This window comes from Ovis canadensis, chromosome 3, assembly GCF_042477335.2.
Source record: "Ovis canadensis isolate MfBH-ARS-UI-01 breed Bighorn chromosome 3, ARS-UI_OviCan_v2, whole genome shotgun sequence".
Taxonomy (NCBI): domain Eukaryota; kingdom Metazoa; phylum Chordata; class Mammalia; order Artiodactyla; family Bovidae; genus Ovis; species Ovis canadensis.
Genome location: NC_091247.1, coordinates 97,612,667 through 97,663,827, shown reverse-complemented (window position 1 = coordinate 97,663,827; position 51,161 = coordinate 97,612,667). Strand labels below are relative to the sequence as shown.

General features: G+C 49.0%; 2 long non-coding RNA genes across 3 annotated transcripts; one reads left to right on the top strand and one right to left on the bottom strand.

The window, feature by feature from the left end:
- Positions 1–2,675: 2,675 nt before the first annotated feature.
- Positions 2,676–13,823, bottom strand: LOC138435658 (uncharacterized). Of its 2 annotated transcripts, XR_011255169.1 has the most exons (5): positions 13,772–13,823; positions 10,616–10,799; positions 9,100–9,608; positions 8,052–8,283; positions 2,676–2,834 (listed from the first exon to the last, which is right to left on the bottom strand). It is a non-coding gene; the product is annotated as an uncharacterized lncRNA (long non-coding RNA). The 2 variants fall into 2 exon arrangements; XR_011255168.1 differs by lacking the exons at positions 10,616–10,799; positions 13,772–13,823 and having other exon boundaries at positions 9,100–10,071.
- Positions 13,824–19,707: 5,884 nt separating this feature from the next.
- Positions 19,708–27,766, top strand: LOC138435656 (uncharacterized). Its single transcript, XR_011255167.1, has 6 exons — positions 19,708–19,911; positions 23,745–23,841; positions 23,917–24,050; positions 25,001–25,096; positions 25,323–25,725; positions 27,550–27,766. It is a non-coding gene; the product is annotated as an uncharacterized lncRNA (long non-coding RNA).
- Positions 27,767–51,161: the final 23,395 nt, after the last annotated feature.

The following is a 51,161-nucleotide window of genomic DNA, read 5'->3' as shown; positions in this document are numbered from 1 at the left end:
GCGCAGGAGGGTGATGCCCGGCACAAGGCCGCGGGCTTCAGACGCCCAGCGTCCCCTGGGAACGCAGCGCGGGGGCCCGGCGCCCGGGCAGGGCGGGGGCGCTCGTGGGGCGGGGGGTGGCCCGACCCTGCCCGGCCCGGCTCTGCCCGGCGGTCCGGCCGTAACAGCTGCGGACAGTCCCACAAGCTGTTTTCCTCGTGGCGACCATTCAGCAAAACGCACGATCCTTTCTCAAAGATTTAAATTTCGCGGATGAATTACCATACACCGGTTGCTTAGCAACTAAATTCAAGCAGGGCTAAGAATATGCAAGCTTTTTGTATTCTCATTAATAAAAATGCCACTCTGACATAGCAGCCCGACTTTGGATCACTGCAACTTCTGTAAAAGCCGTAGGAGAATACAAACCGATCCTGCCATTTAATTACAGATCAAAATGGCTTGAAACGCGATGTTTTGTTCATCTATCTTCCTAAAAGCGATGTAAAAAATAACGGCTTTTCAAGAGCAGTAGTAAATTCTTTTTTTTTTTTTTTTAATGGAGTTGTCTGTCGGAGTTACTGATCATTGTCATCTGAAACTTTTGGAAACAGGTCGAATATCCCACTTCACCAACATTTCTGCTCTCTCCCTAGCCCCATCCTCTGATGCTGCTCTCCGTCCCCAGCCAGATAATAACAATTAATATCATAATTCTGGACCAACTCGGGCCTCGGCAGCCCTTGAGACGAAGGACAGTTGGCCGAGCAATCGACAAAACCAGTAGCTGGAGAAAACCTGAGAACTTGAGGACCAAGAGAAATATGAACTTGTGGAAGTTTCCTGGGAGGGCTGGGGGGTGGGGGGGTTCTGAGCTTACCGTGGCTCAGGCTCCGGGGGCCTGGACACCACGTCTGGGAAAGCACAGGATGGAAAGGAAGGTCTGAATCCCTGTCCTACAAGTTTGCGGATTTTGCCTTCTGGGCCCGGCCTCTTCTGCCCAGAATTCGGTGACGGTGGAGCTGAGAGGGCTGAGCGCAGGGCCTGCTGACCGACCCTCTCCAGCCCCCGCGCCCAAGGGCCCTGGAGGAAAAGTAAAGACGCAGCTGGACCCTGGGTCTCCAAGGCCTGGGCCTGCGCCGGAGATCAGGGCCTGGGGTTTCCGTCGTAGGCACGGCGTGTCCCTTCCCGAAAGGTGTCTCGTAAGGAGGGGATGTACAGGGTCCAGCCCCGGGCTACAGTCCGAGGAAGGAGGGGGAGCAGAGGTCAGCGGGGCGGTCCCGGGGCGCAGGATGCTCGGCGGGAGGCCGGCGCTTGGTAGAGTTTGGGCCGCCAGGCCTGGCCGGGATTGGAGAAGGCGGGCGCTCCACGAAGGCTGGGGTCAGTCGCGTCGCGGTCCCCTCCAGAGGCGGAGGGTCCCGGGCCAGCGCGGCGACCCAGAACGGGCGGTGGGCGAGCGCAGTGCCGGCAAGCAGGGGATGCTGGGCGGCGGATGGGTGTCCAGGCCGCCAGCCAGGAGGACCGCGCCGCCTTCGCCTCTGAAGCTGCCGCAGGAGGCAGTGGTCGGCTCTAAAAAGATGGGGGGCGGCCGGGGAGCGGGGGTGGGCAAAAGTGAAACTCCCCTTATTAATTCCAGCAGCATTCCCAGGGACCTATCCCCCTCCCCATCGCACTTTAGCGAAAGTGAGAACTGAGAGATCACTTTTCCTTGGCCAGCCTGGACCCTGCAGGATCATAGCTGCCTCAATTTAACCCGATTTCTTTCTAATGAATATTTTTTAAAAAGTGGAAATTAAACCAAAAGTTGAATATTTGCTATATTAAGTGCCCAGAGGCATCAGAGTCCTCAGGAAAACGTACATAATAAACAGGAAGCCATTTATTTACAAATATAATTGCCCTCGACAAGCCACATTCCTTGTACGTAATTCATTAATGGAATTTGTTCCTTCTCCCGCCTTTGGAAAGAGAAATTTTAGCTTTTAAAAATATCTGGGTCTGGGGGAGGGGAGGAAAAATGGTTCGTTTACCTGTTCCTAGGAAAAGAAGCAATAGTGTCTGGGCCAATTCCTGTCTGTGGAGATGTTAAATAGTATAAAATATCATTTAAAAGACATGGGAAGGCTTTGTGTGTATGTGTTTTTTTACTCTTCAGAAAATTAAGTTTGTTGGCAGTGGTTGCTGTCACCAACGTTGCCCAGTGAAACTGCACTGGTAACTTAACCCTAGTTGGGGTGTGTGTGCACGTGTGTGCTTGTGAACAAAACTAAACTTTAAATAACTTGAGCAAAATCTGACTGTAAACCTCACTTAGTTGCCAGAGTTTTAGAAATGTCTGTGGCAATGTGCCTGCTGCCCTCGACCCTTCCTGACCAGAGTCATACCTGGGGCTGGTGCTGGTTCTGTTTTCTTATCCCTGGTCTTCATTAACTGGGGATGCTTTCTCTAAGAGAGCTCCTTCCCCAGCGAACTGGGAGAGGAGCATCCTTTAGGAGAGAAGTGATACCCAAGTGGAGGAAGAACTGAGTATGAGTCTCCGGGTGACCCAGGGAGTAGTGAGTAAACATCAGAAGCACAGGACACACCAAGGCGGGTTTGGAGCTTCCTGAGGCCCCCCAAAATAAGACATTAACAGAGGATATAAAGAACTGAACTGATTTCATTGTGGCTACAAAATAAGGGCGTGAATACGGAGAGGAAGGCAAACGCATCTTTTTAATTCAGAAACAACAAAAAAAGGACAAGGGCTGTTTTGATGAAGAGCTTCCTGGGAGACCCAATATTAGTTCTGTCCTGCAGAACTGGCTCCCTCCTGGCTGAAGGCAAGTCCATTTAGTTGACTGGAACACTGCACACTGAAATAGAAGAGATACTCGTTTCAGAGAGCTTCCCTTGTGCCAGCACTGAAATATAAGGTGCGCAAACCTGCCACCCTCAGTCCACTCGGGTTCAAGCAGGGCAACCTGGAGGTGTGAAGGGGTCCTTCCACTCTGCCCCTGTGACACTCTCAAAGGGAGAGAGTCTATTCTTCATTCATGTTTCCAATGTTGAACAGTCTCCGGCAGCGTTTAAAATGAAAAATAAATTAGGTCTAGTTAGAAAGTACAGTATCACCCAGAAACTAGCAATATGAAGACAAACATCTTACTAGCTGGGGCTTGAGACTGTATAGGTTACAACAATCTGAGAACAAAACAACACCTAGAAACAATTTTTCATTAACATGTGGGGAAAGAAATCTTTCAAACTTGCTCAGGCTATCCTACTGATTGTGTTTTATACCCCTACAAGACTTTTTCCCAGCAGGGCTTTAAAATGCTTCGAACCTGACATCTTTAGCTCTTCCAGGAACTATTTTAACAAGAGAGGAAGGCTAAGCAAATAGCCTTAGGTCCAGGGAGGGTAGAGGAGGTGGTGGAGACTCAAGGCTCAAGCCTGCAGCCCACACGTAAAATGGGAGTTTTGATTTCCATTGATGGGGAGTGCCTCACAGCTCAGCACTCCCTACCTGTGTACCTGAATTCATAGGCTGTCCTCTGTTTGTCAAAAAGGAAGGCCTGCTGGTTTGTAGGCGAGGCGGGTGGACACGAAGAGACAGACCAAAGATGGATCAGTTACCTACCCTTTTGTTTCTGGGCCTGAAGTGGGGCTTCAAGGAGGCAGGGGAAGCCCCCCAGGGAACGAAGCCTCCACCTCTATTCGCATCACCCCCATCCCAGCCAGAAAGCCAGTTGCTGGCTGATTGGAGCAAATTGGTAACCAAAGGGATCCCTGCATGCGTGTGTTACATAACGCACAGAACTTTCTGTGGGGATAGGCCCTCACCCAGGTGACTATGTGTAGGCAAAAAGGCCCAGAAAAAAGGAATTTAGACAGATTAAATGGAAAAACTCTGAGAGATGGGAGTGTGGCCACTTACGACGATGCATGCAAGCCCATGTGCATGGGAAGTCATAGCTTGCACCTCCTCTCTGCCTGTGCTGGAGCATCCTTTAAACATCCTGCCCCTAGCTGTATTCAGGCTAAGGAGAACTTGTGCATAATCTGGGGGCTGGAGGAGAAACTTCCTACCTAGGAACACCAGGCCCTGGTGGCCCTGGAGCCCTTAGGAGCCAAGTTAGGTCCCAGCCATGTTATCCTTACCCCGCCCTTTTGGTCAGAATCCTCAAATCCTGACTGTGGGAGAGCAGGTTACCACCTGCTCATGGCCCTGCAGCGTGCACCCAGTCACCTTGGCCTGGGGCAGGAGAGCAGCTCTTTCACCAGCAGCGGGAAGTTGCCTGCTGCCGCCCAAGGTCACATTCAGAAAGCCTGTTTTTCTGGGAGAACCTCGCCCCAAAGGCGAAGGTGGTGCAAAACATGCTCATTTGCCCCAAGCACCAAGTGGAGACGTAACCGAGGGACAAGCACTTGGCAGGAGGGGATGTGGAGCAGGACAGTTGGTCCACGCAGCTCCCCTGCACCCGGCCCTCTCTGCAGGAGGGAGCAGGGGCTGGTGGAGGTGGCAGGCCCAGGAGCGGGAGCCGCTGACAGGCAAGCAGGCTCCCGAAGCTGTAACAAAGGATTCGTGCCAAAGTAGCACCAGGGATCTCCAAAGGATTGCACACCTTACAGGCGTGTCCCCAGCTCCTGAGGGGGGGTCGCTTGATGGTCCCTGGGGCTCTGTGGATGTGCTGGCGCTGTACATGGCGCGGGGCCCGCTGCATGGATTCTCCACCTCGGCCCGTGCTCCTGCAGGCCGCCGCGGGCTGGTCCCCGGGCAGGCGGGCAAGCGCTGGTCTTGTTGAGCAAGCACCTGGTTGTCTGGGAAGGCAATGGGCTGTGGTGGGGCCCAGGGGTGCCTGGATGCCAGGTGGCAAGGCCCGGCATGCCTCCCTGCCTGGCCAGACGGAGCACTGCAGCAGGGAGCTCTGGGGGTTGAGTCACCAGGGCCTTGCAAGGGAAGCCAGCGGGACACTGTGGAAAGGACGCCTCCAGGACACGCTCTTGGGGCTGCTTGCCTTTCCTGAGGCCTGAGCCTAGCTGTGTGGAGCCCTGGTAGTGACCCTGCACCCCAATGCAGCCTGGGCCTCCAGCTGCTGGGGGTGGGGGGTGGCAGAACACATGGGTTGCCAACGTTGTGCCCTAGTCCCAGGTCTGGAACAGTTCGAGGCAGCACTGGAAAGTGTGTGGGTTGCTGGCTGGGGAGTGGGAATACCTCAAAGTTCTGTGACTTCACCCTAACTGTCCCCACTGGCTTCCCTGGGAACTCGGCGCGTGGGCTGAGAAGGAGACAGGCAGGAAGAGAGCAAAAAGCTCAGGGTCCCAGTTCAGGACACAGAAGCAGGTGGAAGAACCCAGCATGGGCAGAGCTGTCCCTCCACCCGTGGGTGGATGAGGACAAAGTGGGTGATGAAGGCAGAACCTTGGGAGAGAGGTGGGAGGGAATGTAATATGTGGATATGTGGCCAGTGGCTATCTCTTTACTGGGAATGGTTGCTAACCTGATCACCCAGTGGCCAGCACCTACCTTTCCAGGTCTCCCAGCCCCCAAGCTGCCCAGAGCAGAGGATCTGCCAAAGTTGGCTGCAGCCCTCAAGCTAGGCCTCCAGATGCCTCAAACCACCCTCACCTCCTCCCGCTGGCCTAGGCTGGGCTGGGGCTGCGACCCCACGAATGGCCCCTGCAGTGGGGCCTGCTCGGAAATTCCAGCCAGTCAGCCCAGCATAGCGAGAGGGCTGGAGGCAGTGAGTGACTCTGGCCCCTACCCCTAGCTACATACAAGTGCAAATGAGATGCATTCTGGCTGATCAGTCCACTGTATTTTCTGCAACTTAATGTGTCTACGTCTTGTCAACTCCTCTAGTTGGGAAGAATAGCAGAAATTTTTAGAGAGAATCTTTTCTGTGTGTGGTTTCCAGCTTAGATTCCATCCAGGGGGATGGGTGAGAGAGGAGAGGAAGGGGAGGCTTGCTGACATGAACAACATTGTATAAACCCTCCTCAAATGCAACTTTTAGATACAAACAAGAAAGGAAAAGGAGATGGGGGTGGGATAGAGTGGCTGACAAGAAACCTTGATGAAACTTAGGTGGGTCTGGCTGGGGAAAGTTTCCAGCACTGTTTTCTTTTCAAGAACAAAATTCAATTGTACTGTCTCGGGTGGAGGAGACAGAGTAAACCCCTTCCTTCCGCTAACCTCCATTTAGTGGAGGCTTATGCAGGGGGGCAGTTTTCTGACATCAAAGGAGCCCTATGTGAGTAACGAAAACGTGTTTGCTATCCTCTTTCTGTGTCACTTTCCAAACAATGTTTAAGTAAAGTGAAGAAACTTGCCTCCAACTCTCACCAGAATCCCCCACCACCAGGTTTCCTAGGAAAGCAAGTTCTCTCAGACCTAGATGATGCTGGCCTCTGTGACGTAAGGTGGGAGTGATAGGGGTGGGGGGAGGGCCAAATGGCCTCTGGAATCTGCCCAGGCCACCGTTGGGGAGCTTTCTTCCAGCATGGAGCCCTGGGACCCTGGCAGGACACAGGGCCAGCGCCAGCCGCCACTCACACCCCTCTTCACAGATATTTGCTGTTCTGGACTCGTGTGCAGCCGACCCCAGCAAAGGGAACAGCAGATTTCCTGAGCCATGTCCCCCAGCCCTGGCCTGCTCGCTACCCCACTGCCAGGCCCTGTGGTAGGCAGGGCGCACACTGCCTGGATGCTGAGCTGTATACCAGCCTCTAGTCCCCTCTTCCCTGGGAGTCTCAGGGTCAGCAGGGAATAAGTTGTTGACTGTGGAGCTGTCCTGTTAAGATCTGCCTCTGGGATCAGCTGCCCACTCCCAGGGGTGGTTGCAGCTCTACTTGGAACCACAGGGTCTCATGGGGGCAGCTGACAGCATGAGCCAGGCAAAAAGAGCCGCCAGCGAGGCATGCCACAGGCCCATTTCATTCAGGTGTGGTTTGGGGACCCGTCAGTTGTCCAAGCTGACCCTGCACCGTCCAGTTACCTGTGGGGGATCCTTTCTCTGCTGTTTTCCTAGGCTGAGGTGTGAGATATTCTCACTGCAGGGCAATTAACTCTAACAGAACAGAATGGGGTGGAGTCACGTGCTTCACAGGGAGAGAAGGGGCAGCCAGGCACTCTGAAACCATCCCCCCATTTATGCTCCTTAGCCAAGGAGTTTGCTGGTCAAAAGCAGCTCAGGTTTCTGCATGCAACCTGGGCATTATACCAGCCTGGTAAAGACATCAGAACCAGGTGTATGCTGCTGCTTTGGCTTTCACGGGGAGCCAGCAAGGAGCTGGGGAGACGTCCTTAACACATTCACTGCCCCAGTTCTCACAGGGTCCCCAACAGGCAGGCTGAAAGGGCTGAACTCTTGGCAAGGAGCAGAAGGGAGGGACACTTCCAACTGCCCCCTGGCTGAGCCTGCCTGCCTCATGGTGGCTGGTCAGGGCCCCTGCCAGCTGCCCTGTCCTCTCACTATGGATTCCCAACAGCAATACGTTCCCTCCCTCCCTCCCTCCATCCATGCCGCATCCTCCCATACCAGAACTGAGCACATTCGGGATAAGAAGAGGGTGTCATTAAAGAGGGAAGGAGGTCCGTGAACCATCCTCAGCCCCAGGAGCTTTTTCACCAAGCAGATGAGTCTCACTCAACTTTTCTTTTGAACAGTCACTCAGGCTAAAACCATGCGAACCCATGAGCAAAAAGAAAAATTGAAACCTGGACCAAGTTCCTTATTTCTCCTTTGCCCCCTGAATTCACCATCCCTCATTTCTTCAACTCCCAGCCATCTTGATATCCATGACCCCAGGTAAAGATTTAAAACACTTGTTTCTTAAAATCATCCAGGGCTTTCAGCATTTACCAGAGTAACTGGAGAGAGAACGCACCCTCCCCTCCTAGCCTGCCCCTCAATTCTGCATCCTCACCAAAGAAACACCACCATCGATTACACTTTGCATCACTTCATTCGGCCAGAAATGAAGACTCCGTTATCCACCAGCAGTAAACATCGACTTTACAGAAAGAAAGAAATCCGACCATGTCTCCCTCCTGGAGAACTCTTTGAGAACATCATCTGTCTTCTTACCTCCTTTACTGGGGTGGTGTGCTGTAAAGGTCTCAGGTAGCAGAATTTTGAAACGGCTTGATTACCTGGAGCTGGGTTTGGAGTCCTCAACTCCAGTCATTAGTATCCAGTCATTAGTAGTCATAATTGGTATTTAATTGCTTGATCGGATGGGTGCTTTATTGGTGACCAGATTTAGTTTCCCCCAGAAGTAGAAGTCGTCCAGGATCAGCGAAGAAGACATTTGCAGCAACTTTTTCAAGCAGAAGGAAAGTACTTGTGATATATTTGCAGACATGTGTCTCACACATTTTTTTCCTGCCTTTTGTAAACTAAGAATAAACATTACAGATCTGGGTTTTAATTTATCCAGATGAGATCATCAAGTACCTAGGAGATTTCATATATATACATGTGTGTGTTTTATACACACACACTATAAAATATACATATACACACTGCAGAATATATATACACACAATAAAATGCATATATATACACACAATAGAATATATACACACACTATAGAATATATACACAAAAGAATACATATATGCACACACTATACAATATATGTGTGTATTATGTGTATATCATAAAGTACCTAGGAGGTTTCATACACACACACTACAGAATATATAAATATACACACACACTTGAGAATTGAGGACACTTGGCTGTTAATACTGAAAGGCAGAAACAAACTCAATACCAAAGCAGAAACAACTGAACCGCCAGCAAAATCGAGGATCTGAGCAAGTTCACTTTTTTCCTTCGCACGAAGAGGGTCAGCGGCGGCGAGGCGAAGTTGCCTGGGTCTTTGAAGAGGGACCCGGCGGCGATGCGTGCCAGACCTTCCCACCAGCAGCAGCCTGGGCGCGGGGCTTCGCGACCCCTCGTCCCTCATCACCCCCCTCCACCACCACCCCCAAAACGCTCTTTTGTGCGGGGATCTCGGTCTCCACCTGGTCCCCTTCGCAGAACCCTGCGGGCCGGAAAACTTCCTCCGCCAGGCGCCGCCCCCACCTCCGTCCGCGGGCCTGCCGCCCGCTCCCCGCTTTGGACTCACCCGGCGCGGTCCTTCCATCCACTCCACACACAGACAGGAAACCGGCCTCAGCCTGGGCAACATCTGAAACCACACTTTGTCGATAGCATCAAAGACCAGAGCGCACATTCGGGACTCTGAGCTCCCGAACCCGCTTCTAGCAGAAAGCCGAGTCCCCAGGGGAGGGCGACCGGGGGCCAGATCCTCTCCCCGACCGCGCCGCCGGCTTTCTTATGGAAATGAACGCGCCAGGCCGCGCGCCCCGGCTAGGCTCGCGCCCCTGGCCCCCCGGTCCCCGTCGCGGCCGTGGGGACCCGGGCGCGGGACTGCCCTCCGCCCGGACGGCCCTGGCGCTGCATTAAATATTCATGGAGATCGCTATTTTCTTAAAGGAGAACCCGCCGCGCGGGAAAGTTCACAGCCAAGGGCAGGCACAAAGGAGGTCTCGGCGCTGCGCGTTCCGACTCCGAGAAATGCACCCCTCTCCACGGCGGGGCTCGCTCAGGAGACACGAGGAGGGGCCTAGGGGACTGGAGAACGCGAGCGAGTCACTTTTGTTGGAGGGGGTGGAAGGAGAGCTGAACTTGGCGGAAAGAAAGCTCGCTCCGCAATCCCCCCTACAGTTACTTAGACATTGACCGAAAAGTCTTACGCGCCAGTCCCCGGGGCTTGCTTTTTTTTTTTTTTTTTTTTAAAGGAGGCTGTTGGAGCTTCCTCCCCCGGATCCACCGGCACCGGGGGCAGTAAGAAAGTTTGCCCGGAGCTGTTGGAGATGCGCACTCACGAAGTTTATTAAACCTCTTCTCGAACCACAATTTCAGCGGACGATTTCAACAACCACCAACCCCGCACCTGCCTACTTGCTGCCCCGCGAAGCAGAGGCCGGACTCACGGAGAGCCGGCCGGCCAGTCCAGGAGCAGCGAGCTGGGACGATCTGGGGGCTAGTGTCTGGGCCTCAGGTCCCACTCGCGCGCCCCGCGCCCCGCGGCCCCCGCCAGCCTCGCGGCTTCTCTCTCGGGAATGCAGCCGGGCCCCGGGGCCGAGCCCGAGTGGGCGGAGGGTCGAAGGGGTGGACGCTGAAGCCGGCGCGCCGAGGTCCCCGCAGGAGCGCCCCGCCCGCGCCCCGGGCCCAGCGTGCGGCCACGGGCCCCGGCCTCGCGCGCCCTCGCCAGCAGGCTGCGTTCGCCCCCGGCCCGCGGGGCTTTGTGTGCCCTGCCCGGCGCACCTTCGCTAGCAGTCGGAAAGCCTCGAGCGCCATCTAACGGGAGCAGCCGCAGCTGAGGCCGAACGGAGGTGGGGACTGGCCGCGCGGCCCCGGGCGGACGCTCCCCGCCTCCTCCCGCACCGGCCGGACGCCACCTCCGCGCGGCGCGCGCACCGCACACTCGCTCGGCAATCCGGAGCCCCCGGAAGCCCACTTCCCGGGAGCGGGGGCCGGGGGGTGCAGCGGCCGTCTGCGGTCTTGGGACCGTCCCCTGCGCCTTGTCCTCCCTTCTGTGCGCCCCAGGCCACAGGAGGCGGAGGATCGTCTCGCACCTGCCTTATAGGGCCCTGGTGCCCTTCGCGCGTTCTCATTCTCCTTTTGGCCAGCGATGCAAAGTACCAAGGAGTCCCCGGAGGGAGCACCAGGTTCCGGAAACAAACAGCCACATAATGAAGAGGTCTGCAGCCGAAGAAGCTTCCAGAGGGATGGGGGAAGGGCGATGGGCGAGGATAACGGCTACAAAACAAAAATGCGTCATGGAGGGCGATTTGGTCCTGCAGGGCCTCTGGGGAGCTTCAGGCTGCTGCTTTTCGGGAGTTGCTGTTTGGAAAAGACTTAACAAGTGGGGAGTCCTGCAGGGGCCGTTGGAGAGGGCGCGGGAAGCCGGCACAGGGAGCGACCGAAGAGAGAGAGCCAGCACCCCAGAAGGTGGGCTGGAGCTTACGAAGGTTCGGCCCCTCCTGAGCGTTCCAGGCCACCTTCGAGGCCCGCGATTGTGGGCGGTACACGTGGTGGCCCTGCGCTCCTGTCCGCTCAGGGGATTTCCGCAGAGTCTCGAAGTTGGCAGAGGGGCTGGCGTCCCTGAACAGCTTAGAAGGGAGGACAGGAAGGGAGCAGAGGTGGCTGTCAAGGCCCATACCGCCCTCTCCTCAGACCCCGCAGCTGCCATCTGCCCGGATGTTTCCAGTGTGGGTGACCTTTTTCCATACATTGAAGCAAAGGGCCAGAGGCGGGAAGGGGGGTGGGCAGCCTGAGTGAGACCCCTGGCTTGGACCTGGTGATGAGACCAGAGGGGCCGGGATCTAAATCCCAGAAAAAGCAGAGGATCTTCAGATCCAAGCCCAGAGACAGTGAAGGACTAAGAGGCCTCTCCCACCCTTCCTGGGGACTGGAATGCCTGTGCCCCCCACCCCACCCCCACCCCCCAATTATGTATTGAAAGTAGAAAATGACGTCAGATGGACAGTTTTTATCCTGGTAAAAGACACATGCAATTCTCTGTCCTCACCATTTTCGAGTGTGCGGTTCAGTGGCATTAAGGACATTCCTACTGTTGAACAAGATCACCACCACCCATAGGACACTGTCATTGTCCAAAACGGAAACTGTCCCAATAAACACTGGCTCCGTCCCCCAGCCTGCGGTACCCACCTTTACCTTCTGTCTCCATAAATTTGATGACTTTTGAGTCCCTCATATACTTGGAAGCATACAGTATTTGACCTTTTGTAACTGGTTTATTTCACTTAATGTTCCTGGTGTATCTTGTGTCAGAACTCATTCTTGTTAAGGCTGAATCCTGTTCGATTGTGGTGCGTACTCCAGCGGCTCAAGGGAAAAGAATCTGCCTGCAATGCAGGAGACTCAGGACACACAGGTTCGATCCCTGGGTCAGGAAGATACCCTGGAAGAGGGCATGGCAACCCACTCCAGTATTCTTGCGTGGAGAATCCCATGAACAGAGGAGCCGGGCTGGCTACAAGCCGTGGAGGTCACAAAGAGTTGAACAGGGCTGAGGCAACTGAGCACGCAGGCACACTTGCAAATCTAATGAAGTAACACTAATAAGGAAAATTGGCTGTGGATTTTAGCAGAGTGGAAACACCGTGATGACTATTTCAAATCTCTACTCTTTCATTTTTGAGTCCAGTTGTACAACCTGGAGAAAATGCCCAAGAGAGAGGGGCACACAGATCTAACACCATTTATAATCATTTCTAATCACCTCCCTTTCTAATCAAAAGCTGGAAAAATGGAAGGGCCATTGTATGAGTGAGCCCTATTCTTTTCTTTGTTTCTAGAAAGAGACCAGAGATTCAGCACCTCATAAGTTGAGAGGAGGGAAGACAGAAAGTGTGTCTGTCTTCTTCCCGGATTCTTTGGTTTATTCCACTTGGAAGAGACGCCAGTGTCCCCCACACTGGCCACGTGTGGGGGCTGGCAGAAACCCCTGAAGTCCTTTTTCCTGAGAGAGGGCTGAGAAATAGCTAGTGCACAGGGAGGAGGGCGGCTGGTCCACCCCGACCCCCTGGCTGGGAACTGTCTCCCTGCAGGGTAACCTCTGCTTACGCTGCCTTGCTCAGCCCTGGTCGCTGGTGCACTCAGCCAGGCTTATTTAGAAGTTCTCTGTGGAGTATTTAGAAAGTGCCGTGTCCTCCTTTCCGCTTCCTTTTAACATTACAAGCTGTGGAGACAGGTCAGTATTTTTATTGCCCACATTTTAAGTGAAAATATCTAGCGTGGGCATATGATAATCAGTGGCAAGGACTGTGGTGCCGGGGTCGGAGGCCCCAGCTCCTTGCCCAAGCTCCACCTTGGCCACTGAACCACACTATTTCTTTTATCCAACAGGAGGGCTGGCCCAGGACACAGACGAGAGAAACCAGAGCAGCCAGTGTTGGCAGAGACCTCCACTTGCCTTCTGCCGCCAGGCCAACCCTGCCCCTTGCTGCAGGGCCAGAGCTCCATGGCGATGCTGGGGTTGTGGAGGGAGGGGCCTGAGCACACCCTTTGGGAAGACTGATGTGCAGGCGCTGGTGTCACCATGTCTGGCCCTCTCCTTCAATTGGAGCAGCTGCTCCCCAGAGAGAAGGATGCACTCACTGCCCATCAGGGGCTCCGCAACTTAAGACAAAAGAAAAAAACATCATGACTCTGCCACGCTCAGGCACACACAGCGTTCTCTTCCCTTGTTAAAGCTGCTTCCGTGTGAAAGAGAAGATGCTGGGGGATTATGTCCTGGGGCCACTGGGACTGAGGGCATCCTGAAAGGGCTTTGTGGTGTTTGGATCCAAGCCATTTGTTTTCAGAGAGAATCTCATTGGGTAGGAGCCTGCTTTTTCCATTTGCAATGGCTTATTAAGTATAAGCATCTCCCTTCTCTGTTTACTGAGTGATGAGCTCTTCCTCCAATGACCCTGCCAGGGGAGACAGCCAAAGTGTATCCTCAACACACGGTTACCCCGCAGAGTGTCCTTCCTGTACACCCGGAGACCACAGGCAGGACTTGGGGGCGAATTTGGGTGTCTTCTTTTCATGATCCCCGATCTCCACTAATGGCCCCATGTCACTAATGCCACCCACATCTCCACGTTCTGCTCCAGCCCCAGCGGAGAGACTGAAGGGGTACCTGGTGTAGCAGGGCAGTTCTTGGCTGTGCCCCCTGCCAGTGGCTTGGCAGGGAGGCCACAGCCTTGGGGCTCACTTACTGTCGCTGAATCTCATCTGTGTTTCCCACGGAAGGCTGTTCTTCCTGTCCCCACTGGGCAGGACAAAGAGAAAGGCAAAAGTTCCTTTCAGCACCTGCATGCAGGCTGTTGAAAACCCTGGAAACTCATGAGCAGTAAAAATTAACCAGACACTGGCTGATTAGTAGCTGGTTGTCTAGCTGAACTGGCTGGTTTCTAGTAGGTCAGTTTAGTATGAGGATGGTCCACCGGGCTCACAGACCCAGGCTTAATGAGCCAGATTCCAAAGGTCAGAGTGAAAACAAAATCCTGCGATTTGCCCAGATTTCAGAGACTGAATTCAGTTGTAAGATCTGTTCTGGAAATACGGATGAATGATTTCCAACTAGGTGGATTCTTTTTCCTCTCTCCCAATTTCTTCCTGGTGATATAGAGAAAGCCTAAGACATAGCATTGATTTTGTTTTATAAATATTGTCTACCTGCCTGTACCTCAGTATGGACTATGGTGAAATAATTACACCAAACTATTTTCAGCCTCTCTCATACTCTCGGTGGGAGCTTGGTGCTTTTATTCGCGTTCTGCTTTTCTGATGAGGCTGCACTGACTCTTCTGCGGTTCGAATTCTGTGAGGGCTGCATTTAGTGCGCGGATCCAGTCTTCTTTTACACTTGATAGATTGCAGGGCTGAGGCAGGTGCTGGATATAGGAGCTGGCATCTCGTCTAAGGGTTGGGATTATTTAATCTGCCAGTCACTCCGTCCTTACCACCTCCTGAAGAAAAATAGACCTCTCCAATCGAATAACCAACTGGGACGGTTCTGGGGTGGGCGGCAAAGACAGGTTTAAGCTCTGTTGGAGCACAAGATTCACTGCACTGCATCCCATGATTTGTGTGTCTGTTACACCACACACATATACACACACAACACACACAGTACACACACACACAACACACACAGTACACACACACAACACACACAGTACACACAACACACAGGACACGCACACAGTATACAAACACACGACACACAGTACACCCACGCACACACAACACACACAGTACACACACACACAACACACAGTACACCCACGCACACACAACACACACAGTACACACACACAACACACAGTACACACATGCACACACAACACACAGTACACGAACACACAACACACACAGTACACACACACAACACACAGGACACACACACACAACACACAGGACACACACACGACACACAGTACACCCACGCACACACAACACACACAGTACACACACACAACACACAGTACACCCACGCACACACAACACACAGTACATACACACACAACACACACAGTACACACATGCACACACAGAGCACATAAAAACATGTGTTCGTGTCTTAAGTTGCATCAGGGCCCCAAGCCCTGGGGTCCTTCTCCCCTGAGTGTCCAGGAGATGGGGTCCTTGAAGGGAATGTGAGCTGGCGAGAGGGGGAGGTGACTGCCCAGCCTCGCCGGCCTCTGAGGTGAAGCGTGGTTATCTCAGGTGAGAGCAAGCAGAAGAGGTGAGAAAGCGGGCCTTTTGTTTGCTGGGAGTTCTGGCCACACTGCGTGGCATACAGGATCTTAGGCCCCCGCCCAGGGATTGAACCCTTGCCCCCTGCAGTGGGAGTTCAGACTCTTAGCCACTGGACTGCCAGGGAAGTCCCTTTGGCCTTTTGTGTTTCTTATACATAATTTGCTATTTGTTCTTTCATTTCTTTTTCCAAATATTTTTTTGGGAAAAAAATCACATTACGCATCTCAGCCAGGCTAAGAGAAATCCCCAAAAGGAAGTTTTCCCCGCATTTGGGCCAGAACACTTCAAGATGACTGCCTAGCCTTTGGTGAGCAGAATGTGGCAAAGGTCAGGAAGTGAGGGACATCCTCCGGGAGAGGGCGCAGGTCCCCTCCTGTCCACGGGGCCTCCTCCCACCACTGCAGCCTCTGTGCCACGTGTTCATCACAGGGTCCTGTGTGGTGGCCACCAGGGTTCACTTCACATCTGCTGAGGGTGCAGGTGATGCATCGGGGTCCCAAAACCTGCTGTCTGTTCCCCTGGAGCATCAGAGTACCACGTGATTTAGAGGACAAGTCAGGTCATTTAACTGATAGATAATTTCAAACTATGCCTTCAGATCAGACCCAGCATACAGAACCATCCTGTGATTTAAAACCCCAAACCAAGACTTCAGATGCATTTTGTGCTTGGTGACGGTGGCTTGGGACCTGGCCTTCCTTCCAGCTCAAGGCACGTGCAGTTTCTTCTGACATTAGTGATATTTTGGTGGAAATTTTTTGAGAACATTGCCTTGCAGCTTATCCCCTCCTTCCTTTATGAGGTTGGGATTGCATTTTCAGGACATTATATTTTAAGATTCATCCTCTCCCCACCCACCTCCATCCCCCCCCCAACATAGACAGATTTGGGGCCACCTGTTCACTCCCCAGCCAGGAGGATGGAAAGATTCCTTCTGCCAGCTTCTCGCCTTCATCCTGCAACAATGCCCTCCAACGTGACGGGAGAAGAAAGCTCCCTTGGCTCCGCTTCCAGGTTCTGCTTGGACGGAGCACAGTCTGTACAACGATTAACTCTGTGGGACTAGCTGGAGGGGCACCGTGTTCCGGGGGAGCAGCCCAGCTTCCCTCTCCCCCCACTCCCTGCACCTTCACGATTCCCGCCTGCACCACGGCACACTCTGTGCCCCACCGAGCTCCCTGCCCAGGTCTCTGACTGGCTTTGTATTCATTGCTGGTGTCATCAATTCCTTCCCTAAGAAGTGTTTGCGTAACTCGCTGCTTTGTTTCCTGGGTGGCACCATTCATTCCCTTCTGATTTGTTCTCTGTTCTGAACCAACGAGTGGGTACAGAACCCAGAGAAGAACAACCTCTCCACCCTATTTTCCTCTTTTCTCTTAAAGATCAGGGTGCGTTTGGCTGGCTGCATCCTCTGAAAACCCTGTAGCTGTCGCTGCAGTCCAGAGCGATGCCGGTGGGCACAATTCCTGCCTCTTCCCACGGCTGAGGGTTTGGACAGAGTTTCTCTGTCTGGGCAGGGATGGGTTGGGTGCTACTGCACTAGATAAACCAATACAAGGCTGTGCTCTGCCCTGAGCAGAGACTGTGGAATTAGACTCAGGGTTATCATTCAAACACTCTGAAAAGTCAATGAGGCAAGGACAGTGTATCATAAGCAAATTACTACATGAACAGGGTGAAAATATCATTTCTTAGAGGCTTTAGACTCTTAGAGGATAAAGGACATCTAATGTATTTCACATATAACCTTTTAATTTCACATCCAGCTTTTACACTTATAATTTTTTTTTTGGTATCCAGTCCTCTTTTTCTCCTGTGCAATGGTCACAGTGAAGTCCAGTGTGCCCTGTCTCTGTCTCTCTCTCACATACATAAATGCATATGTACATGATACATACAGATCTGAGGCCAATCTCTACAAATATAATATTTTATACTTTTTCAAACTTGCTTCAGCTGGTTGCCTCTACTTTCTTCTGACACAGCCTTAAGTGTGTCCATATCATCTTCCTGAACTCAGTAAAATAACCTTGATGCAAATTTTAGACAATGGTGGTTTTCTGGGTGGGCTCACGTGGAGGGTCCCACGGGGCTTGGGGTGGACAGTGCTAGGTGGATATCCCCTGACATGGCTCACCCCTGGAATATCTGTCACCAGACTGTCTCTGTCCCCTCCCCTCCACTGGGTCTCTATGCTGCTCTTCTTCTTCCTTCTTTGAAAATGAGAGAAGAAGAAATAAAATCTGCACTTCTGGGAAAATAATGAAGCAAGTTGATATCTTATTGCTGTCCATGATAATTGGTAGCCGTTGACTCGCTGGAAGATTATGAGAGCAGATAAAATCTGCGGTTAGGGAAGTTTCTAAGCAATTTACACTGTTTCAGACGGAGAGTTTTTTTGTATGTTTTTCAAGTCTTTGTTATTGTTGTTTAGTCGCTCAGTTATATACGACTCTTTGCGACCTCATGGACTACAGCATGCCAGGCTTCCCCATCCTTCATCATCTCCTGGAGCTTTCTCAAACTCGTGTCCACTGAGTCAGTGATGCCATCCAACCAGCCCATCCTCTGTTGTCCCTTTTCTCCTCCTGCCCTCAATCTTTCCCAGGTTCAGGGTCTTCCAGATGCGAAGAGAAGAGAGCTGGGCTGAGAACGAAGAGCTGGAGCAGCTCCAGAGTGGCTGGGTAGCCTTTCTGACTCTTCTCTGGCAGATCTTCTCCAAGTGATAGCACATGACACAAAGCTCCCACTGAGGAAGACTGGCCCAGCCCAGCCCTGCCTAATGACAGATCAACATGTGTTCATGCCCAGTTGGAAGGGGAAAATAAAAGCCTGTCAGTGTGCAGCTTCTATGGCCCAAAGTTAATCCGGGGTCTTAAACTGGCTCACAAGGCCCCAAGGCCAAGGCTGCTCTGGGCCAGGGGGCAGGCACTCCTTGTGGGCTGCTGCGTGACCAGCGCATTAGCCACCAGGGCATCCTGCCCTTCTGTTGCCCAGGCCGCTGGGGGTGGGCCTCTCACTGCACGCAGGTCAGAAAATGCAAGCACTTTTCCTCCAGGACTTCTCCTTAATCCATTTAGGGGGTAATCCATGCAATTCTCCAAGGGAGAGACCTGCCTTCCACAAAGAAGCCACTCTGGTCACCCCTCCTCTCAGTGAGGGCCTTGCCTCGGAAACTGATAGAGGGATAATGTCCCCCTCCAGGTCCTAGCCAGGTCCAGAATTACATTTAAATGCTGTTATTTTCTGATACTCAATATTCTCGCTTTCTGCTGCCTGTCATTTTCACCTGTTGTTCTGGTATTCGATTCTTATCCTAAATACACTTGGCAAAGCTATCATTTCATTCTGTGATATTTCTTCTTGGTCCCCTCCTAGAGGAAGAAAGTTAAATTCCAATTTAGAAAAGAGGAGGAAAAATCATGCGAAAAGGTGGACATAACTCTCAAAGCACTGAGAGTGTGAATTTGTTTCTGAAGCCAGATTTCTGAGTGTTTCAATCACAGGATATCAGACGAGGATGGAGGAACTCCTGGGATTACTCAGACCATCGATGTGTGGAATCCTAAAAGTCAGGACGAACACCATTTTAGTTTCAATATCCTATCTACGGAGAGACCAGGTAAGGCTGAAGGAAGAAAAGGATAAATAAAAACATCCAGGTCTTCTTTGCACCCAGAAAGATGGTTCTGATGAGGTCAGATAAGACAAAGCTATGGTTTTTCTAGTAGTCATATATGGATGTGAGAGACTGTAAAGAAGGCTGAGCACCAAAGAATTAATGCTTTCTAACTGTGGTGCTGGAGAAGACTCTTGAGAGTCCCTTGGACAGCAAGATCAAACCAGCCAATCCTAAAGGAAGTCAACCCTGAATATTCGTTGAAATTCACACATTTTTGCAGGTTTCTGGTAACCTCATGAAGGTTATTGCTAATCTGAAGAGCAGATGTCACTGTGAAGGATTTTAGTGCTTTTCTAGATGTGAGGAGATGCAAGAAGAGGGCTCATAAAATCTTCTCCTGAGAACATTTAACTATCTAAAGATCTCTTCTGCCAGTTTTTCCCAGATCACAGAGTGCCTCATTCCTGATCTCCAGCCTGAACTCCTTTCAGGGGTGCTGAAGGTCAGCGGTCATGGCAGCTTGTGATTTAATCTTTGTAGAGGCAGATGGCAAGTGCCAATTTGTAGCTGGCACACAGCACCGTTTTCCTAAGAGGGCAGAGCAGTCCCCACACTGAGGAGGTGCCAGCACTCACTATCTGTCAAAGTGCATCCATTTCAGAGGTAACCTGAAACTGTCTAAACATTGCTGGTCTTGGAAAAAACACCTTCTCTGATGATAAACACACCCCTGCATCTTCCTGGGGGCAGCCTGGGTCCATGTGCCGAATGGGCACATGTCTACATGCCCTCAGGGGCAAACATTAAATACTTTGCGAAGGGTTAAGGTCCATGAGGAAGGTCTAAGTACTTTCTGCTGTGAGAAAAATATTCCAGGATGAAGGGATGAAAGGGCGGCTGGAACGCCAGGTGGGCAGTGGGCGAACATCGGCCCCTCCTTTGTGCCGCGATTTGGAAAGCTTCTTGAACAGGGTGAGTACACATTTTGTTGTTGTTGATCAAAGCTTCCTGCATCTTGGAAAGGATCAGCCTGGATTTTGGGCCGAGAAAGTGAAATGTCTCTCAAGGCATGGTTTTGTTTTCTGGACTCTAGAAAATGCTTATGCAAATCCCGCCCCCAGGAGAAGGAAGGAAACAGGGAGGAATATTTGCTAAGATTCATCAGATGGAGCTCATGGTTTCCAGCCCGGTTTTGCCACTATTTCCCCACCCGTCCACCCACCCACTTCCTTCCCCGATCTCAGGAGAGTCACAGTAACCAATTTGGGGTTTCCATATAACACCTGCGAGTGTTGGCTGAGCGCCCCCCCTTTCTCCTGAAAGTGTCATCCAAACACTTTGAGTCAGCGCTTCCCGAATGATGCCTCTGAAAAGAGGGGGAAAATCTTTCTGCATCAATGCTGCAGAGCCCTAAAATGTTTGTTTCCAGTTGTCCTAGTTGGTGACCTTTCATCAAATTTTGATAATGCTCCTTACAAATAAGCCGTCAAGGCGTTCAAGCCTGGTGCACTGGGATGACCCTGAGGGATGGGATGGGGAGAGAGGTAGGAGGGGGGTTCAGGTTGCGAGACACATGTACACCCATGGTTGATTCATGTGAATGTATGGGGGAAACCACTAAAATATTGTAAAGTAATTAGCCTCCAATTAAAATTAATTAATTAATTTAAAAAATAAGCTGTCAAAGGACTTCCCTGGCAGTCCAGGGGTTAAGACTCTACTTTCCAATGCAAGGGGTACAGGTTTGATCCCTAATTGGGGAACTAAAAGCCCACGTGCCTTGTGGTCAAAAAACAAAAATTGAAAACCGTGAAACAGAAGGAATATTGTAACAAATTCAATAAAGACTTTTAAAATGGCCCATATAAAAAAAAATCTTTAGAAATTAAAATGTCAAGGACTCGCTCTGTTTGACAGGTATGGAGCTCAGCCTAAGAGGTCAGAGGCCCCCACCTCTTGGCTGGAGTCACAGCAATTACACCTACTAGCAATCAGAGACTGTGCTACTGATGTTTTCCATACATGATCTTGCTGACTCCTCAAATGCATGTGCAAAAAGGGTATTTATATAAGAAATAATATGAGTGAAGAATTACTTTATAAATAGAAAGGTGAAGGTCAGAGGCATTGTGTGACATGATGGAGGTCCCCAGGGTTAGTCCCTAGGGCCTGTCCCTTGGAAGACCAGACCCTTTCCTCTTGAGGCTTGTGGACCCTCCCCTCCCATACGGGCCTCAGCTGGAAGATGAGCCAGAATTCTGAGCCCAAGACCCACACTGAAAGGACTACCATCGTGGTTCAATTATCCAGCAGGTAAGTCCTCCTCACCTTGATACTTGTACCTGGCACCATGCAGGGTACATAGCAAGTGCCTAGGAAATGCGTGTAAATGCAATTAAACTGAATTAGCTGTCAATTTTTGCAAAACTCCCAAGTCTTTAGTTCAAGGAAGAAGTTTAACATGTCTAATGAATAGATACTCCTAATGTATAGCAATACTTACTTTGGCCACCTGAAGCGAAAAGTTGACTCATTATGTTGGGAAAGATTGAGGGCAGGAAGAAGAAGGGGCAACAGAGGATGAGATGGTTGGATGGCATCACCAACTCAATGGACATGAGTTTGAGCAAACTCTGGGAGATAGTGAAGGACACAGAAGCCTGGCATGCTGCAGTCCATGAGGTCACAAAGAGTTGGACACGACTTAGCAACTGAACAAAAACAATGTATAGCAAATGTATTAGTGCATCATCTTTTCTCTGTTTATTCACTGACTGATCAGAATCCGTAGGGAAGTCACACACAGGACAAGGGGTGGGGGTGCTGCTAGGTGAGATCAGGAGCTGGTTCGTGCTGGAACTGTCTGTCCTCACCCAGCTCAGGTTCACCTCTGGTTTTCCTTGCACGTGTTTTCCTGGTGGCTGATGCTCGGGGCTCTCACACCCACTCTCTGTCCTTTCCGCTTGTGGCCACAGTGAGATGTCCGAGGGACCTTATTAGCCCAACTCCACGTCTAGAACCAGGAGGTTCTGTTTCCCCAGGCACCTGGGGAAAGAAGTGGTGCCACCTGCCCCAACTGTCTAAGCTCCCTGGAGCCTGGCGGAGGACACCTATTCTCTCTTCTATCTCTGGCTGTGCTGAGTCAGAGCTGGTCAATGACTCTGGGGAGTTCCAAGCCCATCATTGCCAACCTGGGCCTTGACGAGCGTGTGGAGACAGAGTCCATCTGGTGTGCCCCTCCAGGGCCAGGCGCAGGAGGCAGAGAGCGCCCCACCCACCATGGGCCACAGGAGGCCAGGCCCCAGCTCTGCTTCTCCCTCCAGCTAAGTGGGCCTCTGGGGAAATTTCCAGAGCGGGGCAGGAATGACTACAGGAGGGCTAAGAGAATCAGGTTCTAGGGAGCACAAAGAGGGTGAAGGGGTGAGCTCTGGACACAGACTGGCTGGTTTAACCTGCAGACTCCTACAGCTGTGAGCTGTGCAAACTTGAGGGGCTTCCTCCACCTCTCTGAACCGTTAGCGTCCCTCCAGGAAGCTGGAGAGGGTGGGCTTCACCCTCTAAGTTTTTGCGGATATCACAGTGAGATCCTTAGTGAAGCATTGGGCACCTACTTCAAATTCAACGGGGACTTCGCAGGTGGTGCTAGTGGTAAAGAACCTGCCTGCCAATGCAGGAGACAGAGACTTGGGTCCAGTTCCTGGGTCAGGAAGATCTCCTGGAGGAGGGCACCACACCCCACTCTAGTATTCTTGCCTGGAGAATCTCCATGGACAGAGGAGCCTGGCGGGCTACAGTCCATGGGGCCGCAAAGAGTCAGACACAACTGAAGCAACTAAACGTGCATGCCATACTCAATATTCAGAGTCTGGTAGATCATAGCTGGCTTTGTAGATCGTAGCTAGATCAAGTAGCTTTTCCACAGCTACTTGCCTTGAGAGATGCATTCAATTCAATTTAATATATTTTATATTATTAAATATATATTAATTTACATGAACAGTATTTCACTATGTAACACAATATATGTTAATATTTTAGTACATTAAAATTAATACGTATTCAATATTGATTGAATATATACCTAATGAGTAAATATTGGGCGTCTATTACATGTAAAGCATGGAGGCCAGTAATGGACTGTTTTTTTGCACCTCAGCTGACAGAATATTCAGGATAGCTTATTTAAAATTATGGCGGCAAATGATCGCAGATAAATTTGAAAACCAATTCCAAAATGGGATGGAAGGGTTTGATGACAACTGAAATCTGATGGGTTTAGGGGCAGACTCCCAAAGTGGGTGTGGGCACCGGGACTCCACGAGATGAACCTTTAGTTGATGTGTGGGGCAAGACCGTCTCGTCCATCATGGAGTTTCTGCTCAGAGTCATTCATCATAATATAAAATATTTATGGAAAAAGAAACTTTATACAAATCTTTTCTCTCCTCCAAGGACTTAAAAGGCACAGTCTCCCCAACGTCAAACATTTCTGTGAAAAATTAAAAATTCAGTCAATCAACCAGCTGTTTCTAAATATACAAAAATATGGTACAAATCATCTAAATGTTGCACTTTGGGGTTGGAGAAATACATCATTTAGACACAGCCTAAAGCACATCATGCACATGGTTCATGAAGTACACAGCCTTCCTGAGGAATAAAGAGAAACACATCAGCAGCAAAATTTTCCCTGCAGGCAACTCAAGTCCACACATGAGCTCAGAGCAAACCCATGGAGGATGTGAGCCTGGGCTTGGGGGCTGGGCAGAAAGCCTGAACCTTCCCCGGGGTCCCTTCACCTGCAGGGTTCAGGACCAGGCAGAGTGAGCGTTCGTCTTATCTTCTGACTCCATCATCTTGTCACCGTCAGGTCCGGTGGTGAAGACAGGCCCCTTGAGAGAGGTGAGAACTTAAAAATGCCTGCTAACCTCCTTGGGCACCGAGAAAGCCCCCTTTACACCAAGAATGGCTCCCCAGGTGCTTCCCCTCGTCTGGGGCTGAATTAGGGGAGCTGCAGCCTGCGAGCTCCTCAGGTCACCTGCACACTCAGTGATCTCAGTGGTGAAGACTCCGATGTCTCAACTCAAGCTTCAAGATTGATATGCTGGCAGGTGGGTGATGAAGGTCAAAAAGGACAGGCTTGTACGTAGTACATATATGCAAAGGAATATTACTCAGCCATAAAAAGGAATGGAATTGGATCATTTGCAGAGAAGTGGATGGACCTAGAGACTATCATACAGAGGGAAGCAAGTCAGAAAGAGCAAAACAAATACCGTATATTAACACATGTGTGTGGAATCTAGAAAAATGGTACAGATGAACTTATTTGCAAGGTAGAAGTCGGGACAGAGATGTAGAAAATAAATGCATGGACCTCAAGGGGGAAGTTGAGATGAACTGGGTGATTGGTATTGATGTGTGTGTGTGTGTATATATATATATACTATTGATACTATGTATAAAACAGATAACTAGTAAGAACCTGCTGTATAGAACAGGGAACTCTAACCAATGATCTCTGGTGACCTAAATGGGAAGGCAATCCAAAAAAGAGGAGATATATGTAGACATATAACTGATTCACGTTGTTGTACAGCAGAAACTAACACAACATTGTAAAGCAATTATACTCCAATTAAAAAAAAAAAAAGAAGAGGACAGGTTTCTTTGAGAGGTTTTCCTGCACTTAAACTTTACACTAGGCTTCCCAGATGGCGCTAGTGGTGAAGGACCAGCCTGCCAATGCAGGAGACGCAAAAGACGCAGATCCAATCCGTGGGTCAGGAAGATCCCTCCTGGGGGAGGGTATGGCAACCCACTCCAGTATTCTTGCCTGGAGAATCCCATGGACAGAGGAGCCTAGAGGGCTACGACATGGGGTCACAAAGAGTCAAACACAACTTAGGGACTAAATAACAACAACAACACACAATACTTAACACGAAAGTGTGGGGGAATGATGTAGGTGTCTTGCCATTGACTGCACTTGGAGAGATCCAGCTTTGTCTCGCATTGTCTTCATCGCAAGTTTCTGGGGCCATGGGGGTCTTTGATTTAGGATCATACAGTCCAGTTGGAAATGGACCTGGTCTGGCCCCAAACCTCTGGACTGTGCTGTGCTGCCCAGGCCATGTCCCAGCCTGGAAAGAGTACGGTAAGTGTGGTGAGTGTGGGAGTGACAGGGACCAGCACCCCAGCCCCCAGCCCCCAGATTCAGGGCTGAGGCAGCAGGTGAATTCAGGGTCCCCCTACCCAGCCAGGTCTGGGTCTAACCCATATGGGAACACAGGAAGGCCGGGAGACAGACTGCCCAGAAATCCAGAGTCCTGAGGCGGCTGATGCCCAGATGGTCCCCACACAGCACCCTGTTCTCATTCCAGCCCTATTCTTGGACACTGTCTTCCACTTCCAAGTTCCCTGCTGCCCAGGCCTCCTGATGCTGTCTGTCCATCTGCCAAACCCCCTCCTTGAATGTCTGCCCCAGCGATTACCTGGGGAATACACTCAGTGGCTCACCTGCGGGTCAGAGCTGCACCCGCCCCAGACTCTGCTCCTCTCTAGACTCCCCCTCTAGACTCTGTTCCAGTTGCATCCCTCTGGCCTTCAGCCTTGTGTCCTGGAGCTTCTCAGCCTCGCCGTGCCCATTTCTGACACCACATACCCGATGTGGCTACAAAAATGTTCAAAACGCCACCAGGACAAGTATTCTCTCCAATGTGTTTATCCACTGGACCAACCTGTACCTCTGAGATTAAATGAAGCCCTGGGCATAGGAAGTGGCAGGTAACGTAAACAGAGGTGGGAGCAGGACGGCAGCATTTCCGATTCCGGTTGTTTGTTTCTGTGGCTCCGCTGTTTCGCCTGTGTTTGGATGTCTGGGCAGGAATTCGCCAAGTTGCATGTTTATTACTGTGTTCATCGCTTCTGTTGCATCAGGCATTTTCAGGAAGCATTACAGGTATAATTTCCAGATTAATAAAACTGGAGACCAAGTTGACCCGGTGGACATAATTTACTTTTCAGAAAGCTTCTGATAAGGCTGCTCAGGAAAGTCTATTATGGAAAATAACCAACCATATGGTAGAGAGTAAAGTCTTATAAATTATAGAATCCGAAAGAGCTGAACCAGGTGAAGAGATTCACGGTGACCTGGCTGTATCACATTGTTTACCCAAAATACATGGGCAACTGGAACAGAAGAAATTAAAAAAAATAATAACCCTTGAGTTTCCATCAGTCCTGATTGTTATTGTTCAGTTGCTAAGTTATGTTCAGCTCTTTGCCATCTGATGGACTACAATTAGCCAGGCTTCACTATCTCCCGGAGTTTGCTCAAACTCATGTCCATTGAGTCGGTGATGCCATCCAACCATCTCATCCTCTATCATCCCCTATCATCCCCTTCTCCTCCTGCCCTCAATCTTTCCCAGCGTCAGGGTCTTTTCCAATGAATCGGCTCTTCGCGTCAGGTGGCCAAAATATTGGAGCTGCAGCTTCAGCAAGCCGATTGTCTCTGAAGTGCAGCTGATGCTGGAAGAAGGAAGATGCTTGAGGGTTGGGTGGGAAGGAATGGAGGCGGATGCTTAGGGATCGACCGGGAAGAACAGCCAGAGTCTGGGTTGGTAGTCCTGGATTTTGTTGGTCAAGGTCTAGATAAAGTTCCTCAGGGAAACAGCACTTTTAGGGGGAAAAGTGAGCCCCTAAACAAACCCCAAGCCCACAAGCAGATCCAGCCACCTTGGGGTAGGCCTGGGAGCCCCTGTGTTCTGCTCCTTTACACACCTGCAGGAGGTGGGGGGAGGCAGAGTCTCCAGGACCACATGGGATAAGGCCAGCTGCCCCCAGCGGCCTTTGGTCTAGGGGTCCTTTGTCTTTGTTGATGTTACAAACACTGTTTTTTACTGAAGTGGCCAGATGCTCTCATGAAAAGACCCCTTATTGCCTCTTTGTTAATTTCATCCTGAACAGCACAGCTCAGCTCCCTAGCAAGCCCCTTGGGGGCCCCGTATTTGGGAGGTAATGTAAGAGGCACAGGTTTGACCCCTGGGTCAGGAAGATTCCCTGGAGAAGGGTATGGCAACCCACTCCAGTAGTCTTGCCTGGAGAATCCCATGGACAGAGAAGACTGACGGGCTACAGTCCGTAGAGTCACGAAAGAGCTGGACAGGATTAAAGTGACTTAACATGGATTGATTGGGGTGGACAAACGCACTGTCCTTGACGCCTGATAGGTGCAGGTCCAGTGGGGAGTGGGGCGGCAACGCAGGGTGAAGATAAGGGGAAGGGGACCTGCCACCCACCATGAACTGTGTGACGGCAGAACTCACAGACCTGAATTTTCACCTGTAAGTGGGAATTCTTGGCTTGAGTCTCTCACAAAGATCATGGGAGAAAATAAATGAACCCTTTCACAGAAGGGTACAAAAACAGTCTTTAAAGTTAAATCATTAGATGAAAGCCATGTGTGACTGTATGGTAAACTCAGAGGAGAATGCGTCTCTGTAGAATGACTAATTTAATAATAGCGTCTAGCACTCACTGAGTGCGTGCTGTGTGTTACATATTGCTCACTGGCTGTGCGCCCCTAATCTCCTTTAATCTTCACAGAAACTTTTGCAAAACCACATTGGATACACAAAGAAGAAAGAGAAGCTGAGAAATGGGCTCCAGGCTGTGGAACTAATTGGCAGGAACAAAATTTCCACGGGGACAGTCAAATTCTACATGAGCCACCATCCTCCACAACAAATGTTTAGCATAATCAATATGTTAACACCTATAACCTTATAATTTCACATAACATGCAGTTCAGTTCAGTCGCTCAGTCGTGTCCAATTCTTTGTGACCCCATGAATCGCAGCACGCCAGGCGTCCCTGTCCATCACCAACTCCCGGAGTTCACTCAAACTCACGTCCATTGAGTCGGTGATGCCATCCAGCCATCTCATCCTCTGTTGTCCCCTTCTCCTCCTGCCCCCAATCCCTCCCAGCATCAGGGTCTTTTCCAATGAGTCAACTCTTCACATGAGAGTTTCAGCTTTAGCATCAGTCTTTCCAAAGAACACCCAGGACTGATCTCCTTTAGGATGGACTGGTTGAATCTCCTTGCAGTCCAAGGGACTCTCAAGAGTCTTCTCCAACACCACAGTTCAAAAGCATCAAGTCTTCGGTGCTCAGCTTTCTTCACAGTCCAACTTTCACATCCATGCAACATTATGTATATATATATATATATATATATATATATATATATTACCATGCCATAAGAGATAACATTATTGACATTGTTGTTTAATTGCTCAGTTATGCCCAACTCTTTGCAACCCCATGGACACAGGCACACCAAGCTCCTCCGTCCTCCACTATCTCCCACAGTTCGCTCAAATTTGTGTCCAGTGAGTTGGTGATGTCATCCAACCATCTCATCCTCTGTCTTCCCCTTCTCTTTTTGCTTTCAGCCTTCCCAGCATCAGGGTCTCTTCCAATGAGTCAGCTCTTTGCATCAGGTGGCCAAAGTATTGGATCTCCTGGCATCAGTCCTTCCAATGAATATTCAGGGTTGATTTCTTTCTGGATTGACTGGCTTGATCTCCTTGCAGTCAAACAGACTCTCAAGAGTCTTCTTCTCTTTCCTTTTGTTTAGATTGCTAAGTCACTTCAGTCGTGTCCAACTCTGTGCGACCCCATAGACAGCAGCCCATCAGGCTCCCCCGACCCTGGGATTCTCCAGGCAAGAACACTGGAATGGGTTGCCATTTCCTTCTCTAGTGCATGAAAGCGAAAGGTGAAAGTGAAGTCACTCAGTCATATCCGACTTAGCAACCCCATGGACTGCAGCCTACCAGGCTCCTCCACCCATGGGATTTTCCAGGCAAGAGTACTGGAGTGAGGTGCCATTGCCTGATTAGAAACATACCAATAAGCTTGTAAAATAATGAATCCTCATACAATTGTGAAGTACGATACCATCAATTTTAAAGGCAGTAATTGTTAAGTAAAATTTCAATCTATAATAAAAATTCTAGTATCAGAAATGTAAAGTTAGAGGACCTTCCCTGGAGGTCTAGTGGTTAAGAATATGAACTTCCACTGCAGGGGACGTGGGTTCGATCCCTGGTCATGGAAGTCCTGCATATTACACTGGGCAGCCAGAAAAAAATGTAAAATAGTCAGCTCTAGAATTTCTATTACATATAAGGAATCTAAATACAGATTGTTACCATATTTTATGACTATTAAATAAAACATGCCACAGTAGTTCTTTAGGTTGATCTTATACCTTTAGGTTGTCCAGACAAAAAATATCTTTAGGAAATGAGAAACTGACTTTTTTCTACTTAAACTTTTGGGTGTTTTCCTAAAGTGTTAGAATAAGATTGTTTCCCGCACTTTCTGTACATCTTCTATCTGAGTTAAAATGCTCATTAAAAGGTAAGCATTTTGGAGGCTAATAACCACAGGATAAGGAGAGAATGTATTCCAGTTGTCCACTTGGGGAATCGACACTTTTTTTTTCCTGTTAAATTTTTCATGGAATTCCTGCTAATAGGGCAACAGGTATCGGACAGCAGAACCAGAAGATAAAATAGATACAGAATAAGACTCCTGGAAAATCCCATGGACAGAGGAGCTTGGCAGGCTACAGTTCAGTGGGTCGAAAAAAGCTGGACATGACTGAAGCAAGTTAGCACAGATGCGTGTGTGCCTGTATGCCTGTGTATTTGCACATGTGGAGCAAACCCCAGTGCATGAACCCAGGGGAGACTTCGGGACAGAGTCAGGTTCTTCCTTCTCTCCTTTCCGATAAAAGGGAGAAACTGGAGAGAGACTCACTTCCCTCCTCCTTGCCTGGGAATCCGGTATTTCTGGTACAACGGAGAGAATACAATCCTTGGGCATGAAACCTAGTTCTCTCTATAGAATTTATCGCTGTGTCGTGTGTCACAGTCTATTACAGGTTTGTGTGGGGCTGGATCGGATGAAATACCCTCAATCCAAGTCAGCCTTCAGCATGTGAAAATATTGGCTTGGATGTGATACCTCAGTAATGAATATAATGCAGAATAATGAACAGTAGCCAAAAAGAGAAACGACGTAAAGCCAATCAAAGGAAGGGCACATGTTTAAAGCGTCTTTTGCTATTCAAGATTGTGATCCAACAAAAGCAATTATGTTCCTGTTTTCTCGATTTCCAAACAGGAGAGCGGCACATTGAGGGTTTCCAAGGCTCTCGCCCCATCTCTACTTGGTGCACTGGCTGAGACAATCGAGATGCTGTTGTAGCCAGCAGCAACCAGTGCCAAGCGGGGCTTAGAATTTGGGACAGTGAGTTGACGATGCTTCAAACCATGCAGATGACCTACCTACACTCAGAGACCGCCCGAGGGTGTGTACACGTAGATACACAAACACCAGGCTGCCAATCAAGCTCTGCTTTCCACCGGGTAAAGGAATCACAAAAACAAAAAACATAAGTTTCCCTAGTGGTACAGTGGATAAGAATCTGCCTGTCAACACAGAAAGGAGAGACAGGTTTGATCCCTAGTCTGGGAAGATTCCACATGCGGTGAAGCAACTAAGCCTGTGCACCGCAACTCCCGTGCCTTTGCTCTAGAGCCTGGGAGCCACAAATCCTGAGCCCAGGAGCCCCAGCTGCTGAAGCCCAGGAGGCTAGAGCCCCTGCTCCACCGCAAGAAGCCCAAGAGAGCAGACTCTGCACCTAGAGAGTAGACCCGGCTCGCCACAACTAAAGAAGCCTGCACAGCAACAAAGACCCAGAACAGCTTAAATAAATAAACAAATCTCGAAAACAAAGGCAAAGCTGTAGGTCCATCCACAATGGAAATGATATTAAGTCGTTGGTCTACAAGTCAAGGAAGAGAGTGGCCTAGGCCGCCGTCAGAAATGCGCGAACCTCGTCGCTGGAGTTTCTGGGGTCTCTGGGGTCCCTGACTCTGTGACTCTCAGGCTTTGCCCCAGCGGAGGGCAGGAGAAAATAAAAGCGTTCTGGGCTTGCGCATCTCTCAGGCGAGAGCCATAAAATATGGATATGCATACGTTGGGTTACACATTAGCAACTGACAACTGCACATCAGAAAAAAAAAAAAAAGGTGTCCTTCCTCGGCGCAGAACGTGACGGAAGAATCCGGAACGGGTAAAGAAAAAAGAGCCGTGCACGGGAGAACCGTTTCATTTCATTCCTTATATGTACAAACATGAATAATTTGACATGATGTTTAGACAGTTTCTCCCTAACTTAAGTCTTCTAATTAAAATGAAAGGAAGGAAATATGCTTTAAATATGAATGCGGGAAGGTGTGGGCTGGCACACTTGCCCACGTGCCCCTCTCCCTCCGTCTTTTGAGAACACAATAAACTCTCGTCTTGCCCTGCTGTCTTTTCATAATGTTTACGGCTGTTGTAGGCACCACATAACCCGTGCTGTTTGTGATGCTCCCCATATTAAGTGAGAGCCCGTCCCTTCCTCTGCTATTTACTTTTGTGGCAAATCAGTCAATGTATTTTCCTCGACTCGCCAGGCAATAACGCAGGGCTGCCTGTGGCCGTAAAGGTAAATGCTAACTTTTCAACCAGTGCCAAACGGCACGCCCCGGGCTGAGCGCCGAGTGAATGAGAGGAGTATATTCTGGGCTGAAAAATGGGCTCGGATGTTAGCCCTCATAAATTACATGATTATTAAAATGCTGCGCAGTCCAGCCCATATGATTTCATTTTACCTTCCGCTGGCTCCCCGTTGACGGCTCCACTTTGTTTTCCGTGCACTTAACTTGGGAAATGCTAAACAAGTTGTGATATTTACCTGTTTAGGATCAAATTGCGAAATGATCTGCTTAGTTCTGTTCTAAATTAAGGTCTGCGTGAAATGTCATAGCATTTATCTTTCATAAAATGAGACAGCAAGGACACTAATTTCCTAGGTATTCAATCACTGCCCCACGCCACTTGAGAGACAGCCCAGAAGCAGGCCTGCCCACAGTTCACAGCTTGCTGACAGCCCTGAGATGGAATCATAAAAGTCAATTAATCATTAAAAGCTGTTACAAGCACATATCGAACCAGTCTGGCACAAAATGTTAATCAGTCCAATATCAATATAATAAATTCCCGCAAATTGGAGCGATCGATACATTTAGGACCTAATGAATCAATCGGGGGATGCCGGGCCGCTCCTTGGGGTCCCGGTGACATGGCAGCCGGGCAAATGCGACGTCTCTAGGCTCGCTGCCAACAGAGGTCACCTCTCCTAACAGGCTGTTCACTTCAGCCGCAGTTACCACGGTGACAGCATGTCACCGCTGCCCCAGTGTCCTTCTAGGTGAGGTGGAAACCAATGCATCACTACCCTTGATGGATTTGTCAATAATACTTAGCAGGGGAGGGGGGCCCGCTCACACAGCCCTCACAGGTCCGAGTCCCCGGGCAGTTTGGTGTGATTTAATTGTCTGAAGAGGCTTGTGCGTCTGCATATATGCAGCAGCTACCCGGGGGTCACAGGAAGAGGGAGGTGGCAGGCCGGCCAGCTGCATTCAGAAACCTTGGGAACCCGGCTCAGGCAGGAGCCATGGCCAGGCTGGTGTTCCATTAACCAGGTCGCCGTGGAAGTGAGAAGTCACCTGGAGCCTCTCGGATGAAGAATTTATTAGCTACAAAATTTTAATACATTACTCATGAGTGGAAACGGAGTCAGGCATTAATCCCTGCCGGCTGAAGCTCTGAGCCTAGATGCCTGCTGGTGGACTGTCGCCAGGAAAAAAAAAAGTCCATCAGGATCAATTATGGGGCAGCTGGACTAATGAGTGGGGGTCTCTGGCATGCCCTGTCTCTCTGTCCCCACCCTCTGCATTCCACCTATTGCCTGTAACCTCCCTCTTACCCAGACAGACCCAGGAGTCCTAAAGCTGGATGCAGACAGGACACACACAAGAGGTTTCCCACCAGCCTCTTCATCTTCTGCTTTTAAAACCCAGAATTTTCAAGTTTCAAACCATTTAATCTTTTGCTGAGCCTGTTAAAGGGCTTCTCGGGTGGCTTAGCGCTAAAAGTCTGCCTCCCAATGCAGGAGACTTGGGTTAAATCTCCGGGTCGGAAAGATCCCCTGGATCTTGCATGGCAACCCAGTCCAGTATTCTTACCTGGAGAATCCCATGGACAGAGGAACCTGGCAGGCTACAGTCCATGGGCTCACATAGAGTTGGACATGACTGAGCAACTAAACAACAACAACAAACATGAATATTAAGTGAAGGGAGTGACTCCCTTGACCAGCGAAGGGAGCTAGGAGCAACTTCCAAGTTGCAGAGTAAAAGGAAACCTCTTTAGAGATAAAAGAAATGTTCACTATGGGGACTCCGGGGAATCATAGTGTTCCCAGAACCTTCACTGTCATTTAACATAAAACATAAAGGTTAACACTGAATAAAATAATATCCTGGCTGATCATTCTAATGGTCTCTAAGTACAGCTTCTTTTCCTGGGTTGCTGTTCTGTAAAGCATGGACCAGACTTGCGGACGTTTTTAAAATACGTGTCTGCACCAGTGGGATGATCTCATTCCATTTTATCCCCAGAACTTTCTGGGTGTGTCTCTCTCACAGTCATTCATTCCCTTCTAGAAAAATAGAAGCAATCCCTTCCAAAGAAATGTTCATTTCCACTAGCCTGTTATTTTTAAAGATTTTTTTCTTACCTGCTTAAAAAAAAAAGGACAAAAAAATCATTTTTTTCTAATGGTGGTCTGAATTATAGGAAACATCAAAATAAATTACAAATTCCATGCTGAAGAAATAACTATTCAACACATTGAGACAGGGTGGTGTTCAGGGTGTACAGACAAAGGTAATGCAGTGACTTCGCTTAATTGCCCTGACACTGCGCTCTGTTCCTCCAGCTATGATCTGAGAGCTAAAAATCTCTCATTGTTATTAATTGTATTCCTTTTAGAATGTAATGTCATATCGCTCCAGGCTGAGCTAATGAAACATACCCATATTACCAAAATAGGCATATTTCTTTTTGTTCTATGCATTCTATCAAAACTGTCTACCAAAGACATTGTGTTAAAAAATCCTTTTATAGAGCCAGAGAAAGAATCTCTCAACTACCTCAACGTTTCTATTACACGATTACTAAAATGCCCAGGAGGACGAAACAATATAGTAGGAATCCAGTTATCCTAGAAGACTTGCGAAGTATCGCTAATTCCTGCGCCTGATTTATGTTAATATTAATGCTAGGTTACACGCTCTGGCTTCTGACTGCATTCCAATTCACACAAAGGCGGGCGCTCCCCTGCACCGCAGCCCCATGCCTCTATTCTAATGAGAATCTGAATTATTTATCTCTATTTATCCTACAGGAGTTCACTCGACCCCGGTCCCATTTTCTTTGCCGACTGCGCATCAATGCGTGTAAACATGACTTCAGAGCTGTCCTTTTCCAGCCATAAGGCACGGCGATAGACAGTAGTCAAAAATGTTGTGCCACTAACAGAATTCATTTAAGCATTGATTCGAGGTAAACTCTCCTAATTAAGTCAACTTTAACACAGACACGCAAACGGCCGCTCGCATAGGCACCTGGTGCCTAACGATGTCTGGGGAGCCCACAAGAATCAGGAGAGACAGGCCAAGGAGACGGTTAATAAATTCCATCTCTCCTTTCTGTAACCTCTCTGCTGGAAAACCAGTTGTTGGTGAGGGACTCAGAGGTCCTGGGGGCACGGAGGACTTCTCTTCTTTGCTCCGATTTTCCACTAGGCCCAGTGGGTGGCCGAATACTTCCTCTGGGTCCCACTTGCCCAAGTTTTTGTAGAAGGGCTGCAGGGGAATGGAATCGTTGGAAATGGTAGGGAGGATTTGGCCTCAAGGCTATGGAGTGGTGTGTGACTCAGCATTCTCCACAGAAACAGAAACAGTGGGGGCGCACGCGCGCGCGCACACACACACACACACACACACACACACAGGTTTATTATAAGGAACTGGCTCATGCAAATATGGAGGCTGCAAACCCAGGAGAGCCAACAGGGTTGCTTCCTGTCCACGTCCCAAGACCTGAGATCTAAGGAAGCCAGAGGCAGAGGTGCCCATCCGAGGGCCAGAGAAGACCCATGGCCCACTTCAAGCTGCCAGGCAGACAGAGAGCATGAATTCTCTCTTCCTCCAGGGTGTGCTGTCATCATGCCCCTGGTGGATCAGATGCTGTCCACCCGCATCAGGGAGGGCCAGTTGCTTCACTGAGTCCGTCAGTTCAAATGTTCATCTTATCCAAGAACACCCTCGTGGAGATGCATCTAGAAATAACATTTTACCAGCTCGCGGGACATCCCTTGTTGTTGTTCAGTCACTCAGTCGTGTCTTACTCTTTGTGACCCCATGGACTGCAGCACGCCAGGCTTCCGTGTCCTTCTCCATCTCCCAAAGTTCACTCAAACTCACATCCTTCGTTAATGGTACTGTCCAAGCATCTCATCCTCTGTCACCCCCTTCTCCTCCTGTCCTCAATCTTGCCCAGCATCCTTTGACTGAGTCAAATTGACCCATAAAATTAAATATCTCGAATGTCTAAGCCTCCTGAGATGGGGACCATTCTTGAAGGCCTAGAGGATAAAATAGGATGGATGGGGAGCTGCAGTAACAATGGGACAAAGCCTTACAAAAGTGATGTTTCTGTCAGAAGAAGAGTGGTTGTCAGCGACTGGGATTCTCCACTTTCAGGGTGCCTAACGCCTAACGGAACATTGGAAAAGGCAATGGCACCCCATTCCAGCACTCTTGCCTGGAAAAATCCCATGGATGGAGGAGCCTGGTAGGCTGCAGTCCATGGGGTCACTAAGAGTTGGGCACGACTGAGCGACTTCATTTTCACCTTTCACTTTCATGAATTGGAGAAGGAAATGGCAACCCACTCCAGTGTTCTTGCCTGGAGAATCCCAGGGATGGGGGAGCCTGGTGGGCTGCGGTCTATGGGGTCGCACAGAGTCGGACATGACTGAAGTGACTTAGCAGCAGCAGTGGGGACAGAACATTACCAGAACGCCTTCCACCCTCGGTTGTTGAGGGGATGTTCCAGAGCTGGTTACTTTGGACTCATTATTGTAAGCTGAACGATTAACTGAGCCCACGGAGTAGAGTCTGTCTGATGCCACTGACAGGTCTAGTGTAAAGGAGTACATAAAACAGAATTGAAGTAGATAAAGCAAAGGTCCTGGAACATGACTTAGTATTTATATACAAAATTTACCAAAAAAGAACTTATGGCCAACCCAATAATTTCCTTTGGGCTTTTCCTTACAAAAAAGGAAAACCTGAACAAACTTTGGGGCCAGGCCAATATTAATGAGCATATAAGGCAAATAGCAATACAGTAGAATAAATCCAGTTGATAACCAGTAATTTGCGAAAAGTGATTCTAAAACATTAGCGTAATGGGACTGGAGAGAGAATATTATACTACTCTTTTGACTCTTGAGAGTCCCTTGCACTGCAAGGAGATCAAACCAGTCAATCTTAAAGAAAATAAACCCTGAATATTCATTGGAAGGACGGATACTGAAGCTCCAATACTTTGGTCACCTGATGCGAAAAGCCGACTTATTGGAAAAGACCTTGATGCTGGGGAAGATTAAGGGCAGGAAGAGAAGCGGGTGACAGAGGATGAGATGATTGGATGGCATCACTGACTCAATGGACTTAAGTTTGAGCAAGCTCAGGAAGATAGTGGAGGACAGGGAAGCCTGGTGTGCTACAGTCCATTGGGTCTTGAAGAGTCGGACATGACTGAGAGACTTAACAACAACAACAAAATTATTCTTTAGACAAGTCCTGATACAATATATAATAAGGTACACATATTTCCTGGCACACCCTGCAGAAACGCAAACTCAGATGTGTACTGAGCTTGGCTACTGGTCCCTGACTCTTATGATTCCAAATTCCCAGAGAGGCTAGATTGAGGTCCTCAAGACTGTGGGCTCCATGGTTCCAGGGGGGTACTGGGGAGCTGAGCAGACAGTCAACCCCATGGTATGGGGAGGAGAGAAGTTGAGCTACATCGCTGTGTTGGCTGAATCTCAGGCCCAGTCTCCCCAGCTGGACCCAGAAAGCAGATGTCAACAAACTGGGAGATTCCAAGAATGGAATCATTATCCCAGGAAGCCCACCCAGCCCCCAGAATTGCAATGAGCCCCATGGATCTTTAATCAGCACAGACAGTCACCATCATGGCCAGGAGGTTCAGCCGGGACCACCATGGGTTTAGAAATGAGCAGCTGGACACCTGAAGCTCCAAGCTGGCCAGCTGCCCATAGTCATCCTGGTCTGTTAATCCTCTCAAAACAGGACCTTTCATTTCACACAACTGAAACTTTTGGATTCCATTCATGGCATTCTGGCCGGCTTTCACTGTACATTTTCTTTCTTTGAAAATTCCATTTTAATATAAAAGCAAGGCATGCAACGTGTAACAAGGAGCTTCCCCGGAGGCTCAGTGGTAAGTAATCCACCGCAATGCAGGAGATTCAGGAGACGCAGGTTCAATTCCTGGGTTGGGAAGATCCCCTGCAGGAGAGCACGGCAACCCACTCCAGTATTCTTGTCAGGAGAATCCCATGGACAGAGGAGCCTGGAGGGCTACAGTCCATAGGGTTGCAAAAAATGAGACACTATTAAAGTGACTCAGCACGCACACACTCACGCAGCTTGTAAAATGCTCAGACCACACACATAGGTATACAGCCAAAGTCCCTTCGTTCTTAGTCTCCGGAGTGCACTACTGTTACTGTGCTATGCAATGTATGTTATTTAAATTTTTCTATTTATATATATGTTCATGGGTAAAAGAAGAAGAGTTTTGTTTGAACGAAATGAACGTCCATATGCCATAATATTATACATTAATGTGTATACTAGCTTCCTGCTGCTGCTGCTGCTAAGTCACTTCAGTCGTGTCTGACTCTGTGCGACCCCAGAGACAGCAGCCCACCAGGCTCGCCCGTCCCTGGGATTCTCCAGGCAAGAACACTGGAGTGGGTTGCCATTTCCTTCTCCGATGCAGGAAAGTAAAAAGTGAAAGTGAAGTCGCTCAGTCGTGCCCGACCCTTAGTGACCCCATGGACTGCAGCCTACCAGGCTCCTCTGTCCATGGGATTTTCCAGCCAAGAGTACTGGAGTGGGGTGCCATTGCCTTCTCCAAGACGGCAGCCCTAGAACTGCAGTAATAAGTTACAAACCAGGGGGCTTCAAAGGACAGCAATTTATATTCTCCCGGTTCTGGAAGCCTGAAGTTCATGATCGAGGTATCAGCAGGACCACTGGGGAGACGTTTTCCTCTGTCCCTCTCCTGACTTCCAGGGGCAGTGGTCCTGGGCACTGCTTAGCCTGTGGCTTCATTACTTCTCCCTCTGTCTTCACGTGACTCTTTTCCTTTCGTGTGTGTGTCTAAATTTTCCTCTTCTTATAAGGGCTCCTGGTTATTGAATTAGGGCCCAATCTGATCTAGTATGACCTCACCCTTTTTAGAAAAATCTTTATTGAAATATAGTCGCTTTACAATGTTGTGTTAGTTTCTGCAGTAAAGCATAGTGAATCAGCTATACATATATATATACACACACACACACACACATATATCCCTCTTTTTTAGATTTCTTTCCCATTTAGGTCAGCGCAGAGCATTGAGTAGAGTTCCTTGTTCTGCACAGTAGGTTTTCATTAGTTATCTATTTTATTAATACACATAATGTCACTAGTGTATCTGCGTCAATTCCAATCTCCCAGTTCATCCCACCTCCCTTTCACCTTGATGTCCATATGCTTGTTCTCTGCGTCTGTGTCTCTATTTCTGCCTTGCAAATAAGCTCGTCTGTACCATTTCTCTAGATTCCACATATACATGAGATTACATGTTAGTTTTTCTCTTCCGACTGACTTCACTCTGTGTGACCTTCTCTAGGTCCGTCCATACCTCTGCAGATGGCGCTGTTTTGTTCTGTTTTACGGTTGAGAAGTATTCCATTGTGTATATGCACCACGTCTTCTTTATCCATTCCTCTGTCAATGGACGCTTAGGTTGGTTCCATATCTTGACTATTATAAATAGTGCTGCAATGAACACTGAGGTCTTTGGGAATTACGGTTTTCTCCAGGTGTATGCCCAGAAGAGTATGACTTCATCTTAACCTCGTCCACCTGCTGTGTACCTGAAACTAATACAACGTTGGAAACCAACCCTCTTAAAAAAAGAAAATTTTTTAATGTTTCTTATGTACTTGGCTTTACCTGGTCTTAGTCGTGGCATGTGGGATCTAGTTCCCTGACCAGGGATCGAACTCCGGCCACCTGCGTAGGGAGCTCAGCGTCAGCTGTTGGACCATCAGGGAAGTCTCCAAAACAAACAAACAAAACCCAGATTATTATTTTTCCACCCACCTGCCCCACAGTCAGTGTCTCTGAGTCTACCAGTGCTGTTTCAACAGTTCGTTTACAGCACTGAATACAAGCTCCAGCCTCCTGGTCCCCTGCCTCCCCAGCATCTCCCTAAGACTAAGCTCTCTCGCTGAGGCTCCTCCGCGCCCCTGGCTCTTGCAGAGCAGCTATTCCTCGCTCCTCCTGCCTCTCAGGAGGAGCCCTCCCAGGCCCTGTGTGTCACACCAGCCTCTCGAATCCCACAATCCCATCTCATTCTTCTCCTGAATTCCTTCCTGGCACTTACCCGGCTCTGAACATCTTATTTGTTCATTTCTGTGTTTGCTTGTTTATGTTTCATCTCCTCTAATTGTAGGACAACTTACTGGAGAACAAGACTCTGACTTCTTGCAGCTGTGTCCCAGGGGCGCGGCACAAAAGGCTTTCGAGGAAAATGTATCGGCCGAACGAACGCAAGTGTTGTTGCCTGCTTTCCCCCCTACTCTGTTCTGTTTGTACAGAAAAAAAAGCTGTTAATTTTTTCTTTACTGGGTGGCCACCTATTTCTTTTGCTTTTAAATAAGAATTTTTTAAAACTCTCATAGGTTTTCCCAGGTGCAGAATCATATCAGATTATCTGCAACTAAGAAATAAACTATCTTCTTATTTTCACTACTTGCACCTCTTATTTTGCTATTTTAATTCTTTGACAAGTGCTTCTGGAAAAATTTTAAATAATATTGGTAATAACAAGTACCCTTGAGCTGGTATTAACTGTAATAAAAATAGTTCTCTTTTGGGGTTTTACCACAAAACACTATGGGCTTCCCAGGCAGCCTTAGTGGTAAAAAAATCCGCCTGCCAATGCAGGAGATTTAAGAGATGTGGGCTCAATCCCTGGGTCGGGAAGAGCCCCTGCAGCAGGAAATGGCAACCCTCTTCAGTATTCTTGCCTGGAGGATCCCATGGACTGAGGAACCTGGTGGGTTATAGTCCATGGAGTCAGAAAAAGTCACACAAAACTAAGCACTAAGCACCATACTATGATGCTGACACCAGAATGAATGTGTGTGTGTGTGTGTGTGTGTGTGTGTGTGTGTGTAGTTTGATCATGTTAAGAAAGTATGGATCTAGAGCCATTACATAAAAGTTTTTTAAAACTCAGAATTGAGTATCATTCTTCAGGAATGTTTTAGCATTTATTCAGATCAACAAATGATTGGTGATGAATTTAGTAGGGTGATGAATTATATTTATTGATTTATTATTGAATTATTACTGAATTTGGGGTTGAACTCCATTCGATCTTCCTTTTCATATGCTACAATCTGTCTTTGCTGATAGTTCATTTAGGATTTTTGCAACAACACACATGAGAGCCCGGCCACCTAAGCAGTTACGCACCTTTGGTTCCTGGTCTAGGGCTGTCATTATTGAACACACTTTGGAACAAGGTCATCTCTAGAAATGAAGCTGAGAGGGAGGAGGGGAAAAAAGAGAATTCAGAACTCTTTGCATCATTCAAGTTTATGATATGGCAAAAAAAAAATGATGCTTTTGTAGAAATACCTAAAGCTCAACCATAGTTGATGAAATGCCCCCATGGAACTCATACATTTATTCAGAACATGGCTATGGATTTGAGAGTTCGGAGAGGGAACATTCTTCAACTAAAGACAGAATTGTAGATGGGAGACTGGAATGCACTTCTAAGAGCATGTGACCACCTTGTCTGAGGAGAAAGGAGCAGCTAATGAACCCACTGGCACAGCGGTCCTCAGGGATGACCTGGGTCCACTGTGACCACATGATCTTCTGTGAGTTTATGGTGGTTTACAAGCAGAGTAGAAGCTGAGATAGTCTCCAATCCAGCAAAAGTAAGAAGGATTTCCCTCTCTTCAGCAGTGTAGCCACTCAGGTTGACCTAAATCCTATTTAAATATGGTTTCACTAAAGATTTTCCAACTGTCTCCAGCAAAAAAAAATAAAAATAAGAACCAACCACTAATGTAGGCACTGCATCAGTTCAGTTCAGTCGCCCAGTCATGTCCAACTCTTTGCGACCCCGTGGACTGCAGCAGGCCAGGCCCCCCTGTCCATCACCAACTCCCAGAGCTGGTTCAAACTCATGTCCATCAAGTTCGTGATGTCATCCAATCATCTCATCCTCTGTCGTCCCCTTCTCCTGCCTTCAATCTTTCCCACCATCAGGGTCTTTTCCAATGCACTGCCTGGAGACATCAGTTCTGCTAAAGCATTTAACTTATTTCATGATACTTAGTTCATTACAGCCTGCTGATAATACTAGAAAATATTTTGTTTGACAAACTGAACATCAGTATAGCCTTTAAAACATTCTTTTTTCTTCCTTTCTTCCTCTTTCTCTTTTAAGCACTTGCACTTTATAAAGGGAAGCCTCCCTGATAGTTCAGTGGTAAAACAAAACAAAACGAAAACCTTCCTGCCAGTGAAGGCGATGCAGGTTTGAAAGCTGGGTTGGGAAGATTCCATGGAGAAGGAAATGGCGACCCATTCCAGTATTCTTGCCTGAGAAATCCCATGGATGGAGGAGCCTAGTGGGCTAAAGTCTATGGAGTCACAAAAGACTTAGACACGACTTAGTGACTAAACAACCACAATTTGTATAAAGATTCCTGGAAAACCAGATGGTTAACCGAAAATCTCAAAATACCGGGTTTTCACGCGTGATACTAATATTAGGAGGAAAAAAAATGACACTAGAAATTATTTAGTTACTCTGAAATCTGGTACTTTTGGAAAATAAAGAGTTCATCCGTGTTCTTACATTTTCGACACAACTAGTGTGGGAGGTTGGCCCAGGCCCCTGCCTTCCACCTGAGAAAGAACTCCCAAGCTGCCTTCTTTGGGGGGAATTTGTCCACGGTCCCAACTGCCCAGAGGGTCCCCTGAGAATCTGGGCAGGATCCAAGGGGGATGACACACCCATGTCAAGGGGGAAGGCCTGCTGAGGGCTGTGTGAGTCACCTCAAGAATCTGGTGTCAGACTCGCCTAGTGACACAGTGGATAAGAAGCCACCTGCCAATGCGGGGGACACAGGTTGGATCCCTGCCCCGGGATGATCCCAAGGGCCTCGGAGCAGCTAAACTGGTGTGCCACACCTACTGAAGCCCCTCCCGTAAAGCCTGTCCTCTACACGAGAAGCCACTGCAATGAGAAGTCCACAGGCAGCAACAAAGAGTAGCCCCTGCCCCCCACAACTAGAGAAAGCCCAAGAGCAGCAACGAAGACCCAGCGCACTAAAAACAAGCCAATAGTAATTTTACAAATATGCCAAAAAAAGAAGCTGGTGTTAGGGGCCCACCACACCTGCTGAGCTGGTTTCCCCAGGGCCACCACCTGCACTGGCCACCCAGCCCTCAGCAGCCACAGTTCAGCTCCCATTTTGACATGAGACCATTTAAATGGAAATCCAGTTTTACAAAGTGCGAGTGACTGGTAATGAAGACGTGAATGATGCTTATGCGAATTTTATTTAATTTTAAATCAATTGTGTATTCTAATTCATTAATAAAGGGAAGAACAAAGACTACAGGAGTACTTAATCTCAAGTCATTATTCAACGAGGAGGGAGTACGTCTTCATATGAAATTCTTGGGGAAATGGTCAATTTCCCGTTTTCCCTGAAAAATCTATTTTTATGGAAGAATTTGGGACCAGCTCATTCTGTAAAAATTAGATTTGACTTTATCTGATGTTATATAAACAAGAAAAAAAGGTCCAACCAAGTGCTGGACTGAGTTTTTCACCATCCATTTTTGTTATTGCAAGATGGTCTAAAAATGACATTATTTGCAACAAAAGATGTCTTATTGGTAACAATAAAGTATCTGAAGAAAACATGATAGTCCTTAAGAGAGAACTAAGGGCCAAAAATGTGCTCTAGGGCACTTCCCTGGTGGTTCAGTGGTTAAGACGCTGAGCTTCCGCTGCAGGGGATGTGGGTTCAATTCCTGGCCAGGGAACTAAGAAGCTGCATGCTGCATGGTGCAGCCAAAAATCAAGAAAAACGTTTTAAAAAAATAAAAATGAAAGTGTGCTCTAATAGAGAAATTTAGAAGTTCTTGAGGGCGCTGAGGTTCTTGTCTTCCTCGGGATGCTTGGCTTTCTTTGGGGGTTACGTCAAGGTCAAGGCTGGGCAGTGGTAACTGTTGTAGCTTTCTCTGGCTTCCCTAAGACACAGAAGAATGAAATCCCTACAAATAGTCTCTTCTCTTGGGCTTCCTGGCTGGTGCTAGCGGTAAAGAACCTGCCTCAATGCAGGAGACATAAGAGACCCAGGTCTGATCCCTAGTTCGGGAAGATCCCCTGGAGGAGGGCATGGCAACCCACTCCAGTATTCTTGCCTGGGAAATCCCGAGGACAGAGGAGCCTGGCGGGCTACAGTCTGTGGGGTCACGGAAGACTTGGACACAACTGAAGTGACTGAGCACGCTTGCCCGCACCTGGTTCAACTTGGCCTAGAAGCACTGCAGGCCTGAGGGCTGAGCTGTGTGCGGCCTGGGTCACGGCGAGGAATGTGGGTGTGAGGCCGCCCCCCACCTCCAGGACGATGCACACTGCCCGCAGGGTGGGTACGTAGTGATGTCAGCCTCCCTCTGCTTCTGAGTTGTGTGACTGCCCCCCTGTCAAAGCCACCATCCCCTGGCAGGCTCTACCGGATGCTCTCTGGATGGAAGATTCTGGAACGTGTTCAAGTATTACTCATCTTTGGGGCTTGTTTTCACACAATAAATTTTAGTATGTGAATGATGACTCCCAAGATTCATGGTTTTATTTCATTTTCCTCAATTGAAGACTAGAAACAGTAGTGGGGGTCAGTGGGTGGGTGACCTTCCAAAGGATTTCTAGCGTCTCAGAAGCTACAATTCAAGTAAAGCTTCACCTGACCCTTGTCCTCCAGCCCACAGACCAGAGGTGCGTGCTTTGTAAAGAGCAGATGGGCTGGTTGGAGTTTTAAAGAATCGAGTCCCCAGCTGCTATTAACGGCGCTGTCACATTTCTCCAGTCCATTAGAGCTTGGAAAGCGCTGTGAGAACACGTAGGCTGCCAGCTCTGAAGGAGTCACTCGGTCCAGAAATTAAACCGCTGGAGCCCTGCTTGCTGCAGGTTGTAGGATCGAAAGGAGTGTTTTAGCAAAACATATATGAATAATGTTGATTTACCAGGGTCTCGGTGAGAGCTCTGATTGTCAGCACTGCCATTTTTTAAAACTCTTACTAGAGGTATTTATAACATACATACAGAAAAGACACATGTATGTGTCCTAAGCACACAGCTTGGTAAATGTTCACATTATTTTATTCTTGTCATTTGGATTAACAGATCTTTATATACTGCCTGGTGCTGGGAAAGATGGAGGGCCGGAAGAGAAGACGATGACAGAGGATGAGATGGTTGGATAGCATCACCGATTCCATGGACATGAGTTTGGGCAAAGTCTGGGAGATAGTAAAGGACAGGGAAGTCTGGCGTGCTGCAGTTCATGTGGTCTCAAAGAGTCAGACAAAACTTAGCAACTTGCTCCTTGGAAGAAAAGCTATGACCAACCTAGACAGTATATTAAAAAGCAGAGTCATTACTTTGCCAACAAAGGTCCGTCTAGTCAAAGCTATGGTTTTTCCAGTAGTCATGTATGGATGTGAGAGTTGGACTATAAAGAAAGCTGAGCACCGAAGAATTGATGCTTTTGAACTGTGGTGTTGGAGAGGACTCTTGAGAGTCCCTTGAAGTGCAAGGAAGCCACCCAGTCCATCCTAAAGGAAATCAGTCCTGAATATTCATTGGAAGGACTGATGCTGAAGCTGAAACGCCAATACTTTGGCCACCTGATGCGAAGAGCTGACTCATTGGAAAAGACCGTGATGCTGGGAAACATTGAAAGCAGGAGGAGAAGGGAACGACAGGATGAGATGGTTGGATGGCATCACTGATGTGATGGACATGAGTTTATGTAGGCTCCAGGTGTTGGTGATGGACAGGGAAGCCTGGCGTGCTACAGTCCACGGGGTGACAGAGAGTTGGACACAACTGAGCAACTGAACTGAACTGAAACAATGCTTCAGATATAAACAGAAAGTCCAAGGATATTTCAATAATCTTTAATTAAATGGGAAAAAGTGTCCATATATACAGAACCTCCTTCTTTGAATGGAGTCTCATTGACAATGAATGTCCAGTTTTTGAAACCAATGTGCTGTGTCGTGCTCAATTTCTTCAGTTATGCCCGACTCTGTAACCCCATGGACTGTAGCCCAAAGGCCTCCTCCGTCCATGTATTTTCCAGGCAAGAATCCCGGAGTGGGTTGCCATGCCTTCCTCCAGGCCATCTTCCCAACCCAAGGATTGAACCCGCGTCTCTTATGTCTCCTGCATTGGCAGGTGGGGTCTTTACCACTAGTGCCACCTGGAAACCTACATAGGATGCAGAAAAGACAGCTAGCTTGTCTTCTGTCCCTCACACATCTCAATGAAAGTGTCCCTCCCACTTTCATTCGAGCTCTTCTGTCAAAGCCGCATGCTTACTTGTCCTCCCAGCATATGTCCTTGGGAGAGTTCTGTTTAGTAGGAAAGCCATTTCATTGAGCTTCTCTGTTTTATTAGATTTGTCAGACAACAGAATACTGGCCAGAATTCGCGAATCTGTCACCGTGGCTCTGTCCCAATACAACTCGGAGAAGCCGTTTCCTGACACATTCTAGGGTTCATGCTTGTAACAGGTGTTAATCCACTTGCTGACTCCACAGAGGGCCACTGATTGGTGCTAAATCTCAGGGCCGCTGTTCTGCGTTACTGGCATTTTTAAGGAAACCTTCTCTACTCCACGTCCTAACTCCTTTGCTGAGTTGATTCATGATGGGAGTGGATCATTGCTTCTCAAACATTAGAAGCTTATATTGAGGATTTCCCTGGTGGTCCAGTAGATAAGAATCCACCTGCCAATGTAGGAGACACGGCTTCCATCCTTGGTCTGGGAAGATCCCACATGCCACGGGGCAGCTAAGCCTGTGCACCATAGCTCCTGAGTCTGTGCTCTGGAGCCGGTACTGTGCAACAAGAGAAGTCACCGCAAAGAGAAGCCTGCTCACCACAACCAGAGAACAGCCCCATGTGCCACAGCTAGAGAAAAAACTCATGCATCAGTGAAGACCCAGCACAATCAAAAACTAACTAACGAACGTAATACTTTTAAAAAGAAGTTTATATCAAGGAAGTTGAAGGGAAAAAGAATGAAGGAATAAAACTTTATCTTGAGTAAAAACTAGAGTGTAATTTCCCGTCCTTTACGTGACTTCTCGGTCTGATGTTTTTGGAGAATTGTCTATCAAATCACACTAGGGACCAGAGATGTCAGCATGAGCCTGGGCTGTGTGCATGGTGAGGGTTCGAGCAATGAGAAGATAGGTTGGAGAGAGCCAAGCTGCACGTAGACTCAGCATCAGCTGACTGAGAAGGCTGGGGGAGGGGGGAGCTGTGGCCTGAAATTCCCTGGAGAGGGGGCTGGAAAGGGAGGAGAAAATACCAGTCCAGCTCTCTCCTCTTCTCCCACCAAGATGAGTTTCAAACCCTGACCATGCAGCCGGCAGCACAAGCCACAAGTGGGGAGAGACACCCTGAGACACAGGGCTCAGGTGACTAAGGTGACGGTGGCTTTGGGGAGGGGACAGACTGCCAGCCTCTCTGTGGAGCCCTGAGCCCCTGGGGCATGGGGAGGAACTCACACCTCCAGAGCCCATGGGGGGAGCTGACACAGCTGGGCCAGCAATGGGCAATGGGCAATGGGCAATGGATGTGGCAGAGCATCAGGGTCACCCAGGAGGTCAGCCAGCCTCAGGACCAACGTGTCACAAGCTGAGGACTTGTTTAAATGCAGAGGCCAAATGGAAATCTGATTTATTTCCAGCAAATAAATCCCTACCAGGATTCACTCTCTGAGAAAACTGAGAGCAGGTTGAGTTAATTATGTAATAATTCATTCGTTTTGCAAATGGAGTTCGTTCCCTGGTAGCTCAGATGGTAAAGAATCTGCCCGCCATGCAGGAGATCCGAGTCTGATCCCTGGGTCAGGTAGATTCCCTGGAGAAGAAAGAAATGGCAACCCACTCCAGTGTGCTTGCCTGGAGAATCCCATGGACAGAGGAGTCTGGTGGGTTACACAGTCCATGAGATTGCAAAGAGTTGGACATGACTGGCCAACTAACACTTTCACCTTTTCGTTTTCACTAGTGTTGAGAACGGAGAAGGCAATGGCACCCCACTCCAGTACTCGTGCCTGGAAAACCCCATGGATGGAGGAGCCTGGTGGGCTGCAGTCCATGGGGTCGCTAAGAGTCCGACACGAATGAGCGACTTCACTTTCACTTTTCACTTTCATGCATTGGAGAGGGCAATGGCAACCCACTCCAGTGTTCTTGCCTGGAGAATCCAGGGACAGGGGAGCCTGGTGGGCTGCCGTCTATGGGGTCCAATAGAGTCAGACACAACTGAAGTGACTTAGCAGTAGCAGTGTTGAGAGAGTGCCCTGTCTGGGGGAGCGAACTATGCTCCTGTAACACTGCCTTCAAGCCAGCAGGGCCTAGGCTCATCCACCTCTGGCAGGTGGATTCTCATCTACTGGACCACCAGTACAGTGGTCAAAGCAACGTCAGGGCTATACGGCAGCTCTGAGTACTGGCCAGTGATCGAAGGTAGAGAAAGGCTATTTGTCTTCTGCCCGCAATCATTTTTTTTAACAGAGAAAGCAAGACTCAGGCAAAGCATGTATTAAAACTCAGGGTGAAAGCAAACATCAGAGAGGCCCATCCTGATGAGTTCAGGGAAGCCCCTATTGCCTGTCCTCAACTTGGTTGAGAGTTTTGCTCTGTAGCTGGTGTGTGGGGTTTACAGCGATGCCGTGCAAGACAGTGTGGGGCCCCTGGGCACAAAGCCTTTCTGTGTCCCCCGTTTCCTGATTACAGAAAACAGGATTTGTTCATCTCCCGGGTCCTCCTCTGAGTTCCAATGAGCAGGTTCAAACAGGTGCTAATCAGGGAAAGGAGGGGATGCAGAGACAAGGGAAGAGCAGTCAAGAAACAATAATCTAGCCCTGGGACAGGTCCTGGGTTCCCCCTCAAGGGACACACACAACATTACCTTTGAGCTGCTCTGCAGACACTGAAACCCCCACCAGGTGGGAGACGTTAACTGTCTGCTGCCCACAGGCACGGAGACCCCAGACCTGCTGGAACCAGAAGGGTGATGATGCTGACTCCCACTTACCTCACCACCCACCAATCAGAAGACTGTCCAGAGCTGACCACGTCCTCTGTGAACCTTGACTGTAACACCCCTCACTACCCGCTCCAGGGTGGGACATATAGTTTTGAAGGCGTTATCTGGCTGTGGCCCCTGTTGTCTGGCAAAGCAATAATGCTATTCTTTTCTGTGCTGTGTCTGCTTAGTTGCTCAGTCATGCCCAACTCTTTGTAACCCCATGGACTGCAGCCCGCCAGGCTCCTCTGTCCATGGGGATTCTCCAGGTAAGAATCCTGGAGTGGGTTGCCATGCCCTCCTCCAGGGATCTTCCCAACCCAGGGCTCAAACCCAAGGCTCCTGCATTGCGGGTGGATTCTTTATCATCTGAGCCACCAGGAAGGCCCATTCTTTCTATTTTACCCAGAACTCTGTCTCTTAAGATTTACTTTGGCATTGGGGTACAGAGGCTGGATTCAGTTTCAACAACAGCCCCGCTGCCTCAACCTCCGAGTCGGCTCAGCAGACAGAGTCCTCCTTGGGGGCACCAAGGCTCACATCTCTCCCGAGCTTTGCTGACATAAGGGCAAAGGAGACCCCCAATCATTCATGCTAACATGTACCTCGATGTTGCTCAATAGAGACAACCAAAGACACACTGTTTACAACATCTATGGTGCTCATTGGCAGACCCCGGAGAGCAGATTTAGAAAAAATTTGAAGACTTTGCCTCTGAAATGTGGGTTCCTGATCAAAGTCTTCACCTTATAACTACTCATCCTGGAGTGTGCATTTCTGATGAGGGTCTTTTAAATGCTAAATAGTCCTTCCCAGGGTTTTCATTGAAAGCAAATGTGCACACAGACCACACAGCCCCTGGCTGATGATGAAGTGTTTAAAGTAAGTGACCACTTAAGGCCACATGGTGGAGGGTGTGCTGACCACAAGGCGGCCCTTCCCATGCAGCAAAAACCACCCAGGGCCTGCGTCACTTCCAGAACTTTTATAGAAAACACAAATAAGTAAATCCAATATCTGTGCCATGTCTTACAGTTTATAAGATACTCACATGCAGAAGACTTTATTTAATCATTTTCATCTTGAAGAGCTCAAGATCTAGAAAGATTGGATGCTTCAGGTGAGCTCCTGATTAGTGTGTGCGTGCTAAGTTGCTTCAATAATGTCCGACTCCGTGCGACCCTGTGGACTGTAGCCTGCAAGGCTCCTCTGTCCATGGGATTCTCCAGGCAAGAATCCTGGAGTGGGTTGCCATGACCTCCTCCAGGGGATCTGCCCAACCCAGGGACTGAACCTGCATCTCTTACATCTCCTGCATTAGCAGGCAGGTTCTTTACCTCTAGTGACACCTGGGAGAACCCATTAATTCCTACATCATTCATTAAGCCAGTGTTAACGGACAACCTCCTCTATGTAGACATTCATCTAGGCACCGAGCCATGGGAACATGAGAAGGGGCCAGGTGATGAAACCACACGTTGAGTGAGCCAGAGTTGACCAGCAAACCTCCAGAAGCTGCAAGGGGGACCCGGAGCAGACCCCTCCTCGGAGCTGTCAGAGGCACCACTCCTGCTGACATCCTGGCCTCCAGAGCAACACAGTAAAAATCTATGATGCTATTTTTAGGGCATCCTGCTACTGCTGCTACTGCCCCGTCACCTCAGTCGTGTCCGACTCTGTGCGACCCCAGAGACGGCAGCCTACCAGGCTCCCCAGTCCCTGGGATTCTCCAGGCAAGAACACTGGAGTGGGTTGCCATTTCCTTCCCCAGGGCATGAAAGTGAAAAGTGAAAGTGAAGTCGCTCATTCGTGCCTGACTCCTAGCGACCCCATGGACTGCAGCCCACCAGGCTCCTCCATCCATGGAATTTTCCAGGCACGAGTACTGGAGTGGGGTGCCATTGCCTTCTCCATAGGGCATCCTAGCAAACCGATAATAGACTAACTGTGATAACCTGGATTTAAAAACAGAAAGGTGGGAAATTTACAGTGGTCACTCATTCATTAAAAAAAATCCTAGAATGATCTTCCCTGCGTGGAGTTGAGTGTGTGTCTGTATGTGTGCATTCACAGGCATGTGCATTGTGGATCCACCTACAGCCCTGTCTGCATCTGGGAGAGCCAGCACTCTTATCCCCCGGCTCCTACCCTTTGACCTCTGCAGTCACCCTTTTCCTCCAAGGTGGGGTCCAAGCTGTCCATGGGCTTTCATGGCCCACTTCCCTCAGCACCCTCTCGGGGCCCTGGAGTGGCTTCAGGAGCTGAATTGTCGCAGGTTTGGGCCAGCCGAACATCTGAATTCTTTGGCAATATAGTGACCTCAAAAAAACCATCACTTTTTGGTTTATTTGCTTCTGGTCAGGCCAGGTACAAATAACTCCAATTACCAAGAGTTCCTGTGTTTATTGATATTTCTCCAAGAGTTCGTAAGCCCTAAGAGTCCCTAGGGGTTCCAACCAAGCCTTTCTAAGCTCTAAGCCATTGGTTTTTCATGACTAGCCCTGTAT